At 46.5% G+C, this 70,910-nt stretch overlaps 3 protein-coding genes across 4 annotated transcripts; 2 read left to right on the forward strand and 1 right to left on the reverse strand.

The window, feature by feature from the left end:
* The first annotated feature begins 6,284 nt into the window (after window positions 1–6,284).
* LOC104846826 (DNA dC->dU-editing enzyme APOBEC-3G-like) lies at window positions 6,285–9,512 on the forward strand. Its single transcript, XM_064283520.1, is given in 4 exon segments — window positions 6,285–6,513; window positions 8,354–8,588; window positions 8,591–8,617; window positions 9,037–9,512. Coding segments are annotated over 4 exon segments (807 nt in total). The 5' UTR covers window positions 6,285–6,366; the 3' UTR covers window positions 9,435–9,512.
* A 3,284-nt stretch (window positions 9,513–12,796) lies between these two features.
* LOC100662329 (DNA dC->dU-editing enzyme APOBEC-3G-like) lies at window positions 12,797–17,460 on the forward strand. Of its 2 annotated transcripts, none has more exons than XM_023559914.2 (5): window positions 12,797–12,925; window positions 13,773–13,929; window positions 15,560–15,824; window positions 16,744–16,859; window positions 17,119–17,460. In XM_023559914.2, exons 1-5 carry the CDS (start codon window positions 12,888–12,890, stop codon window positions 17,140–17,142), a joined length of 600 nt encoding a protein of 199 aa, XP_023415682.2. In that variant the 5' UTR covers window positions 12,797–12,887; the 3' UTR covers window positions 17,143–17,460. The 2 variants fall into 2 exon arrangements, with proteins under 2 accessions (XP_023415682.2, XP_023415683.2); XM_023559915.2 differs by having other exon boundaries at window positions 12,802–12,902.
* Window positions 17,461–29,355: 11,895 nt separating this feature from the next.
* On the reverse strand, window positions 29,356–54,815 carry LOC100662891 (DNA dC->dU-editing enzyme APOBEC-3G-like). The gene is made up of 9 exons (XM_023559986.2): window positions 54,697–54,815; window positions 48,424–48,574; window positions 46,603–46,885; window positions 46,054–46,169; window positions 38,822–38,960; window positions 36,883–36,955; window positions 32,179–32,329; window positions 30,350–30,632; window positions 29,356–29,918 (listed from the first exon to the last, which is right to left on the reverse strand). Exons 2-9 carry the CDS (start codon window positions 48,568–48,570, stop codon window positions 29,770–29,772), a joined length of 1,341 nt encoding a protein of 446 aa, XP_023415754.2. The 5' UTR covers window positions 48,571–48,574; window positions 54,697–54,815; the 3' UTR covers window positions 29,356–29,769.
* Between the last annotated feature and the right edge of the window lie 16,095 nt (window positions 54,816–70,910).

Consider the following 70,910-nt stretch of genomic DNA (forward strand, 5'->3'; position numbering starts at 1 on the left):
GCCAACAGCCAATATCATCCTAAATGGAGCGATTCTGAAAGCATTCCCCTTGAGAATGGGAAACTGGCAAGGATGCCCTTTATCCCCACTGTTACTCAAGATTGTGCTGGAAGTTGTAGCCAGAGCAATTAGGCTAGATAAAGAAATAAGAGCATCCAAATTGGTAAGGAAGAAGTCAAAGTATCTCTATTTGCAGATGACATGATCTTATACACAGAAAACCCTAAGGAATCCTCAAGAAAACTAATGAAACTAATAGAAGAGTTCAGCAGCATATCAGGATACAAGATAAACACACAAAAATCAGTTGGATTCCTCTATACCAACAAAAAGAATATCGAAGAGGAAATCACCAAATCAATACCATTTACAGTAGCCCCCAAGAAGATAAAATACTTAGGAGTAAATCTTACCAGAGATGTAAAAGACCTGTACAAAGAAAACCACAAGACACTGCTGCAAGAAACCAAAAGAGACCTATATAAGTGGAAAAACATACCTTGCTCATGGATAGGAAGACTCAACATTGTGAAAATGACTATTTTACCTAAAGCAGCCTATAGATACAATGCAATTCCAATCCAAATTCCAACGACATTTTTTAATGAGATGCAGAAACAAATCACCAACTTCATATGGAAGAGTCCCCAGATAAGTAAAGCATTACTGAAAAAGAACAAAGTGGGAGGCCTCACTTTACCTGATTTTAGAACCTATTATACAGCCACAGTAGTCAACACAGCCTGGTACTGGTACAACAACAGATACATAGACCAATGGAACAGAATTGAGAATCCAGATGAAAATCCATCCACCTATGAGCAGCTGATATTTGACAAAGGCCCAAAGTCAGTTAAATGGGAAAAAAACAGTCTCTTTAACAAATGATGCTGGCATAACTGGATATCTATCTGCAAAAAAATGAAACAAGACCCATACCTCACACCATGTACAAAAACTAACTCAAAATGGATCAAAGACCTAAATATAAAATCTAAAATGATAAAGATCATAGAAGAAAAAATAGGGACAATGCTAGAAGCCCTAATACATGGCATAAACAGTATATAGAATATTACTAACAATGCACAAACACCAGAAGAGAAACTAGATAACTGGGGGCTCCTAAAAATCAAACACTTTTGCCCATCCAAGGACTTCACCAAAAGAGTAAAAAGACTACCTACAGATTGGGAAAAAGTTTTTGGCTATGACAAATCCAATCAGCATCTGATCTCTAAAATCTACGTGATACTGCAAAAGCTCAACAACAAAAAAACAAATAACCCAATTAAGAAATGGGCAAAGAATATGAAGAGGCACTTAACCATAGAAGACATTCAGGTAGCTAACAGATACATGAGGAAATGCTTATGATCATTAGCCATTAGAGAAATGCTAATCAAAACTACAGTGAGATTCCATCTCCAACAAGGCTGGCATTAATCTAAAAAACACAAAATAATAAATGTTGGAGAGGTTATGGAGGCACTGGAACACTTATACACTGCTGGTGGGAATGTAAAATGGTACAACCACTTTGGAAGTTGATTTGACACTTCCTTAAAAAGCTGGAAATAGAACTAACATAGGATACAGCAATCACACTCCTTAGAATATATCCTAGAGGAATAAGAGCCTTCACAGGAATAAATATAAGCACACCCATTTTCACTGCAGCGGTGTTTACAATAGCAAAAAGATGGGAACAACCAAGATGCCCATCGACGGATGAATGGATAAACAAATTATGGCACAGTCACACAATGGAATACTACACGCCGATAAAGAACAATGATGAATCCATGAATCATAACATGCATGAATCTGGAAGGCATAATGCAGAGTGAAATTAGTCAGTCGCAAAAGGACAAATACTGTATGAGACCACTATTATAAAAACTCAAGAAAAAGTTTAAACACAGAAGAAAATATTCTTTGATGGTTATGAGGGTGGGGAGGGAGGGAGAGGGGTATTCACTAATTAGATAGCAGACAAGAACTATTTTAGGTGAAGGGAAAGACAGCACACAATACAGAGGAAGTCAGCACAACTGGACTAAACCAAAAGCAAAGAAGTTTCCTGAATACAACCAAATGCTTACAAGTGCAGAGTAGCAGGGACAGAGGCTTGGGGACCATGGTTTCAGTGGACATCTAGATCAATTGGTATAACAAAATGTATTAAGAAAATGCTCTACATCCCACTTTGGTGAGTGGCATCTGGGGTCTTAAATGCTAGCAAGCTGCCATCTAAGATGCCTCAATTGGTCTCAGCCCACCTGGAGCAAAGGAGAATGAAGAACACCAAAGACACAAGGAAAATAAGAGCCCAAGATACAGAAAGGGCCACATAAATCAGAGAGTACATCAGCTTGAGACCAGAAGAACTAGATGGTGCCCGGCTACCACCAATGACTGCCCTGACAGGGAGCACGATAGAGAGCAAGTGACGGAGTAGGAGAGCAATGGGATGCAGACCTCAAGTTCTAGTAAAAAGTCCAGACTTAATGGTCTGACTGAGAGTGGAGGGACCCCAGAGGTCATGGCCTCCAGACTGTCTGTTAGCCCAAGACTAGAACCATTCCTGCAGCTAACTCTTCAGACAGGGATTGGACTGGATTATAAGACAGAAAATGATACTGGTGAGGGGTGAGCGACTTGGCTCAAGGTAGACTCATGAGACTATACGGGCAGCTCCTGTCTGGAGGTGAGCTGGGGAGGCAGAGGAGGACTGGAGCTGGCTGAATGAACACAGGGAACACAGGGTGGGTGGGAGGAGTGTGCGGTCGCATTAGGGAGAGAGCACCTAGGATTACATAGTAAGGTGTGTACGTTTTTTAGGAGAGACTGACTTGATTTGTAAACTTTCACTTAAAGCACAATAAATTAAAAAAAATAAAAAGTGGCCAATACTGGTCCATTTCAGCTCGCTAATGCCTAGGATATCAATCTTTATACGTGCCATTTAATTTTTGACCACTTCCAATTTTCCTAGATTATTACTTTGTACATTTCATGTTCCAATTATTAATGGATGTTGGCAGCTGTTTCTTCTCATTTTGAGTCATGCCACATCAGCAAATGTGCACCTATCATCCAAAAAACCCCAAAGCTGATGTCATCGAGTAGATTCCGACTTAGCGATTCCACAGGACAGAGTAGAACTGGCCCAGGGGGTTTCCGGGAGAGCCTGGTGGGTTTGAACTGCTGACCTTTTTCGTTAACAGCCATCCCATTTAACCACTACGCCACTAGGGTTTCCTGAAACTATCATAAAAAACCCAGTGCCGTCTGACCCAGCAACTCCACTCCTGGGTATGTACCCAAAAGAAAAGCGGGAAGGCAAACAAATACTTGTACACCAATGTTCATTGCAACACTATTCACAATAGCCAAAATGTGCAAGCAATTGAAATGCCCACCAACAGAGAAATGGATAAACATACATGTACACATGAATGGTGCACATATACATACATGGTACCTACATACAGTGGAGTATTACTCAACCGTAGAGAGAACTGAAGTTCTGATATGTGCTACAACATAAACGAACCTTGAAAACATTATGCTAAGTGAAATAAGTCAGCCATGAAAGACAAATATTGCCTGACCCCACTTATGTGGAATATCTACAATTGGCAAACATACAGAGAGCAAAGTGCATTGTGGTTACCACGGGTTAGAGAGAGGGGGAAAGCTGGAGCCACCGCCCAGGAGGCTCTGAGTGTCTGCGAACAGTGATGGGAAAATTTGGAAATGGATAGTGGTGATGGTTACGTAACATGATTGATGTAATTCATATCGCTGAATTGCACATGAAAAAAAATGGTCAAATGGCAAAGGTTTTGTTACATATATTTGTACCAAGATAAAAAAAAGTTCACTGGAGATGGGAAACCTTTACAAAGTGCTTCGCCCTGAGAAGGTCCGAAGGTGCGCCTATACTTGTGGCACAGACACAGTGGCCCTCACACCCCCATGGTCCCTGTCCGTTCATGGCAGATTCCAAGTGTAGAGGCCAGAGGTTACTCGGCAGGCTGTCCTTGCCTCCCATTCACCTGTATAGCCTGGGGAGGTGTATTGACTAATTGACTGACCTCAGGGCCTGGGAGGAGTCGCAATGCCATGGTGCAGTGGGGCTGCAGGCCAACAGCCAGCCCCAGTCCACAGGACACAGGGAGATTGAAAGAGTCCCAGTTAGGAGACTGGAAAAGCCCCAAGAGTATGGCCCCTAAACACTCTTTAGCCGAGTAATGAAGTCACTCTTGAGGTTTACCCTTCAGTCAAAGATTAGACAGGCCCATAAAACAAAATGAGACTAAAGGGGCACACGAGCCCTGGCGCAAGAACTGGAAGGCAGGAGGGGACAGGAAAGCTGGTAATAGGGAATTCAAGTTTGAGAAGTGTCGTGGGGTTGGTTGGTAACCAATGTCACAAAACAATCTGTGTACTAATTGTTTAATGAGAAGCTACTTGGTTCTGTAAACTTTCATCTGAAGTATAATTAAAAAAAAAACGAAACATAAAACAACAAACAAACCTCTGTGTTGCTGATAGTTCCCACCCTCAGGACGGTGAGTGACAGGGTAGGGTCTGAGGAGACTTCTCCCTGCACCAGGTGCCCAGGGTGGGGCAGTTGTGTTCTCTGGCAATATGTCCTTTTCTGGTGCATGGGGGGAGAGTGAGCAGGAGAGGGGGCTGATAGGAGGCCGGAGCAGGAGGCCAGAGACTAAGGGGAGCCAATTCCGTGGGGCCAACCCTGCAAACACCTTCCTTCCAGGCTGGTCCACCGAAGCCGGGAGAAGGGCGCAGGGAGGGTGTGGGGGCTCTGAAAGGAAGGTCCTGCTCCTTTGGGATGTCCTCATGTAGAGCACAGTGTTAGGGTCATGCTGAGCTGGGTTCACGCCACTCCACTCCACCTTGGCGACAAGGGCTTTCCCTTTCATTTCTCATTTGTCTCATGGCTATGAGATACCTCAGTCTCAAAGTTGCTTTTATAATAAAATCAGAAATTTCCCTCAAGGGCCAGGCATACAGGAAGAACTTCCCCACCCCCACCGTCCTCCACTTGGCTCCCAGCATCCAGCCTCAGTCACGTCATAGCTGGGGCTGGTGGTTCTGGGGATGCAGGGAAGGTCCTGCCTAGACGTGCCCTCCGGCGGCTCAAAGTCCTGTCCTGTTGGGTCTCCTCCAGGGGTGGACAGTGTCCCCTAACGCCCTGTTTGCAGAGCGCAGGTGTCAGGGCTAATCTTAGTGTTGGGAGCAGAACCCAGGAGACCATAGTTGAGTTGTGTGGCCATGAGGTCCTTCCATGTAGCAGACGTGAACTCAGTGGCTGGTGGCAGAGCAAAGGGCACTGCTCAGGTGTGTCCTGGTGAGTGAAGGAGGGCCTACTGTCTCCCACTCAGCTGTTTGTTGGTCCCTCTGACACTGTACAGGCTCCTGGGAGTTGGAGAAGGAGCAGGAGGATGCAGGGCCCAGAATCAGAGAAGAAACTGAAGACATGGAGAGAAGCACAGCCCTGAGGTCCAGGGACCCCACCCTCCTGGTCTCTCTCCTCCTGGGGCTCCTCTGGGGCTTCCTCGGTGGGGACCCACTCCCCTCCCCTCGGGGGCTCCTCCCCTGACTCCTGGGCCTCATCCTCTCTTTTCCTCGCTCTCACTGGCCTGTTCTGGTCCAGCCATGACCTCCCTGTGATGTCACGTCATCGTCTCCAACCATGTCCTCAGCTCCTGGGTGGGACCCTGCGGAATCGTCCTCCGGCATCACCCTCCAGCATTTCTGCTTCAGAAAGGCCTGGGAATGGGGGGAGCAAAGGCAAAATTTTATTTTTATTTTCAGCTTTATGATTGTTTTCATAAAGCATTATTTTCATAATTAGAAAAAAAACCCTTAAGGTTTTCAAAAAGAACACTCTGGCATTCTTTCCCCTGTTGGTCCCTCTCAGGAGTGTACTTGGCTCTGATGCACAGTCCAGCAAGGGTTAAATCTGCAGGCGAGGGACAGGAGCCCCATTGGGTCCACTTCCAACAGGGACTTGGGTCATCTGAAGCCAGGACAGTGCGGAATGTGAAGCCAGGAAGGGTAACCAACTCCACCCAGGGCCGGGGGTGTGGAGCTTATCAAAGTATCTGAGCACCTGCACCAATTCTTGGGAGCCTCCAACAAGGCCAAGGAGCCTCAAGGACTGGGATGACTTCCCCATGAGCATTCAAAAAGGGTTAGAGGCGGCTGGGTGTCCTCCAGCACAGTGAGCAAAAAAAAAAAAAAAAAGGTGGAGGGGATGGAGCATGAAGGGGGAAGGGGGCCCAGAAGGAGCCTCTGAGTTGTGGTATTCTCCTGCCTTTTCCTAGAGACCTGATGGATGTAGTCACATTCCAGCTGAACTTTATAAATGATCTTTCAGTCCAAGGCCAGAAACAGGCCTACCTGTGCTATGAGGTAGAGCTCCTGGACTGCAACTCCAGGGTCCTACTGAATGACGATAGAGGCTTCCTGTGCAACCAGGTGACTGTCTCAGCCCAGCCAAAGCCAGGCAGGATCTGTCCCTATCCGGGGACATCGCTGGTAGAAGGTTCTCTTTTGTACTTGGGCTGTTCCACAGTTTCTCTCACCGTTGGACCCTGCAAGACTATCCTGGAATAGAGTGGAGATGGGATCTACTCAGGCATTGCGATTTGGTTGGCCTCAAGACATACATCGGCAACAAGTCACCATGCCCCAGGCCCAAAGTCACCCATGCTCTGTGTCTCACCCTATTCGCCTCGGAATGCCCCCAGGATGGATGGTATCAGAGTTGCAATAGACAACCGGGGCTCTCTGCGAACCTGCCCAGGACCCGTCATAACCCCAGTACTGCCCCCAGGTGGAGAACAAAGAGCATCTTCACATTGAAATGTGGGCAAGAAGGGCCTGCAATGGTTCATATTCTGTGTTCACAAGGCCCAGGTTCCCAAATGTCTGTTTCCTGGTCTTGATCTTGGCAGAAGAGAAAGCCTGAGGCAGGTAGAGAGGAGGGAGGCGGCCCAGACGAGGGCAGAGCCCACAGTGCGGTGGGGTCAGGTGTCATCGTTATTTGTGGAGGAGCAGGGATGGGCCAGATGGAGGGACCCTGAAGCTGAGGGACATTCCTCCCAGGCCCCTGCAGGGATGGCCTCTGATTTGGAGGCTGAGTCTCTGCTGGTTCTGGCCCAGGTGCAGATGCTCCTTCTGGTAACATTGGGCTGAATCTGGGCCTTGCAGGACCCCACTCACTGCTGGGAGATTCCTTCAAGGGCCCTGGTCCCCACACCTGCCTCATCAGCTGCACTTGGTCCAGGGATGCCCCATGGCCCCTTCTCACCTCACCTGTGACACCCTTCACACTCCTCTATCATCTGTGCACTGTCGTAGTGGCCTGGCTGGGTCCCAGTCCCTGTTTGAAAATCCTTTCACTGCAGGTGGGACAAATCTCCCAATTTCTATCAGCACACCAATGACTCTGCTCCCATCACCCAGGCCCCCACCTTGGGGAGGGTCCTGCGTGGCCCCTGGTCCTCAGTGCTCCTGCACAGGGAGCTCTTTTGACAGAGTCCGTGTCACCCTTGGGCTCAGCACAGGTGAGGCCCAGAGTAGAAGCCTGTGGAATGATTGGTGTGAGCAGGTGGGGTGGTGAGTGGTGGCAGATGGTGGAGAGCAAATTCCCATGAAGGGAGCACACCCAGTTTGATGGCATTAGCCCAATGACCTTGGGGCTCCACTGGCTTCCCCCCTCCTCCGTCCTCCAGCTCTTCATCTCCTTCCTGCAGTATCAGGATGACAGGAAGGTCCATGAAGGCACTGGCCTTGGGTGCAAAATTAGAGGGAGCCCAGAAAAGTCAGTAATCAAGATGAATACTATTTTAATGCAAGATGAATATAATCAAAATTAAGCAAAAATCCCACGATGACCAAAATATACACATCTAGGTACAGAGACATCAGTAATAGTGATGTGCTGAGCCAAAACAGGCACAATAAAAAGCCATTAACACTGATTTGTCATTTCAACACTGCATTATGGTATTATTCACCCTGACGACTGTCCTGGTGGCACAGTGGTTAAGCATTTGGCTGCTAACAGAAAGGTTGGCAGTTCAAATCCTCCAGCCGATCCTTGGAAACCCTATGGGGCAGTTCTACTCTGTCCCACAGGGTCACTATGAGTCAGAGTCAACTCGACCGCACTAAGTTTGGTTTGAGTTACCACTCTCGAATTTTGTGCTAGAGACCTTGCTTCACTTGCCTCAACCTGTTCCCAGCCCTCCTCCTGCTCATAACAAAAAACCTAACACTTTTCTTTCTTTCTAGCTCAGAGTTATTTCTTCAGACAGGCTGTCATGCAGAGTTGTGCTTCCTGGACCAGGTTCCTTCTTGGCAGCTGGACCTGGTGTTGTGCTACAGGGTCACTTGGTTCATCTCCTGGAGCCCCGGCCCTGACTGTGCCCAGGAAGTGGCTGCCTTCCTGCGGGGGAACAGCCATGTGAGCCTGAGCATCTTTGCCTCCTGCATCTATGACTCTGTGGAAGGATATGAGGAGGGGCTGTGATCACTGCAGGGGGCCGGGCCCGCATCACCATCATGACCTCCACAGGTCAGCGTGCAACCCACAGAGGTGGGCAGGGAAAGGTTCATGAGAAGTTGCTAGAAGGGGTGGGCAGGAATTAGAATCCCTGGTGGAGAAGCCATTGTTGCTGCCAGCAGAGCTGATGGGAGACTGAGGACAAGTCTTGGGAATCTAGAGGAAGAGAGCTCAGGAGAGGAGATGAGGTCCAGGGAAGAGAGGGAGGGTGGTTGGAAGGGGAAGAAGGATTTGGGGGCTTCCAAAAAGAATGAGATTCTGGCTGGATCCAATTTCAATCGGAAGAAAGGGTTTGAGGGGGAAGCTAAGTTCCTGGGGAGGGAAGAGAAAGTGGAAGATGGAATTGATGATGCAGAGAGCCTGTCCCTAAGACTCTTACACCTTTGTTGACCCCTGAGGCTGGAGGTGAGTTTATCTTCCTCCCCTCTCAGAGTTTGGGCACTGCTGGAAAACTATTGTGGACAACCAGGGAAGGTTCTTTGAGCCCTGGAATAGGCTGGATGAAAACAGTTCCTTGCCACGTGGGTTCCCAACCTGTCCACTGCCTCCTTCAGGACCAGGGAGAGTCTCTATAGGAGGTGGTTGCAGGATGGGATCTCAAGTAACAACATCATCCAGGTGCGACATCCCATCACCTTGGTCACTTTCTGTTGTTAGAAGGAAGTCACAGGACCTGCCACACTCAAAGGGAAGGGACAACACAAGGTGTGAACCCAGTGGGAGAGTAACTGGGTCACCTGAGTCTGTCTGTCATCCTTCCCAATGGCTGGTGTGTGGTCTGCCCCTCCTGCCATCTGAGTCAGGAGAGCAGGTAGGGCTTCAGGAATAATGACAATGACAACAATGGCGATAATGACAACGATCATCGTAACTGCAATACAGCTTCTTGTGAGCAGAGGAGTTCACAGCTGACAGGGGCCAGAGCAGCTACTGGAGCGCTACCCTGTAGCTAGGAAGTGGACGCAAAGGCTTCAGAGCCTGGAGCCTGCAGTGACAGGGGATAGGGGAGGATCTCCAGCACCAGGCAGTGAGATATTCCCTCATCTGATTCCTGGGCTGCCTCATCCCTGGCTCATCCTCCCTCTCTGAGGCTCCTACTCTGACTGCCTGCTGGGCCTCCACCACTCCCCTCACTGTGAGGTCCACAGCCCTGTGGTCACCCACCCCCTCTGCTCTCTCCAGGTCTTTCTTTCACCTCTGCCCTCCCCCTCACCTCCCTGTGGATGCTCTCTCACCTGCTGCCCCATCTGACTCCTCCTCACCTGGCTCCTGGCTGACTGCCTCCCCATGGACCCTCCTCCACCCTCTCCCCCAATGTCTCAGTAGCTGCATCAGTGTCTCCTGTGGAAAGCCTTCACGTGGACACTTTAGAGACAGAAAGAGCTGAGTTGGAACCTGGGCTCTGCTGCTTTTGCTGGGGACTTGGGCTGGTGACATCCTCTCTGGCCTCAGGCTCCTCATGTGTCACATGGAGACACTGATAGTGAGCGACCATGCAGGAGGGTGTGACAGTTAGATGACGATGTACCCAGGGTGTTGGGTGAATGGGATCTCAGCAGAGAGGTTACCACTGAGACCCAGACTGCAAGGAACCCAGGGAGAGGACAGGCGACCAGAGCTATGCCTGGGGGTGGGGGGGGGGGAGGCCACCAAGAGGCAGAAGGAGGAGGGAGGCAGCTCCAGGAAATGACACAATAGTTGACAGAAAGGAACGTCCTCAGGATACCCCTGACACACCGAGGACCTACCACTGCTTGGCCTGAAAATCAGAAGATTTCCACATTTCTCATGGTGGGGGTGGGGGTGGGGGTGGGGGAGAGGTGCAGGAGGAAACTTGTCATCAAAACTGCCTCTTCGGTTTTGATTTCCTGGATCTGACCATAGTTCTGCTTCTGTCCCTGGAGCAAGTAACTAAAACATCAACAAGATGCTATTGTTTGGCTGAAAGGACCTACCTGGGGACAGGAAGGGCTACCCCAGGAGTGCAGACTCTGCTCTCTGCGCTGCTGGAGGGTGGGGTTCAGGGGAGATTCACCTCACTGTCCCCAGAGCCCCATTACAGAGCTTTGCCAGGTTGTGGGAGCCCCTTGGGGGCTGACAAGGAACTGACACTCCATGGGACACTGTGGAGACCCTGGTCTGGGACCATCAGCATGTTGTGCATCCTGGCTCCAGCAAGGGAGGGGACTTGCAGAGGTGGCAGAGCTGGGACCTCACACATAGAGCAGGACCCTGACTGCTGACTCTGTGGGTCAGCTTACCCAGCCCCTCTGCCTGGGGTTCTGCAGCCCTCTCTGTCTCTCTGGCCCCAGTTTGGTCACCTCTGGGCACTCCATTCTGTCCCCAGCGTCCGTACAGGGAGAGAGTAGATCCCAGGCAAAGCCTGCACCTGCTAAGGGGTTCTCGGCCTGGCTCCGGGAGGCAGGGACCACTCCCCTCCTGTCCCCACTGACCCTTTATGCAGCTATGGGGGAAAACTCCAGCAGGACATCAGAATTCTCATTCCCCATGTTCTGGAAGCAAAGGTAGCAAAGGGGTGTGAGCTACTGAATTTCTTTCCTCTTTTCATTTTTAAGTAAGGGGCACGCACTCACTCAGTGGTATGAGGGCTCAGTTTGGATGCAGAGTTAATCCCTGGGCTCCCTTTGTGCCTTTAGGAAAAGGTGTTCTCTCCTGGCACAAGGCAGCCCGGGAGGGGGCGGTGTTCACAGGACCACCATTGCCCCTAGAGAACTAGCTCTAGTGGACGGGGGATGGGAGAGGGAGGTCAGCCCTGCAGAAGGCCGCAGGTGAACTGGGAGCTCCCTGCAGCCTCAGGGTGTGGCCTTGTCACGTTGCTCATCATCGTGGGGCTCAATCTCAATGAAGATCTATCCACGCACCTCTGGTCACCTTGTGATGGCATGCGGATCCTGAGCCTGGACAGAGTCCCCGGTGCACCTCTGCCATGGGCAGGGTCCTCGCCTCCCTCTCTGTGTGGAGAGACCTACCCAGGTTCTCTTTCCATTGATAATGCAGGCGTGTAAGGTGTTATGGAGAAGGGAATTCTGGGCAACTTCCCTGCCCTACTTGCTTCACACATTTTCTCAGGTCCTCTTTGTCATCCAATTAGAAGGGTTACAGATGGGAAAATGTTAAATGCTCAAATCTCTAGTTTGTGGACCAGAAAGTGAAAAAAGCCCTGCCCCTCGGTGATGCTTTCCCAGCACACCTGAGCTGCAGGTGAGGACGTGAGGTCCTGGTGTGGGAGCCAGGACCTGGGCTGCCAAGTCTGGTCCCTCCCACTGCTCCTTGCACGCCTTCTTTCTGACCCCTGCCATCGTCCTCAGTCCACACACCAGGGCCCTGTCCATCGAGTCAACACATCTGGAGGGGCTGCCCTGTGCCAAGGGACAATCTGTGCGGGGTAGGTGGCAGGGTCCAGGGGAGGGCAGGAGCCTGGCTCTGCACTGCACATGGGGGCTGGGACAGGAATCCCTGCACCTCTGCTGGCCTGGAGGGGAAGGAAAATTTGGAGGCCTTGGCCAGGGTGTGTGCTTTATTTACCTCCTGCCTCCATGTGCTCAGTGTGAGGCCCCAGGCGAGTCACATCATCCCTTGTATGTACCGTGGGTAAAAATACCCCTCTTTCTAGTTGGTATGTAATAAGATGGGTAACACATTGAGAAATTTCAGTACTTTTTTGTCCATTTCTCTTCCTGGAGCTGAGGTGAGCCCAACTGCCTGCTTCTCACACCAGATTCCCTGCACTAGGCACCCACTCCACAGGTCCTCTCAACCCAGCATCCCAGGTCCCCGGGACAGGGCACACCCTGTGCCGGTCACTGTGAGAGACCCCAGGGCCAGCTGCCCTGGAACCTACCTTTTGGCAGTGCTGAGCCCTGTGTCAGGGGCTGTGCCCCTGGCTGTGGCACCTGTCCACTCACCTGTCCTCTCAACACCCCTCTCTTTGGCCTCAGCTGCCCAGGGTCACCTCATCATATCTAGCCCACCTTCCCCATCATCAACCCACGTGCTCCAGGAAAGCTGTTGTCAGACTTGGGAAATCAAAACCAAAGTTTCCAGATGAGAACTCCAGGAACATGACAACTGGGCAGAGCAGCAGTTCCTTCTTCTGTGACACCAACATGGGTGGCATGAGTGTCCTGCGTCAGGGAGTGGGTGGCGACATCATCATGAAGTTAGCACTTTCAGGTTACTCTGTTGACATATAAGAGCATCCCAGGGAGGAGGACCACACGCTGGGAGCGGGAGGAAGCAGAAGACGCAGAACCCAGAACCGATGGAGGTGATGGAGGCAAGTGAAGCCCCAAGGAACAGGTACCCACCCTCCATGGCTCCTCTCTGCTCCTGAGCCTCCTCTTCCAGGCCTTCCCTGGTGGAGTCTCTTCGCCTCTCCTCTGGGTCTCCTGCTCTGGCTCCTGGGGGCTCGCCCCCTACTTTCCTTGTTCTATCTGTCCTGTCCTGGTCCAGCTGTGATCTCCCTGCTGATACCATGTTGGCATCTCCAGCCCGACCCCAGCTCCTGGGCTGGACCCTGTGGAGTCATCCTGGGTGCCCTGTCTGTCCTCTGCTATCTGTGCCCCAAGGAAGCCCTGGCATTTCTGCTTTGGAAAAGCCCCTGAGCTTGGGCTAAGGATCTTTTTTTATATTCAGCATCATATTTTTGTTAAAGTGTTATTCCTAGAATTAGAGAAAAATCCCTAAAGTTATTTGAAAAGAATACCCTCTGGCATTCTCTTCCCCTCGGTGCTTTCTCTCAGGAGTGCATTTGGCCCTATACACAGTCCAGCAGAGGTTAACCCAAAGACAAGAACAAAGAGCCCCATTGGGTCAGCATCTAGCAGGGACACAGGCCAGGGATGTGAGCCCAGGGAAGGTGGCCAGTCCCACCACGGGGACGAGGTCTTCATCAGAGTGTCTGAGCACCTGCACTGACTCCTGGGGGGACCCCAATAAGGCCAAGAAGCCCCAGTGAAAGGGCTGAATCCTCCATGAACCCCTCAGAATGGGTCAGAGGTAGGCTCGTTGGCCTCCAGTGCAGTGAGCAGAGGCCCTTCTCTGCAGGTCTGGCTGGGATGGGGAGGAGAGGGAGGGAAAGGAGCATAGAGGGTCCAGGAGGAGTCTCTGAATTGTGTTTTTTTGTTTTTTCCTGCTCTTGTTCTAGAGACCTGATGGCTAAAGGCATATTCCTGACTGACTTCACAAACGACCCTTCACAGTTTAGGGGGCTGAAAAGGACCTACCTGTGCTACGAAGTGGAGCTCCTGGATGGCAACTCCTGGGTCCCACTGGACAATGGCAGGGACTTCCTCTCTAATCAGGTGATGGTTCTAACCCAAAAACAACCAGGCAGGGCCCTTCCAAGACATTGATGGGCAGAAGGTTCTCAATGTACATGTGTGTCCCACAGAGGCTCGCTCACCTTTGGACCCCACCACCCCATGGGTCTGTCCTGGAGTTGGGTGGACATTGGATCTGCTGTGACAGACTTCAGGTCACACATTGGCAACAAGTCATCATGTCCCAGACCCAGGGTCACCCCATGCTCCAAGTCTCACTCCACTCCCCTCAAGATGCCCCCAGGGTGGATGGTATCAAGGGTGTAATAGATAACAGGAGCTCTCTGGACACCTGCCCAGGACCCATCATAACCCTACCACTGCTTCCAGGTAGAGAGCAAAGAGCATCTTCACAACATTGAAATGTGGGCAAGAAGGGGCTACAATGGCCAATATTCTGTGTTCACAAGGCCCAGGTTCCCAAATGTTTGTTTCCTGGGCTTGATTCTAGCAGAAGAGAGAGCCTGAGGCAGGAAGAGAGGAGGGAGGCAAGCCTGACCAGACAAAGCCCACAGTGTGGTGAAGTCAGGGGTCAACAGTATTTGGGAGATAGAAGGGATGGACCAGGCTCAAGGGTCCCAGAGTCTGAGGGACATTCCGCTCTGGGCCTTGCCAGGACAGCCTCTGGCTCAGGAGGCTGAGTGTCTGTTGGTTCTGGTTCAAGTGCTGAGTCTTGGCCTGCCAGGACCTCACTCACTGCTGGGAGGTTCCTGCAAAGGCCCCGGTCCCCACACGTTCCTCATCAGCTGTACTTGGTGCAGGTACGCCCCAAGGCCCCTTCTTACCTCACCTGTGATACACCGTCACACTCGCCATAATCTCTGCACTGTGGTAGTGGCCTGACTAGGTCCCAGTTCCTGGTTGAAAATCCTTTCACTGCAGGTGGGACAAATCTCCCAATTTCCATCAGCACAAAATGACTCTGCTCCCATCACCCAAGCCGCCACCTTGGGGAGGGTCCTGCTGGGCCCCTGGTCCTCAGTCCTCCTGCTCAGGGAGCTTTTTGACAGAGTCCATGTCACCCTCGGGCTCAGCACAGGTGAGGCCCAGAGTAGAAGCTTGTGGAATGATTGGTGTGTGAGCAGGTGGGGAGGCAGGTGGGTGGGGGATAGATGGAGGAGGGCAAATCCCCTGAAGGAAGCACACCCAGGTCAATGGGGTCAGCCCAGTGACCTTCAGGCTCCCCTCCCGGTACCTCCTCCTCCCTCCTCCAGCTCTTCATCTCCTCTTGCAGGGCCAAAACGACGAGAAGGCAGAGGAGGATACTATTTTAATGCAAGATAAATAATATTTTAATGCCACATTTAAATAATGAAAAGTAATGAAAACAATCTCATGATGAACAAAATACCCACATTCTAATTACAGACAGATCAGGAACAGCGCTGAGCGGAGCCATTTTGGAAGTGAAGCAAAATAAAAAGTCATCCGCACCGATCCTGTTCTCAATACCACATCACAGTACTATCTACCCTCATCGCTGTGGCTCGGTCCTTCCTCAGCTCCCTCTGATTTTGTGTTGCCACTTGCCTCATCCTAGTCCAGCCCTTGTCCCTGTTCACAAGTGACCTAACACTTTATTTTCTCTGTTCGGTCTGCTCCTGCTCCCCAGCCACGCCGCCATGCAGAGTTGTGCTTCCTGGACCGGGTTTCTTCTTGGCATCTGGACCCCACGAAGCGCTACAAGTTCACCTGGTTCCTTTCCTGGAGTCCCTGCCGTAACTGTGCCCAGGAAGTGGCTGCCTTCCTGGGGGGGAACAGCCACGTGAGCCTGAGCATCTTCGCCGCCCGCATCTATGATTGCTACCCGGGATATGAGGAGGGCCTGCGCTCACTGCAGGGGGCCGGGGCCCATGTGGCCATCATGACCTCCACGGGTGAGAGTGGAACCCATGTGGGGTGGAAGGAAGGTTGGAAACGGCTGTGGGAAGTTGCTGGAAGTGATGGGAAGGATTTAGAATCCCTGGTGGAGAAGCCTTTGTTGCTGCCAGCAGAGGTGATGGGAGACTCAGGACAAGTCTTGGGAGTCTAGTAGAAGAGAGAGCTCAGGGAAGGAGATGAGGCCCAGGGGATGGGAGGGAGGGAGGGTGGCTGGAAGTGGAAGGGCTTGGGGGCTTCCAGAAAGAAGGAGGCTCTGGCTGGGCTATATCCCAATTGGAAGAAGGAATTTGAGGGAGAAACTGAGTTCCTGAGGGAGAGAAGGAAGGAGAAAGTGGAAATGATGATGCAGAAAGTCTGTCCCTAAAAGTCATGTACCCTGAAGCCAACTCTTCAGACAAATACTAGACTGAACTATGAAACTTAAAATTTTTGGTACTTGTGAAGTGTGTGGGTCTTAGTTTAAGAAGATACACCAGACTAAATGGGCAGCTCCCGTCCGGAGGCGAGTTGAGAAGGCAGAAAGGGATAGGAGCTGGTTAGATGGACACGGGAAACCCGGGGTGGAAAGGAGGAGTGTTCTGTCACATTATAGGAATGGCAACTAGGGTCACATAAAAATATGTGTATACAGTTTTATATGAGAAAATAACTTGAGCTGTAAACTTTCACCTAAAGCACAATTAAAAAAAAAAAAAAGCAATACAGTCTCATTGCAGGAAATTTAGGGGAATAAAAGGAAAAAATAAAGATAGAAATGGAGAAACAAAATGACCAACAGAGCCAAGCAGCCTATTTCCAGCTAATCCCAGACACAAGAATAAACGCTTATTGTACTGCAAAAAAAAAGAAGAAAGAATCATGCACCTTTGTTATCCTCTGAAGCTGGGAGTGACTTTATCTCCCTCTCCCCCTCAGAGTTTGAGCGCTGCTGGAGAACCTTTGTGGACAATGGTGGATGTCTTTTTGTGTCCTGGAATGGGCTGAATGAAAGCAGTCAGATGTTAAAGAGGAGACTGGAGAGCATTCTCCAGGTGAGAGCCCCCTCTCTCCCTTAGTCTTCTGTGTCCCTTTTTCTCCTCTCCTTCTCCTTGACTCAGAGCTTCCCTGTCCCCTGCACCCTTGGGGGCATCCAGTACCTTCCCTTCTAGCCCTTCTCTCCAAGTCCCTCTGCTTCTCTCCTTCCACGTGTCCCTCCCCCACTCACTGTCCCCTGTCCCTTCTCTGTTCCTTCTTCTTTCTAACTTCCCCACTCTCCTGCTCCACTCAATTCCCTTTCTCTTTCTAAAACAGGGACAACTGAGAAGACACCCTTAGTGTCTACCAAGAAGGCTGGGAACCCTGTTGAACAAAGAAATGTAGTCAATTCCCTTCAGGAAATGTAATCACACAATTCGCCACAATCTCCAGATTGCTCCAAAGACAGCAGCAAAAGGCAAAGCGCACACAAGTATTAAAGTTTATTAAAATCACCACAGAATTACTTTTAATTCAAAATTTACTTTGTGTTTATCATTGATTATAATAATATTATAATCAATACTACCAGAATAAATTTCAATTTTTAATATGATAATTATTTAATTGGTTTTAAACCCAGAGAAGTAAAATGAACTACTAAGAGCCTTTCTGAAATTATTTTTTGCTTTGTAAGTATATCATGAATTCCAAATAGTTAAATCAACACTTGGAAAAATATAAACAACTTTCTTTTTGGTGGTGTGTCCTCGTGGGGCGGGGGGCGTGGTCATGCTAATTACCTCTGGTAGGAGTACAAATCAGCTGAGCTTTCAGGAGGGGAACCTAGAATTCAAACACCTAGACTCATGGACAACTTATCATACTGTTGGCCAGCACTGCTTTTGAAATGACAGGCCATTGGATAAGAAAAGAAAAAGGAGAGAGTCTAAGCATTGGAAAGCAGCCTGCAAGTGAACATGGGTCTATGAGAAAGTTCCTGTCTATATACATCAGTCTTTTATTGCTGAGTAACAAAGTACCCTCACAGACTTGCTAGCTAAAACAGCATACCTTCACCATCTTCCAGGTCCTGAGTCAGGCATTGGTGTAGCTGAGCTGGGTCCTTGAGGGGCTGCACTGACTGTGGTGGCCGGGCTGGACTCTCAGCTCCTGGGGTTGTTGGCAGAATTTGCTTCCTTGAGCTCTAGGACTTGAAGGCTTCAGTTCTTGGTGGCTGTTGGTGGAGGCCACCCTCAGTACCAAAGGCTGCCCACAGTGGAAGGTGTCTAGGTGCATCTGGGGAAGTTCTTTGAGGAAGTTCCTTTTTGTCAACTATTGTGGGCTCCCAACCTGTCCGCTGCCTCCATCAGCACTAGAGAGAGTCTCCAGAGGAGATGGTAGCAAGGGGGGATCTCACGTTGCATAACGTGATCCAGACTTGGTGTCCTATCACCTTTGTCACACCCTGTCTTTAGAAGGCAGTCACAGGTCCTGCCACTCTCAAGGGAGGGGACCACACAAGGTGTGACCACATGCAGGGAGAGTCACTGGGGTCACCTGAGTTTGTCCACCACACTCCCGTGAGGTCTGGTGTGTGGTCTGGCCATACTGCCACCTGCGACAGGAGAGAGGACAGTTAGGAATTCAGAAAAATGACAATGAGAACTATGATAGCGATTGGATAACGATAGTCGTGGTAACAATAGGGCTTCTTGTGTGCTTAGGAGCCCACAGCTGACACCACAGAAAGGCCTCACGGTGTCGCCCTACAGCTGGGAGGTGGACAAGGAGGCTTCAGAGTCAGGAACCAGCAGTGACACAGGACAGGGGAGGCCCTCGGACACAGGGCGCTGGAGCGTTCCCTCCTCTGATTCCTGGGCCACCTCAGCCCTGGTTCCTCCTCTTCTCTGAGGCTCCTTCTCTTACCCCTTGCTGGGGCCCCCAGCCCTTCCTTCACTTGGGGTCCCCAGTCCTATGGCCACTGCCCTCCTCTACTCTTTCCAGGTCCTTCTCTCACCTCTGTCTTCACCTCTGACTCCCTCACCTGCTGCCCCATCTGACTCCTCACCTGGTGCCTGGCTGACCTGCCTCCCGTGGACCCTTCCCCACTCTCCCTCTCCCAATGTCTCAGGAGCTGTATCAGTGTCTCCTGTGGAAAATTCTCACATGGACGCTTTAGAGCCAGAAAGACCTGGATTGGAACCTGGACTCTGCTGCTCCTTGCTGGGACCTTGGTCTAGTGACATCCTCTCTGGACTTCAGGGTTCTCACTGTCACATAGGGACAGTGATAATGACCTGCCATGTGGAAATGTGTAACAGTTAGATGACAACACAAGTGCCGAGTGTGCGGGACAATGACAGAGCAACAAGTACCCAAGAATGATATCGTTGCTATAAAATAGAGGGACACTGTCTTGATCAATAGCTCACTCATTCACAGATGATCCATCAGTCCCTTGGCACATGCGGACCCCCACCATCTGCAGCCAGGACCTGGGGTGTTGGGTGGAGAGGCAGAATAAGAGTCTTAGCAGAGAGGCTACGAATGAGACGCAGGACAGGAAGGAGCCCAGGGAGAGGACAGATGACCAGAGCTGTGCTCCAGGTGAAGGAGGGCAGTGGGGGCGGGGGGGGGCGGTGGTGGAGGAGTCACTCGGAGGCAGAGGGAGCCAGCTCCATGGGAGCCTGGGTTAGCAGGTAACGAAGCAGAGGACTCCAGGGCCAGGGCTGCAGAGAGTCATGACTGTGGCTCAGCTCTGTCTGTCCTCGTGCCTCCTGCACTGACTCCTGCGTCTGGGACGTGTGTCTTATCTGCTGATTACAGAGAGTGGCTGTGACCCCAGGATGTCCCCGGTGGCCTCAGGAGCCATGTGTATGTGCAAAGACGGGGCCTCAGGCAAGGCTGTCACACACGCGCATTCAAATACAGTCACACGCACACACATAGGCTCACTCACAAGGATACTCACAGTCACGCACACTGACACACTCAAACACACTCAGACACACTCACACAATGACACAATAGTTGACAAAAAGGAACCCCCTCAGGGTATAACAGACACACCCAGATGCCTACCACTGCTCTGCCCGAAATCAGAGGATTTCCACATTTCCCGTGGAGTGGGGAGTGGAGTGCGGGGAAGAAGCTAGTCATCAAAACCGCCTTTGGTTTTGGTTTCCTAGGTCTGACAAATGCCCTGCCTTCGTCTCTGGCAGCAAGTGACCAAAACATCCACAAGATGCAGTCACTTTGGGCAAAGGGACTAGCCTAGGGACAGCAGGGGCCTGCCCCAGGATGGTAAACCCCACCCTCTGTGCTGTGAAAAGGGTCAGGTTCCAGATGGACCCACCCCTGTGTCCACAGGGCCCCATCACGAGGCTGATGAGGACCTGACACATGGGACACTGGGGAGACCTTGGTCTGGGAGCAGCAGCCTGTCGTCCATCCCAGCTTCAGGGAGGGAGGGGACTGCAGGGGTGGCAGAGTTGGGACCTCACACAGAGAGCACAGGGCCATGAGTGTGGATGCTGTGGACAGCCATCTGGTCTCAAGTGACCCGGGTTCAGCTGACTCCAGTTTGGTCTCCTCCAGGCACTCCATCCTGTCCCCAGTGTCCTTACAGAGGAGGGAGTAGATCACAGGCAAAGCCTGCACCTGATAAGGGGTTCTCTGCCCAGGACCAGCCTGGCTCCTGGAGGCAGGGACCACTCACCTCCTGTCCCCACTGACCGTTCGTGCAGCTCCGGTGGAAAACTCCAGAAGGACATTGGAATTTGCATTCCTCGTGTTCTGGGAGCAGGGGTGGGCGTGAACGGATGTCATTTTCTGTGAACAGATGAATTTCTTTCTACTTTTTGTTGTTAAGTAAGCGGCACACACTCACTCCGTGGTATGAGGGCTCAGTTTGGGCCCAGAGTTAATCCCTGGGCTCCCCTTGTGCCTTTAGGAAACTGTCTTAGGCTGGATTCTCTAGAGAAACAAAACCAGCAAAGGGTATAAATATATATACAGAGAGAGAGATTTATATCAAGGAAATGGCTCACTCGGTTGTAGAGGCTGGAATGTCCCAAGCCTGTGGATCAGGATAGAAGCAAGCCACCACGTCAGCTTATATTTGGATTCAGGCCACACGCCCAAGGAAAATCCCTTTCAACTGATTGGCTACTCACAGCAGAGCCCATCAAGGGAGTGATTACATAACAAATCTCAACAGGGAAGCAATCACGACATTATATGACTCCGAAAACACTGAGAATCACGGCCCAGCCAAGTCGATGCACAATCTTAACCATCACAGAAACTGTGTCCTCTCCTGGCAAAGGCAGCCCAGAAGGGCGCAGTGGTCAAGGAGCCGGGAAATCAAAACCAAAGCTTGCATATGAGGGAGAACTCCAGGAATGTGACCTTTGAGCAGAACAGAAGTTGCTTCTTTTTTGATCCCAACGTGGGTGGCATGAATGTCTTGAGTCATGACAAGGATGAGGACATAATCGCAGAGTTAGCTGCTTTTGGTTCACTCTGACAGTATATGAGCTTCCTGGGTGGTGAAGAGTATCCTGGGGAGGGGTTGGCTCACTAGAACAGAAGGAGGAACAAGAGGAGGGAGGAGATGGGGGCACATGGAGCCCCGAGGCCCAGGCACCCACCTTACCGGCCTCTCTGTTCCTGGGCCTCCCCTTCCAGGGCTTCCCTGGTGGGGTCCCACCACCTCCTTTGGGGGCTCCTGCTCTTGCTCCTGGGGCTCGTCCTCACCTCTCCTCGCTCTCACTGGCCTGTCCTGGTCCAGCCATGACCTCCTGTGATGCCACGTCCAGATCTTCAGCCCAACACCCAGCTCCTGGGGTGAACACTGCAGAGTTGTCCTTGGTCCCCACCTCCCGCCTGTGCTGTCTAGTCCCCAAGGAAGCCCCAGCATTTCCGCTGTGGGAGAGCCTCGGAGCTGGGACCAAGAGAACATTTTTATTTTCAACTTTATGATTATTTTATTAGAAAAAAAATTTCTTAAATTATTTAAAAAGAAAACTTTCTTTTCCCCTCAGTGGTCCCTATCCAGAGTGTATCTGGCCCTGATGCAGAATCTAGTATGAGTAAATCCCATAAACAAAAACAAAGTGCTGCATTGGTCTGTGTTCAGCAGGGACACGTGTCAACCAAACTCAGGACAGGGAGCGAAGTGAGCCTGGGGAATGTAACCAGCCCCATCCCAAGTGAGTGTCTCATCAGAGTGTCTGAGCACCTGCACCAATTCCTGAAGGGACCTGGACAAGGCCAAGGAGCAGCAAAGACTGGGCTAACTTTCCCATGAGCCTCCCAGAAGGAGTCAGTGGTGAGGGTGGGGTGGTTTCCCCGCACAGTGAGAAGAAGCCCCTTCTCTGCAGGTCTGGGAGGAATGGGGAGGAGGGGAAAGAGTGCAGGGTCAGGGAAGGGTCCAGGAGGAACCTCTGAATTGTGGTTTTCTCCTGTCTATGTCCCAGAGACCTGATGAATGAAGACACATTCCTGTGCTACTTCACAAATGGCCCTTTAGAACATTGGTGGTGCCATACTTACCTGTGCTATGAAGTACAGCTCCTAGGTGGCAACTCCAGGGTCCCACAGCACAAGGGCAGGGGCTTCCTATGCAATCAGGTGACTGTCCAGCCCAACTGCAGCCAGGCAAGATCCCCTGATCCGGGGTCATTTGTGGGTAGAAGGTTCTCTTTCCTACTTGGAATGTCCCACAAAGTTCCTTTCACCTTTGTCTCCTCTGGGCCTGCCCTGAAGATGGGCGGAGATGGGACCTCTGGTAGACTACGCTCTGTTATGGGCTTCCGATCACATGGCAGCAACAAGTCTTGATGTCCCAGGTCCAGAGTCACCCCCACGCTTTGGGCCTCAACCCACCCCCCTCGGGCTGCCCCCAGGATGGATGGTATCAGGGGTACAATACACTAAAAGTGGTTCTCTGAACACCTGCCCAGGACCCATCGTAACCCCAGCACTGCCTCCAAGTGGAGAACAAAGAGCATCTTCACAACATTGAAATGTGGGCAAGAAGGACCTCCAGTGGTTCATCTTCTGTGTTCACAAGGCCCAGGTTCTCAAATGTCTATTTCCTGGTCTTCATCTTAGCAGAAGAGAAAGCCCAAGGCAGGTAGAGAGGAGGGAGGCAGCCCTGACCAGGGCAGAGTCCACAGTGCTGTCGGGTCAGGAGCCAACAGCATTTGGGGAGGAAAAGTATGGGCCAGATGGAGGGACCCTGAAACTGAGGGACATTCCTCCCAGGCCCCTGCAGGGACTGCCTTTGTTGGAAAGCTGACTTGGGAAGAAATGTCTTCAAGGATCTAGGCACGCAGTAGGAGCTTAGGCTGTGGATTCTCAGACCAGGCTTTCTCCACCTCCAGTCCTCCCAAGTCAGCTCTGCTTGGCTGTCAAGCACCCAGCCTCAGTTACATCACAGCCCCGGAGCTGACGGTTCTGGGGACACAGGGATGGTCCTCCTGGGATGTCCCTCTGGCAACTCATGGCCCTGTCCTTTGAGGTAGGATCCCATGGTATGGACCCTATCCTCTCACCGCCTGACTCTGTCTGCCCCCTTCAACCCGTCCAGAGCATATAGTTCAGCTTATTAAACATTACTCCCAGAGGGCCAGGCAGGCCCACTCTCAGAGCTGGGACACCAGCCTGAAGGGTGTTTTACTCATGCAGACCCCTCCCCTGCTACATCAGAAACTGTTGCTGTCAAGATGATTCTGACTCTAGCGACCCTATAGGACAGAATAGAACTGCCCCATATGGTTTCAGGAGGTGGCTGGTGGATTTGAACCGCCAACCTTTTTTGTTAGCAGCCAAGCTCTTAGCCACTATGCCACCAAGGCTCCTTCTGTCACATGTTGTTGTTGTTAGTTGCCATTGAGTCAGTTTCGACTCATAGCAACCCTATGTACAACAGAACGAAACACTGCCTGTTCGTGCACCATCCTCACAAACGTTATACTTGAGCTCATTGTTGCAGCCATGGTGTCAATCAATCTCCGTAAGGGTCTTCCTTTTTTTGTCTGACCCTCTACTTTACCAAGCATGATGTCCTTCTTCAGGGACTGATCCTTCCTGATAACATGTCCAAAATATGTGAGACAAAGCCTCACCACCTTTGCTTCTAAGGAGCATTCAGGCTGTCTTTCTTCCAAGACAGATTTGTTCATTTTTTTTGGCTGTTCATGGTATATTCAATATTCTTTGCAAACATCTTAATTCAAAGGCATTAATTCTTCGGTCTTCCTTACTCATTGTCTGGCTTTCACATGCATACGAGGCAACTGAAAACACCCTGGCTCTGGTCAGGCGCACCTTAGTCTTCGAGGTGACATCTCTGCTTTTTAACACTTGAAAGAGGTCTTTTGCAGCAGATTTAATCAACGCAGTGCATCCTTTGATTTTTTGACTGCTGCTTCCATGGTTGTTGATTGTGGATCCAAGTAAAATGAAATCCTTGACAACTTCAATCTTTTCTCCGCTTATCATGATGTTGCTTATTGGTTCAGTTGTGAGAATTTTCATTTTCTTTACCTGCCACACAGAAAAATTAAATCCTGTGGCTTCCACCTGAGCAGAAGTCAGGGCTGTGTATGTCTGGAGTGACCCAGGCCAGGGACCTTTCCTCACAGTCCTTGTGGTTTGGGGTCTTTGTGCTTGTGCGGGTGTGAGTGTGTTTGCATGGTTGTGCTTCCAGCAGGGACAAGTGGGCCCGGTGTTTCTCTGGCAACTCTCCCTGGGCCACTCTGATTGTATGAAAGGCTTTGAGTCCTTGGGATGCATCCCAGAGAGGAGGATCACACCCTGGAACAGGAGGAGGACACAGTGTCCAGAGCCAAGAATCGAGGAAGAGACTAAAGGTATGGAGGAGATGCACCCGAGGCCCAGGGACCTCCAGCTGCTCTGCAGCAGTGACATTGCTTTTCCTCAGAGGGCTTCCCTGAATGTGACATCTTCCTGCTCTCCCCTGGGTCTTCTTCTTCCCCTGCCCCTCTCTCTGGGCATAGCTCCGGCCACTGTCCTCTCTCTGGACTTCTTCTCCCAGGAACTGACACCTCCCAGGGCACAGCCATGTCCACCGTGCTGAGGCCCCCAAATCCAACTGTCCTGTCTACCCTGCCAAGGTTTTCGTGTTGCACTTGACTCGTCGTTTCTCCTCCTCCCCTGCCCTTTCTGTTTCTAGGTCTTGTTTCCTATTTGAGAAGGCTTTCCAGCCCCCAGCCAGGATTTTGGGGTCCTGGTTGGTAAAGCAGAACGTCACTGAATGTGAGGGAAATTCTTAATGAGATGGATTGACACAATAGCCAAAATAATGGACTCAAACACGCCGAGGATCACTAAGATGGCTCAGGACTGGGCAACGTTTTGTTCTGTTGTGCAAGGGGTCTCCATGTGGCAGATCCTCCTTGACAGCAAACAATAACAACTAGGACTAGACTCTTAGCGTCCCCCGTCTCATACGTTATGAGTAAACAAGGTGCCTCATAAACCTTTGTGCACTGTAAATCTACATTCTCAGAGCGAGCTCTGATCGAAACAGGCTGAATTAGGTTCAAAAGCAATTTACTTTTATTTTACAGTAAATATCCTAATTTCTAGTTTTTTAAGGCTAGAAATATATCATACTACACCTTGGAAGCTAGAATGGCGAGGCTTTGTCTCGTGTACTCTACATATATTATCAGTAGGGACTAGTCCCTGGAGAAGGACATCGTGCTTGGTAAGGCAGAGGGTCAGGGAAAAAGAGGAAGGCCCTCAATGAGACGGATTGACACAGTGGCTGTAACAAAGGGCTCAGACATAATAACGATTGTGAGAATGACGCTGGACTGGGCAGTATTTTGTTCTGGTGTTTACATGGGTTCTCTATGAGAGGAAACCGACTGGATGTCACTTAATAACAACTACATCTTACAATGACACTATCACTTGTGAGAGAAAAGGTCTTAAAATTTCCAGCAGGTTGGTGTCTCACCCCTAGAAGTTATACTGCTGAGTGCAAACCTCCATAACCATACCATGAAACTGTGGGTGGACAACTGTGCATACCTGTGCATGTCCAGTGACGGACAGGAGGTGCTCACGATCAACTACCATGAGCAGAAGGAGATCAAGACACTAAATTGGGCATATTAGGAGGTTCTTCACCAATGACAAAATAACCTTCTTAAAGTATGCTAGAAATTCACATGGGTGAATTTTAACATATAGCCATGTATATTTCAACTTGGGGTGCTTAAAAAAAACAGATTTTCTAAAATCTCCAATTACATTTGTATTTTAGACTCAATTTTCGGTTGTATATCTCTGGCATTTATTTACATGTTTCTACATTTCTTTTTCTTCATAATAAGACACATCCTCCCACCATGAGGCCTTGGAGCATCAGATCATGGTAGATAGAGAGTTGCCTCTTCTGGAAAAACCCACGATTTCCATCTTGTTCTTCCTGGAAAGAGCCCCTTCCAGAACCTAGATCCAGAGCAGCACTACTGGGTTGCCTATTCCATCTGCAGGAGCACCAGGAGAGGTGAATCCTTGGGACACACAGAGCCAAGGGCCTGCCAGTGTTTGCTGTGTAAATCTGTGCTACAGCCTGTTATGAAGAGGGTCCCAGGTGACTCAGAGCTGTGAGACTTTGCTAGGGTGGGGTGGGTAGAACGAGCTCCTGGAGGAGATGGCCCTGAACTCCGGGGGCAGATTTGGAGGCCAATGGGAATAGAGATCAGGGGAGGAGAGGTGATGCTGGAGAGGTGATGGAGGAGAGTGGGAAGAGGAGGAAGTACAACGAGACTTTGGGGGAGGGCCAGAGAAGGCTCCGAGTCCACCTTTGGAGACAGAGTCTAATGGCAATGGGGGGGAAATTTGGGGAGCAGCTAGGCCTTTGGGAGGGAAAAGGAAAGGGGAGGATGTGTGTCAACTTGGCTGAGCCATGAAACTCAGGGGTTTGGTAGTTACGATGTGGTATGGCAGTCATATAATGATGGAACCACTTCCATGATGAGATCTGATATACTGTGATCCTCTCAATGATGGGATCTGCTGTGAGTAGCCAATCCGTTGAAATGGAGTTTGCTTGCAGGTCTAGCCTGCATCCAATGTAGGTGTACTTTCTGGCAAGGCTGGTAGGCATTTGCTTGCTCTGGATCCTGTAGCTGGCTCCTGTTCATCTGACCTCCAGTTCTTGGGACATGAGCTGGCAGCTTCCTTGTCAGTTTTGGGATTTGTCAGCCTCCTCAGTCTGTGAGCCTGTGGCCTATCAGCTTTCATGCTGATTTTGGGATTTGTTGGCCTCCACACCTGGGAGCCAGAGGCCTATTGTCTGACTTGCTGATATTGGGTCTGTCAGCTCCTGTAGCTGCATGAGTCAGGAGAAGCCTCCAGCCGGACCCACGCGGACTTGGGACTTTCCAGTTTGTACAACCACTTGAGCCATTTCCTTGATACAAATCTCTCTCTGTATACGTATATATATATATGTGTATACACACATAGACAGAGACACAGACACACAGATACACACACAGACACGTGTGTGTGCGTATATATATATATATGTATATATATAGATGCTTCACTGGTTTTTCTTCCCTAGAGACCTGGCCTAAGACACCTATCCAGCTTATAACATTGTTTGCCCCTTTGTTAATTTTTGTCCCAGGCAGCAGCTACTACTTGATTTGGCTTTCAGTGTTCTTGAGAATGTCCTCCCATAGCCACTTCTCTGCCCTGAGAAAATTCCCAGTTACGTGAAACAAAGGCAGGTCCCTAGCATCAGTCCTTCAGGGAACCCAGACAGGTCAAAACAGAAAACCATAACTCCTTGAGAATAAGCTCCACTCTGCTCCCTCTGGGGCCAGGTACCCACACAAAGAATACAGACTGCCATCTTCAAGCTGCTGGGCCACCTAGGAGGGAGGTGAGGTGAAGCTAAGTTATGTCCAATGTTCAAATTCAAGCCATAAATTTGGCTAGACTCACTGTAACTTTGGGCATTCTCCAGGGCTGTTTTTCAAAGCAACACCAAATTTATGGTAAGTGTATTGGATAAAATAAGGTCTTTCACAAGAGTTAAAATACTCATGAACTCTGGAAGACATGCATTGAGCCCAAAAAAAGACTAGGTTATATCAGTTTGTCAAACTGAGTCTCTGACTCTGTAAATCAAAGTCAAACCAATCACAAAGAAAGAATTTCTCAAAGTACCCAATGAATTAGCTTTCCTTGCTTTGATAACCCCTCCCTCAATTAGAGATTTCTCACTTAACCAGTTGCTTGGAATTTCTTTGTTCACTTAACCAATCACTTAGATTTTCTTTGTTAGAGGGAATTTTACTCACTGCCTATATAACGTCCTCTCTCTTTGCAAACAGGGAGAGTGGTAGCAATAATGGGCCAAGCTTCTGAATACACAAAGCTAAAAACTCAGGCTATTCAGCATGACTGAAATGGCTAATCCCAGTTCTAAGTTGAAATTCCATTTTGAATTAAGCTACACCTAGGTTTGAGGCCTACCTCAGATGTTCTACAAAGACAATTTGGCTTCCTGTGAAAGCTTGACTGCTTGTGACCAAAACAGTGCAGAGATCAGTGCCTCAGCTTATATAAATAATCTTTCTATCTTCACTCCCACGTCCATTTTCACTACTCTCAGGCAATTCATCCAGTAAATGCCTAGGCTGTAATTCACTCCCTCCTAGCCAGATGGCTGATGTTTACATTTGAAAAGACTTCAGGTTGAAGCTGATCTAATCTTCACTCCTTCCTAACTAAATGATCAACTTTTACATTTCAAGGACTTCAACTAGAGTTGACCAGTCTACAATCAGTCACTAATCCCCCATATCAAGAATATTTACACATTCTGCTCTAGAAATATTCCTTTAGTCAATTTATTTCGGAAAATAAGGGACTAATGTTAGGTTAGAAATTGATGTTAGGAAAGTCTGTATCTTGGCAAACCCTTGTGACTTTTTTCCCTCCTTCCCCTGTTTTTCCCCTGTAACCCCACCCCTGCCCCTCACCTTGATGTAAAAGTGTTTGCCTTCCTTGCTGTGCCTGATAAATACCTCACAACTCTCCCTGGGTGTAGAGACACACTGCAACATCTCACTTAGGCATCTGTGTGTGCTCTCCCACTTCAGGAAAAGAATTTTTTTTTTTTTGTCTTTATCCTTCAGTAAAATTTTTTGTTTTAATTTCTAGCAGAGAGTCAGTCTAGTGTTTTCACTAGGACACTTCTCTGCTAGCAGAATTAGCCACCTAACGAACATTTGTTTATAGGACTCTTAACTGTCTCTTTTTTGGTGGGGTTTTGTTTTAATTCAACAGTTAAAACACCACAAAGCAGCCTTTCTCATGGATAAAATTCATTTGGTTGCTGTAACCTTTGAGTATCTTCCAGAGTTCCCATATGGTTGGTTCTGACAGTTTTTGAAGTTTTTTTGTTTTGTTTTTGGTGCTTTTGGGAAGGAAGAGCCCCTAGGGGTCCCTACTCCATCATTTTGCCTGAAGTCAATATTGCCATGACGTTTTAAAGACATACATCCATTTTGAGTTCTGTGCATTTTATTGCTCTGTTTTGGTTAATCTGAAGATTGTGGCAAGCAGAGTATTTACACTTCTTAAAAGAAGGCATTTACTTCCTCTGTTCAGCAGAGATCCCCTGCCACTGTTTGAGATACTGATGTCTGTCTTCTAGTCTTCTACCCTCCACCCACCTAGAAGGATAAGAATTTCTGCAATGAGTGGGAAAGTTTGAAGGAAAAAGCAGAGAAGAGAGTGGGAGACAGTAAAATTATAGATAAGAGAAAGGAAGGACACAAGGAAGGAGAAAAGCAGAGTGATTTCAAAAGAAGGGTCAGAAAGGAAGGTGCTAGATGCCCCTGTAAGGAGCAGGTAACCAAGAGGAGGCGCTGAGCAGAGGGAAAGGTAAGGCTCAAGGAGAGAAGGGAGAAGGTACAGTTAGGGGACCGGAGGAAAGTAGGAAACCCTTTGCTGGAGAATGCGTTGAAGCTGTTCTGACGTGAATTCACTGTATTCATCCAGCCTATACCAGGGCTTAAAGGGCAGTAGCTGGTTGTCCACAAAGGCTCTCCAGCAGTACTCAAATTCTGAAACAAGAGAGGGGAGGAAAAGTCAAGTTCCACCTGTTCAAGGGCAACAAGGCTGTACAACTCTTAGGGATAGACCTTTTGCACCAGGATTTGTATCTCTTTCTTTCTCTTTCCCTCCCATAGGGATTTAGCTCCTTCCAAACCCAAACTCTTTCTTCCAACTGGAACCTGATCCACTCAAAGCTCCTTCTTTTTGGAAGCATCCAAGTCATTCTTGCACTTCCAACCACCCTCCCTCCATCCCCTGGACCACATCTCCTCCCCTGAACTCTGTCTTCCACTAGACTCCCAAGGCTTGTCCTGATTCTGCTATCACCTCCAGCCACAGCAAACAGAGGCTTCTCCACCAGATATTTTAAATCTTGCCCACCCCTTCTAGTAGCTTCCTTTCCCAGGCTACTGCTCTCCCTCCATGGTTGCAGTCTGACCTCCGTAGGTCATGATGTCAATGTCGGCACCGGCATCGTACAGTGAGCGCAGTCCCTCCTCATAACCTTCCAAGCGGTCATAGATTCGGGCAGCAAAGATGTTCAGGCTCACATGGCTATTCCTCTGCAGGAAGGAAGCCACTTTCTGTGCACAGTAAGGGCAAGGGCTCCAGGAGAGGAACCACGTGACCCTTAAGTGCTGCCCGGGGTACAGTTGCCAAGAAGAGATCCATTCTAGAAACCACAACTCTGCGTGGCGGCGTAGCTGGGGATTAGGATGATACTGGGCATAGAGAAGAAAGAAGGGTTAGATCCCTTGCTGCGAACAGGGAGGAGGACCGGGAACAGGATGAGGCAAGTGAAACACTGGCCTTCAGCACAAAATTGGGGTAGGGGGCAAACCTCAGCAATCAGGGTAAATAATATTTTAATGCACTATATTGTATTGAAATATTACTTAGCTTGCATTAAAATATTATTCACCTTGATTACTGACTTTTCTGGCCCTCCTCTAATCTTGCACCCAAGGCCAGGGTCTTTCTTCACAAGCCTCCCTCTTATCCTGACCCTGCAGTGAGGAGAGAATGAGTTGGAGGAGGGAGGAGAGGGGGAGCCAGGTGAACACTAAGGTCATTGAGCTGTTGCCATTGAACTGGGTGAGCTTTCTTCACAGGGGGACTTACTCCTCCACCTGCCTATCCCCCACCCACCTACCACCCCACCTGCTCACACACCAGTCACTCCACAAGCTTCTACTCTGGGCCTGGCTTGTGCTGACTCTGAAGTGACACCAACTCTTTCAAAAGAGTCTGCCGAGCAGGAGGACTGAGGACAAGGGACCCCATAGGACCCTGCCCAAGGTGGGGGTTTTGGTGATGGGAAAGAGTCCTTGGCGTGCTGATAGAAATTGGGAGATTTGCCCCAAACTGCAGTAAAAAGATTTTCAACCAGGGACTGGGACCCAGTCAAGCCACTAAGACCATGCAGAGACGAAGGGAAGTGTAAGGGGGTGTCACAGGTGATGTGAGAAGTGGCTGTGGGGTGGCCCTGCACCAAGTGTAGTTAATGAGGCAGGTGTGGGGACCAGTGCCCTTACCAGTACCTCTCAGGAGTGGTCTGGGTCCTACCAGGCCCAAAGTGAGCAGAAAGAACATGTGCAGCTAGAGCCAGAGCCAGCAGAGACTCAGCCTCTGGAGCCAGAAGGCATCCTGGGCAGGGGTCAGGGATGAATGTCCCTCACCTTCAAGGACGCTCGGCCTGGTCTGGCCTTGCTCCTCCCCGAATGCTTGATGACCCCTGACTCCTACCACATTGTAGGCACTACCCCTGATCAGGGCTGACCCCTTCCTCTCACCTGCTTCAGATCTCTGCCAAGATTAAGCCCAGAAGACAGGCATTTGGGAACCTGTGCCTTGTGAAAATCAGAATGTAAACTATTGCAGAGCCTTCTTTTTAACATTTCAGTTGGAAGCAAGGAGTTGGGTAACGATGGTTTTCAAGAACCACTTTTTGCAGCCCTAATACCACCTGTCCCAGGCACATCCGGAGGGGTGTGGGGTGAGACCTGGAGTGTGGCATGACTCTGAACATGGAACATGATGACTTGTTGCCAGTGTGTGGCCTGAAGCCAATCACAGAGTGTGGTCTAAAGCACATCCCATCTTGACCCAACTCCAGGACAAACCCACAGGACAGTGGGGTTCAAAGGTTAGAGAAACTTCGTGGGATGCAAAGAAAACCTTCTACCCACAAATGTTTCATAGTGAACATCAATGTTCCAGAGGAATTTAGGGAGGCCCTGCTGGCAGAGGTTGCACTGAGACACTCACCTGGTTGTACAGAAAGCCCTTGATCCAGTTCTGTGGGACCCTGAGGTCACCATTCATGAGCTGTACCTCATAGCACAAGTAGGTCTTGTTCCGCCCAGTGGTGAAAGGAAAATTTTTAAAGTTATAAAAGAATGTACGTAGATCCATGTATCTGTAACGGAAGGGAGAAAACTCAATGCAGAGAGCTCTTTGATGGTGCCTCAGGCCTCCTTCTGCCCTTAGGTCTCCACCAGGGTGCCTGGTTCTTCCAGAAGCGGCACTCTTTCTCCCTGTGCAGAACCCATGAGTTCCCTCTCTGAAGTCTCTTGCAGCTCTGGCCTGAGGAGTCCCACCCAGGAAACAATTGAACCAATCATTCTTTTACTTTAATGTCTTGGGGTTTATTCATGTGTTCTATTTCCTTTAGTGTCATTTTTTATCATACGTTCTTCCTAGAAGAATTTTAATTTTGTATAATTTCCTAATTTAATATATAATATTTTGCTTTCTCTTTTTTCTTGCAGGGATTATTCATCCTTATTACCTTCTTCAAAATACTATCTTTTCCAAAAGAGAACAGGGGTGACCATACTGATACCAAACAAAATAGATTTTAAGTCAAAGTCTGTAATAAGAAATGAAGAAGGATGTTATTTAGTGATAAAAGGGTCAATTCACTAGGAAGATACAACAATTATAAATATATATGCACCTAATACGTGAAGCAAATACTGACAGAATGAAGGGGGTAATAGATGGCTCTACAATAATAGTTGGGGGCTTCATTATACCACTTTCAATATTGGAAAGGACATCTAGAAAGAATATTATTAAGGAAAGAGAGGACTTGAACTACATTATAAGCCAATTAGACCTAACAGATACATGTAGAACACTCGAGGCCAGAAGAGAAAAATAAACATTTTTCTCCAGTGCACGTGAGTCATTCTACAGGATGGACCATATGCTATGTCACAAAATAATCTCAGTAAATTTAAAAAGATTGAAATCGTACAAAGTATCTTCTCCAACCACAAGAGAATGAAATTAGAAATTAATAGGAATTGGAAAACACACAAATAAGTGGAAATTAAATAGCACACTATTAAACAACCAAAGGGTGAAGGAAGAAGAGAGAAATTAAAAAAAAAACAAAACTTAGAGTTGAATGAAAATAAAAACACAACATACCAAAGCCTATGGGATGCAAGAAAGGCAGTGCTCAGATGGAAATTTATAATAATAGATGCCTACATTTAAAAAGAAGGAAGATCTCAAGTCAATAGCCTAACCCTACAACTTGAGGAAATAGAAAAACAAGGGCAAACTAAGCCTAAACCTACCAGAAGGAAAGAAATAACGAAGACCAGAGCAGAAATAGATGAAATAGAGGATAGAAAAACAACAGAGAGATTCAAGAAAACCAGAAGTTGTCTTTTTGAAAAGATGAATAAATCAACAAAACTTTAGTTAGACCGTCAAAAAAAAAAGAGAGAGAAAGTTGGAGAAGATAGAAAAGACTAAAATAAGAAATGAAGGTGAGGACATTACAGGATTGGAATAAAATACTATGAAGATTTGTACGCCAAAAAACTAGATATATGCCATGTGAAAATTTCTAGGAACAAGTAATCTACCTAAATTGACTCAAGAAGACACAAAAAATCTCAACAGACTCATAAGCAGTGAAGAGATTGAAACAGTTATCAAAAACTTCCGAACTACAACAAAAAAAGTTCTGGACCAGCCTTCACTGAAGAATGCTACCAAACATTTAAAGAAGAGTTGACACCAATCCTGCTCAAACTCTTCCAAAAAAGTAGAGGAGAAAGAAACATTCCCTAACTCATTCAGTAAGGCTACAATTGCCCTGATACCAAAGTTAGACAAAGATACCACAAGATAAGAAAACTACAGTCCAATATCCCTTATGAACGTAGATGCAAAAATGCTCAACAAATACTAGCCAACTGAATCCAAAAACATATTAAAAGAATTAAATAACATGTCCAAGTGGTATTTATTCCACAAATGCAAGGAGGGTTGAATATTAGAAAAGCAACCAATGTAATATACCCCATCAAAAGAACAAAGGAAAATAACCTGGTGTTCATCTCAATTGATGCAGAAAAGGCATTTGATAAAACCCAATACATTTCCTTGATAAAAACACTCAACAAGCTAGGAATACAAGAGAAATTCCTCAACACGATTAAGGGCATTTGTGAAAAACCGAGAGACAACGTAATACTCAACAGAGAAAGACTGAGAGCTTTCCCTTCAAAATCAGGAATAAGACAAGGATGCTGGTTCTCACTATTGCTATCCAAGATTGTACTGGAAGTCAGAGCAAGAAGGAAAGAGAGGGAAATAAAATGTAACCGATTGGAAAAGAAAAAGTAAAACTAACCTTATTCACAGATGACATTGTAAAATAGAAGTTTTGGTTTATGAAAGCAGAGACTTCCCGCAACACTAAAGGTCGTGTTATTAAAAGTTAGAAACCTATGTGTTGTATAATATGTATATAATATATATACATAATTTTTGAAGTTTAGAGTTATGCCTTAAATTATAACTTTTAAAAGCAGCTTATTTCATTTCACATAATTGTATTTAGGTGATCAGGCTCATTGAAACTCATTCTTTCAGAAAACAATTGAAAGTTAATGAACATGTCCTGTTTCTAAGACTCCAGAGGTCTTATAACCATGGATCACTAATTTTGTGACTGTCTTGGTGAGGTTTCTACTTAAGCTTTGATAATATTTGTGTACATATTGTTCTTGTATAAGATTTATATATTTTGGCATACCAATGAAAATTTTTTTGTTCAAAGTTCCTGATGAAATTATATACATAGCACGCTGAAAATCTTAATTAATTGGAACACTGACTTGCTTGGTGACACGTTGTCCAATTACAAATTGTATATTAAACCAGCATAGCAATCTGTTAATGGTGTTCTGAGTTGTTTATATTTGACAACATGATCCTGTATGCAGAAAATCCCAGAGAATTCACAAGAAAGCTGCTAGAATAGCAGAATTCAGCAAAGTTTCAGGGTACAAAGACAACACACAAAAATAAGTTGTGTTTTGGAGGCAGGGCAAGATGGCAAAGTGAGTGGATGCTCCTACATACTCCCCCAGAACAACAAATAAAAACAAGCACAGACTGATAACTCAGAACTCCAGACAGCAGTTTTGGAGAGCTGGAGTAAGTCCAGAAGCAGGGGAGAGGAGGAATGGGCTGGCTCAGAAGCCAGGAGATCCTACCCACTAAGGTGGGGAGTACTCGCTCATTGCATCCATCTTGGGACAGGGCTGGGTAACTCTCCAATCATGGAGCACAGAAAAGGAGCTAAACTAGGGAAGCTCTACCCTGACTGTTTTTTTTAAGATAGCACAAATTCACCATGGGATTTCACAGGCTGTGCAATTGGGAGGCGGTGAAGGTAGACTGTGGCACTGTGTAAGAATGCTGTGGAGTTACCTGTAGGTCCAAGACAGACAAGCACTAGAACTGCAAGGGCAGCAGAGTGAGGGGAATATTTCAGACTGACAGGGACAAAGGAAACAGCCCATAGCAGGATAGCTTGGGAGTGTCTGTGCAGGGATGCTATCGAGGGAAAGACATAGAGAGGCCCCCACCGTTGCCATGGGACAGTTGATCCCCGCCACTTACGGCAGCATCTCAAAACAACTAATCACCCTCCTTCCACACATATGTATGGAATTCCAGAAACCAAAGATACAGAATTCCTGAAGCAGCACTGAAAAAAAATCTAAGGATAATAATGCCATCTAGTGATTCTCAGGAGAAGATATCAAGCCAGCTGCTGCTGGGTCATTCTGACTCATAGCAAACCGGCAGGGCTTGGAAGCTGCCCGTGGTGTTCCCAGGGCTCTGAGTGTTTGCAGAGGTGGCCTGCTGCACCTTTCTCCCATGGAACAGCTGGTGGGCACAGGCCCTGGCCTTTAGGTTGGCAGCTAACAAAATGGCCCCAGTTCAACAAAACTTAGAAAGCACTCAAAATCACAAGAGAAGGAGGAACAATCAAAAGCAAAGCATGAAGAAGGGAAAATCTCTCCTATGGGAGTCAGAATAATGAAAGAATTGATAATTTTCAGACTATGGTGCTAAATATGTTTTAAAAGAGCAAAAAGTACACAGGAAACAAACGGAGGAACAAAGTGAGAGACTTAATGAAGAAATTAAGTGCATCCAAAAAAAAAAAAAAAGAGAGAGAGAGAGAGAAAGAGAGCTATTGGAACTGAAGAATAAAACATCTGAGCTAAAAAAAAAAAAGAGAAACACTCAACAATAGAGTCAAACAGCCAAAAGATAGAATAAGTGAACCAGGAGACAAAAATAACTGAATTTATCAAGTCTCAAGGGAAACCAGAGAAAAGAACAAAAAGCGAGCAATCTGTTAATGGAGTTCTGAGTTGTTTATTTTTGACAACATGATCCTGTATATAGAAAATCCCAGAGAATCCACAAGAAAGTGTCTAGAAGAGAGAAATTCAGCAAAGTTGAAAGTTACAAGGTCAACACACAAAAGTCAGTAGGGTTCTATACACCAGCAATGATAAATCTGAAAAGGAAATTGGCAAAACAATTCCATTTACATTAGCATCTAAAAAAGTAAAATACCTTGGAAAAAATTTAACCAGGGAGATTAATGGGCTCATGCATGTAAATTGCCTAAAACAACAGTACCTAGTGCTGTGGCTGAAAGTATCCTCAGTTTGGGGCTGGGCTTCCTTCAGTGAAGCTGTCCAAGGTGTGTACCCTAATTTGAATCCATTGGAAATTAATCTTGGTTATTTTTTTTTTTTTATGACACCCAGGCCCCAGGTTGAACCAGGGCCTTTATCGCATTCCCCCAAAACAAGCCCGCCACACAAAGCAGAAATGAGCATTACCACCCCAACTGTTGTGCAGAGATATAGAGGGCCTTCCATGTCTAGGGCCAGCATTTTACTCCAAAATGCTTATGGTGTCTCTTCTCTATCTCCTTTGTCATCCACTAGCCATCTGATGTTTCTCTTTCAAGTCTCTCTCCTGGGCCACCAGACCCCTCCCACTCAGGCCACCCAATCCCAGACCTCTCCAAAAACACTAGTTCCAAGTCCACGGGTGTTCTCTATTGTCCATCTCCACTTCTTCATCTGTCTTAGTTATCTAGTGCCGTTGTAACAGAAATATCACAGTGCATGGTTTCAAAGAACAGAAATTTATTTTCTCAGAGTTTAGGAGGCTAGAAATCTGAATTCAGGGCACTGGCTCTAGGGGAAGGCTCTATCTCTGTTGGATCTGGGGAAAATCCTTGTCTCAGCTCCTGTAGCTCCAGTGTTCCTGGTGATCTCCACATATCATCAGTCTTTTCCCCGCTTATGATTGTTTCTCTCTGTGTCTAGTCTGCCCTTTATATATTTCAAAAGTTATTAGGTTTAAAACATATGATAATGATATGCCCTCATCAACAAAACAAAGAAAAACCCTATTTCCAAGTGGGATTACATCCACAGCTGTGGAGCTTAGGATTCCAACACATATTTCGAGGCGGGGGGCACAATTCCATCTATAACACCATCTCTCTCTCTTGTCTAGGGCGGAGACTTTTAGCCCTGCCAGGCTTCTCCACCCCATTACCATAAACTGTTCCAATTTAGGACACTGAGGCTTTGTGGTGAGATCCCTGCTAAGAGGAGCCTTGTCAGAGGCTCCTAGGGAATGAAGAATAATAATTATTTTTCCTGCACATACAGGCACCTGACTCTATCTCACAGAGAGAAGCCCATTGTGAAGGGACAGGAGGGGGAAGAAGAGCCCCCAGGGGTCGGAAGAGGAAGCTGGGGGGCAGGGGAACAATGTGACCACTGCACTGGGGACATGGACTTTCCTCCCTCTGTATCTTACCCCACTTACTCCTGATGAAAGACTCTTTCTTCATCAGCCTCAGGGTCCCTTATCCTGACCTGAGGTCTCTACCCTGACTGTGATCCACAGCTAGCCTCAGGGTCTTCTCTACCCAGTAATCCACTGCTGGCCTCAGGGTCCCTAAGCTGACCTAAGGTCTCTATCCCACCTGGGATCTACAGCCAGCCTCAGGGTCCCTCATCCTGACCTGAGGTCTGTACCCTGACTGTGACCCATAGCCAGCCTCAGGGTCGTCTCTACTCCGCCTGGGATCCACAGCCAGCCTCAGGGTCCCTTATCCTGATTTGAGGTCTCTACTCTGCCTGTGATCCATAGCCAGCCTCGGGGTCATCTCTACCCCGACTGATCCACAGCCGGCCACAGAGTCCCTTATCCTGACCTGAGCTTTCTACCCTGACTGTGATCCACAGCTGGCCACAGAGTCCCTTATCCTGACCTGAGGTCTCTACCCTGACTGTGATCCACAGCTAGCCTCAGGGTCTTCTCTACCCAGACTGTAATCCACTGCTGGCCTCAGGGTCCCTATGCTGACCTAAGGTCTCTATCCCATCTGGGATCCACAGCCAGCCTCAGGGTCCCTTATGCTGACCTGAGACCTCTACCCTAACTGTGACCCACAGCTGGCCTCAGGGTCGTCTCTATCCCTACGGTGACACACAGTGATGCAGATCAACAATTGGGGAGCTCACCAACCAACGCATCAAAGCAGACTCACCTATGTCTGCTCTCCTGGAAGAAGGAAACCTCCGGATCCCTGCTGCTCCCCAAGTGGGTCTGTCTAAAGCTTCCCTTTCACTTTCAGTTTCCTTATTCAAACGTCCCGCCTGTGAAGCTCTGGGGGAGTGGCTGTCACTCTAGGCACCAGGAATGGACAGATAGGAAAGGACACGTAAGAAATTGATTGTAAAGGGCGCCTCCCTGGGGTGTGGCCTCTACCCCTCCCTTTCTTGGGAGGATGAGATAGCGCTTGTCTTAGTCATCTAGTGCTGCTATAAGGGAAAAACCACAAGTGGATGGCTTTAACAAAGAGAAGTTTATTCTCTCACAGCCCAGTAGGCTGGAAGTCCGAATTCAGGTGCCAATTCCAGGGGAAGTCTCCACAAGTGGAAGGAGAAGCTGAAGTCCTGGATTCATGCTGGGGTGGGAGGACACGGAGAAATCAAGTTGAGTAGTTTAGTGGGACCCTGAGGTGGAGGGAAGAGCACCTGAAAGAGAAGAGGAAAGTGAAGGGGGAGGAGAGGAAGGCACAGGATGGAGGAAGAAGATGAAACCCTGTGGGCAGATGGAGTTAAGCAAAGGGGCCTCAAGAGAGGAGAATGGAAGGGAGGGAAGGAGTGGGAAACTGAGGGAGAGGGGCACTGAGAGCAAAGTAGAGTTCAAAGGGTGGGGTGAGCCCAAGGGAGAGGAGAGGAGAGATTGCAGGGTGGCATAGGCAGAGAGAGAGAGCAGAAAGGAGGGTCTCCCATGAAAGGCGGGGAGAGCCAGTAAAGGGATAACATGAGAATGAGGGAGGCCTGATGGGGTGGCTCTCATCTTACCCCTAGGATGCCTTCAAGTTCCTGGGAAATGAAGTCCATATTTGGATCCATTGCCACTCAGGGCTCAAAGGGCTTTCCCTGGCAGCTCATAAAGTTTTCCCAGAAATCTACAATCTCTGTGTGAAAGAGCAGAGAGTCAGCTTCCAATGCAGGGGAATGGGCTGGACCTCTCTCCAGCCCAAAGTCTTCCGAAGTCAACTCCCCATCGCCCACTCCTGCCTCTCTCCAGCACCTCATTTTCCCCTGGAATGTCTTTTCTGACTGGCCTCAGATTCCTGTCCCCGGTGCTGCTAATAGTGCTAAAGCTAGATCCTCCCCAATGGCTCCCAGCAGCCCTCCCAGCCTGAATACTCACCGTGGGGCTGGCCCAGGCCTCCTCATTGACACCCCTCAGGCCAGCTCACCCCCAGAAGTCATGACCCTGATTTGGGACCCAGCCTCCTGCAGGGCCCTCAGCCCCTGCTGATGCTCTTGTTTGTTGCTGTAATACGGGCGGGCTGCAAAGATCCTCGGGCTGATTTTGTGGTGCTCCTGCAGGACTGTGGTCACTTGCTGGGCACATTCAGCACAAGGGCTCCAGGAGATGTACCAGGTGACCTGGTACTGCCAATCTGCTTCCAGCTTCTCCTAAATGCTCCTGGAGGATAGGAACCAGATTCCTACATGGCAAAAACCCTGAAGGTAAAGGAGAAGGGATGACCAATAAGCAACATCATATTAACGGAGAAAAGGTTGAAGTTGTCAAGGATTTCTTTTTACTTGTATCCACAATCAACACCCATGAAAGCAGCAATCAAGAAATCAAACAACATATTGCAGTGGGCAAACCTGCTGCAAAAAACCTCTTTAAAGGGTTCAAAAGCAGAGACCCAAGCCATGGTATTTTCAATGATTTCATTTGCATGTAAAAGCTGGACAGTGAATAAAGACTGAATAAGAATCGATGCCTTTGAATTCCAGTGTTGTCGAGGAGTATTGAATATATCATGGATTGCCAGAAGGATGAACAAATTTGTCTCGGAAGAAGTAAAACCACAGTCGTCCTTTGAACTGAGGATGCCAAGACTTTGTCTTACTTATTTTGGACATATTATCGGGAGGCATCAGTCCCTGGAGAAGGTAAAGTAGACAGTCAAGAAAAAAAAGAGAAAGACCCTCAAGGAGATGGATTGGCACAGTGACTGCAACAATGGGCTCAAGCGTAGCAACAGTGGTGAGGATGGTGCCGTACTGGGCATTGTTTTGTTCTGTTGTACGTAAAGTCACCACAAGTTGGAACCCACTTCACGGCACCTAACAACAACAACAACAAAGGAGAACGGAAGGTGAGGGGCTATAGGCTGAGTGATCATGCAGGCCGAATGGAGGCTACCATGCTCAGCCTCTTTTCTCCCCAGGAGGAAGGCATGTGCATCAATCAGCCATTCATTTATTCCCTCATTCATTCCTCATGAGTCCCCTGTATACCTACTCAGGGTCCGGACTGAACAAGAACTTGAGATGCAAGGGTGGACCATGCCCCTCCCTGCCTGCCCTCCAGGAGACCCCAGTCTGGGGAAGACAGACATGTACCACACTGATCCTCCCTCTCTGTGGTGCAATGGCTCGCTTTTGTGTGGCCTTTCTCACCTTTTAACTTCCACCCAGGTGACTGGGTGAGACTGCGCAAATAGGGTAATTGTGGCCCACCAAGGGGATTGGTCAGTTTTGCCCTCCCACTGGGCTTGAAATGAGCCTCCCCAGAGGTGGGAAAGAGAGGATCCTACCACCATCAAGGAATAACAGCCAGGAGTAGAGAGTGTGTCCTTTGGACCCAGGATCCCTGTGCTGAGAAGCTTCTGGAACTTGGCGACAGAGAGAGAGCTCAAGAAGTGGTGGCAGAGAAAAGATGGCAAGAGATGGTGTGGTGGGCTTCCTGAAAGCTGAGTGCCTTTGGGCAGGAGGCTTGCTGGTGGATTAGAATGCCTCTGGGTATTTATTGGCAGAGCTGAAAGAGCTCTGTAACACTTGCCTGAGCAGGGCAGAGGCCAAGGGCCAGGAAGAGGTGTGCCTGCGCACATGGCTGGGAAGAGACTGTACTGGTGGAAGAACTATATCTTGAGTGTTCCTGAACCTGAATTATAATCTATTACAACCTTAATAAATCCCATAATTGTGAGTATTGTCTGTGAGTTCTGTGTGGCTATTGCAATGAATTATCAAACCCAGCAGAGAAGTAGAGAGCACCGTGGGAAGGATGGTTGGTGTCAGAATTGATAAAGATGGCAGAGAGAGAAGACATGGGCTCAAGCATAATAATGATTGTGAGAATGATGCTGGACTGGGCAATATTTTGTTCCAGTGTACATGGGGTGTCTATGAGAGGAAACCAACTGGATGGCACTTAATAACAACTACATCTTACAATGACACTATCACTTGTGAGAGAAAAGATCTTAAAATTTCCAGCAGGTTGTTCTCTCACCCCCAGAAGTTATGCTGCTGAATGCAAACCTCCACAACCATACCATAAAACTGTGGATGGACAACTGTGCATACCCGTGCATGTCCAGTGACGGACGGGAAGTGCTCACGATCAATTACCATGAGCAGGAGATCAGGACACTAAATCCGGTATGTTAGGAGATTCTTCACCAATGACAAAATAACCTTCTTAATGTATGCTAGAAATTCATATGGATGAATTTGAACATATAGCCATGTATATTTCAACTTGGGGTGCTTAAAAAAAAAACAGATTTTCTAAAATCTCAAATTACATTTGTATTTTAGACTCAATTTTCGGTTGTATATCTCTGGCATGTATTTACGTGTTTCTACATTTCTTTTTCTTCATAATAAGACACATCCTCCCACCATGAGGCCTTGGAGCATCAGATCATGGTAGATAGAGAGTTGCCTCTTCTGGAAAAACCCACGATTTCCATCTTGTTCTTCCTGGAAAGAGCCCCTTCCAGAACCTAGATCCAGAGCAGCACTACTGGGTTGCCTGTTCCATCTGCAGGAGCCCCAGGAGAGGTGAGTCCTTGGGACACACAGAGCCAAGGGCCTGCCAGTGTTTGCTGTGTAAATCTGTGCTACAGCCTGTTATGAGGAGGGTCCCAGTTGACTCAGAGCTGTGAGACTTTGCTAGGATGAGGTGGGTAGAAAGAGCTCCTGGAGGAGATGGCCCTGAACTCTGGGAGCAGATTTGGAGGCCGATGGGAGTGGAGTTCGAGCTCCTGGAGGAGATGGCCCTGAACTCTGGGAGCAGATTTGGAGGCCGATGGGAATGGAGTTCAGGGGAGGAGAAGTGATGATGAGGAGGTGATGGAGGAGAGTGGGAAGAGGAGGAAGAACAACCAGACTTTGGGGGAGGGCCAGAGAAGGCTTCCAGTCCACCTTTGGAGTCAGGGTCTAATGGCAATGGGGGGAATATTTGGGAAGGAACTAGGCTCTTGAGAAGGAAAAGGAAAGGGGAAGATGTGTGTCACCTTGTCTGGGCCATGGATCTCAGTGGTTTGGTAGTCATGATGTATTTGGCAGTCATATAATGATGGAACCACTTCCATGATGAGATCTGATATAATGTGATCACTTCCATGATGGGATCTGCTATGAGTAGCCAATCAGTTGAAAGAGAGTTTCCTTGGGGGTCTAGACTGCATCCAATATAGGTGGACTTTCTGGCAAGGCTCGCAGGCTTTTCTTGCTCTAGGTCCTGCAGCTGGCTCCTGTTCATCTGACCTTCAGCTCTTCGGAGATGAGCTGGCAGCTTCCCTGTCAATATGGGGATTTGTCAGCCTCTGCAGTCTGTGAGCCAGTGACCTATCAGCTTGCTTGCTGATCTTGGGATTTGTTGGCCTCCACACCCTGAGAGCCAGAGGCCTGTTGTCTTATCTGCCGATATTGGATTCGCCAGCTCCTGCAGCTCTGTGAGTCAGGAGAAGCCTCCATCCTGACCCACAGACTTGGGACCTTCCAGCCTGTACAACCACATGAGCCATTTCCTTGTTATAAATCTCTCTATCTGTAGATAGATGTTTCACTGGTTTTGCTTCTCTAGAGACCTGGTCTAAGATACCTACCCAGCTTTTAACATTTTTTGCCTCTGTTAATTTTTGTCCCAGGCAGCATCTGCTGCTTGATTTGGATTTCAATATTCTTGAGGAATGTCCCCCCTAGCCACTTCTCTGCCCTGAGGGAATTCCCAGTTTGGTGGCACAAAGGCAGGTCCTTAATGTCAGTCCTTCAGGGGAACCCACAGACAGATCAAAACAGAAAACCATAACTCCTTGAGTCCACTCTGCTCCCCCCTGGGGCCAGATACCCACACAAAGAATACAGACTGCCATCTTCAAGCTGCTGGGCCACCTAGGAGGGAGGCGAGGTGAAGCTAAGTTATGTTCAATGTTCTAATTCAAGCCATAAATTCAGCCAGCCTTACCGTAACTTTGGGCATTTTCCAGGGCTGTTTTTCAAAGCAGCACCAAATTTATGGTAAATGTATTGGATAAAATAAGGTCTCTCACAAGAGATAAAATACCCATGAACTCTGGAAGACATTAATTGAGACCCAGAAAAGACTAGGTTATGTCGGTTTGTCAAATTGAGTCTCTTTGACTCTGTAAATCAAAGTCAAACCAATCACAAAGAAAGAATCTCTCAAAGTACCCAGTGAATTAGCTTTCCCTGCTTTGATAACTCTTCCCTCAATTAGAGACTTCTCACTTAACCAGTTGCTTAGAATTTCTTTAACCAATCACTTAGATTTTCTTTGTTAGAGGAAATTTTACTCACTGCCTATATAACTTCTTTTCTTCTTGCAAACAGGGAGCGCAGTAGCAGTTTTGGGCTGAGTTCCCGAATATGCAAACCTTGAAACTGGGGCTGTTCACCCCAGACCTAAATTGAAATTCCATTTTGAATTAAGCTACACCTAGGTTTGAGGCCTACCTCAGCCGTTCTACAAAGACAATATGGCTTCCTGTGAAAGTCTGACTGCTTGTGACACAAAGAGTGTGGAGATCAGGGCCCTAGTTTAAGTAAATAATCTTGCTTTCTTCACTGATCTCAGGCAATTCATCTAGTAAATGTCTAGGCTGTAATTCACTCCCTCCTAGCCAGATGGCTGATATTTACATTTTAAAAGACTTCAGGTTGAAGCTGATCTAATCATCATGGCTTCCTAGGCTGATCTAATCATCATGGCTTCCTGGACTAATGGTCAACTTTTACATTTCAAGGTCTTCAACTAGAGTTGGCCAGTCTACTACCAATCACTAATCCCCCATGTCAAAAATATTCACACACCTGGCTTTAAAAACATTGCTTTAGTCAATTTATTTCTGGAAATAAGAGATTAATGTTAGGTTAGAAATTGATGTTAGGAAAGTCTGTATCTTGGCAAACCCTGGTGACTTTTTTCCCTCCTTCCCCTGTTTTTCCCCTGTAACCCCACCCCTGCCCCTCACCTTGATGTAAAAGTGTTTGCCTTCCTTGCTGTGCCTGATAAATACCTCACAACTCTCCCTGGGTGTAGAGACACACTGCAACATCTCACTTAGGCATCTGCGTGTGCTCTCCCACTTCAGGAAAAGAATTTTTTTTTTTTTGTCTTTATCCTTCAGTAAAATTTTTTGTTTTAATTTCTAGCAGAGCGTCAGTCTAGTATTTTCACTGGGACACTCCTCTGCTAGCAGAAATTAGCCACCTAACGAACATTTGTTTATAGGACCCTTAACTATCTCTTTTTTGGTGGGGTTTTGTTTTAATTCAACAGTTAAAACACCACAAAGCAGCCTTTCTCATGGATAAAATTCATTTGGTTGCTGTAACCTTTGAATATCTTCCAGAGTTCCCATATGGTTGATTCTGACAGTTTTTGAAGATTTTTTTCTTTTTCTTTTTTGGTGCTTTTGGGAAGGAAGTCCCCCTAGAGGTGCCTACTCCATCGTTTTGACTGAATTCAATCTTACCAACATGTTTTAAGGAAGTACATCCATTTTGAGCTCTGTTCATTTTATTGCTCTGTTTTGATTAATCTGGAGATTCTGGCAGAGTATTTACTCTTCTTGAAAGATGTTTTCTTCCTCTGTTCAACAGAGATTCCCTGCCGCTGCTTGAGATACAGATATCTGTCTTCTAGTCTTCTACCCCCCACCCACCTAGGAGGATAAGGAGAATTTCTGCAATGAGTGGGAAAGTTTGAAGGAAAAAGCAGAGAAGAGACTGGGAGACAGCAAAATTATAGATAACAGAAAGGAAGGGCACAAGGAGGGAGAAAAGCAGAGTAATATTAACAGAAGGGTTAGAAAGGAAGGTGCTGGGTGCCCCTGCAAGGAGTAGAGAACCAAGAGGAGGCTCTGAGCAGAGGGGAAGGAAAGGCTCAAGGAGAGAAAGGAGAGGAAGACAGTTAGGAAACCCTTTACTGGAGAATGCATTCAAGCTTTCCTGACATGAGTTCACTGTTTTCATCCAGCCTATTCCATGGCTTAAAGGGCCATAGCCGGTTGTCCACAAAGGCTCTCCAGCAGTACTTAAACTCTGAAACAAGAGAGGGGAGGAAAAGTCAAGTTCCACCTGTTCAAGGGCAACAAGGCTGTACAACTCTTAGGGATAGACCTTTTGCACCAGGATTTGTATCTCTTTCTTTCTCTTTCCCTCCCATAGGGATTTAGCTCCTTCACCAAACCCAAACTCTTTCTTCCAGCTGGAACCTGATCCACTCAAAGCTCCTTCTTTTTGGAAGCATCCAAGTCGTTCTTGCACTTCCAACCACCCTCCCTCCATCCCCTGGACCACATCTCCTCCCCTGAACTCTGTCTTCCACTAGACTCCCAAGGCTTGTCCTGATTCTGCTATCACCTCCAGCCACAGCAAACAGAGGCTTCTCCACCAGATATTTTAAATCTTGCCCACCCCTTCTAGTAGCTTCCTTTCCCAGGCTACTGCTCTCCCTCCATGGTTGCAGTCTGACCTCCGTAGGTCATGATGTCAATGTCGGCACCGGCATCGTACAGTGAGCGCAGTCCCTCCTCATAACCTTCCAAGCGGTCATAGATTCGGGCAGCAAAGATGTTCAGGCTCACATGGCTATTCCTCTGCAGGAAGGAAGCCACTTTCTGTGCACAGTAAGGGCAAGGGCTCCAGGAGAGGAACCACGTGACCCTTAAGTGCTGCCCGGGGTACAGTTGCCAAGAAGAGATCCATTCTAGAAACCACAACTCTGCGTGGCGGCGTAGCTGGGGATTAGGATGATACTGGGCATAGAGAAGAAAGAAGGGTTAGATCCCTTGCTGCGAACAGGGAGGAGGACCGGGAACAGGATGAGGCAAGTGAAACACTGGCCTTCAGCACAAAATTGGGGTAGGGGGCAAACCTCAGCAATCAGGGTAAATAATATTTTAATGCACTATATTGTATGGAAATATTATTTAGCTTGCATTAAAACATTATTCATCTTGATTATTGACTTTTCTGGCCCTCCTCTAATCTTGCACCCAAGGCCAGGGTCTTCACAAGCCTCCCTCTTATCCTGACCCTGCAGTGAGGAGAGAATGAGTTGGAGGAGGGAGGAGAGGGGGAGCCAGGTGAACACTAAGGTCATTGAGCTGTTGCCATTGAACTGGGTGAGCTTTCTTCACAGGGGGACTTACTCCTCCACCTGCCTATCCCCCACCCACCTACCACCCCACCTGCTCACACACCAATCACTCCACAGGCTTCTACTCTGGGCCTCACCTGTGCTGAGCCTGAGGGTGGCACAGACTCTGTCAAAAGAGTCTGCCGAGCAGGAGGACTGAGGACAAGGGACCCCATAGGACCCTCCCCAAGGTGGGGGTTTTGGTGATGGGAGTCATTGATGTGCTGATAGAAATTGGGAGATTTGCCCAAACTGCAGTGAAAACAGTTTCAACCAGGGACTGGGACCCAGTCAAGCCACTAAGACCATGCAGAGACAAAGGAAAGTGTGAGGGGGTGTCACAGGTGATGTGAGAAGTGGCTGTGGGGTGGCCCTGCACCAAGTGTAGCTGATGAGGCAGGTGTGGGGACCAGTGCCCTTACCAGTACCTCTCAGGAGTGGTCTGGGTCCTACCAGGCCCAAAGTGAGCAGAAAGAACATGTGCAGCTAGAGCCAGAGCCAGCAGAGACTCAGCCTCTGGAGCCAGAAGGCATCCTGGGCAGGGGTCAGGGATGAATGTCCCTCACCTTCAGGGACTCTCGGCCTGGCCTGGCCTTGCTCCTCCCCGAATGCTTGATGACCCCTGACTCCTACCACATTGTAGGCACTACCCCTGATCAGGGCTGACCCCTTCCTCTCACCTGCTTCAGATCTCTGCCAAGATTAAGCCCAGAAGACAGGCATTTGGGAACCTGTGCCTTGTGAAAATCAGAATGTAAACTATTGCAGAGCCTTCTTTTTAACATTTCAGTTGGAAGCAAGGAGTTGGGTAACGATGGTTTTCAAGAACCACTTTTTGCAGCCCTAATACCACCTGTCCCAGGCACATCCGGAGGGGTGTGGGGTGAGACCTGGTGTGTGGCATGACTCTGAACATGGAACATGATGACTTGTTGCCAGTGTGTGGCCTGAAGCCAATCACAGAGTGTGGTCTAAAGCACATCCCATCTTGACCCAACTCCAGGACAAACCCACAGGACAGTGGGGTTCAAAGGTTAGAGAAACTTCGTGGGATGCAAAGAAAACCTTCTACCCACAAATGTTTCATAGTGAACATCAATGTTCCAGAGGAATTTAGGGAGGCCCTGCTGGCAGAGGTTGCACTGAGACACTCACCTGGTTGTACAGAAAGCCCTTGATCCAGTTCTGTGGGTTCCTGAAGTTGCCATTCATGAGCTGTACCTCATAGCACAAGTAAGTCTTCTTCCGCCCAGTGGTGAAAGGAAAATTTTTAAAGTTATAAATGAAAGTATGTCGATCCATGTATCTGTAAACAATGGAAGGGAGAAAACTCAATGCAGAGAGCTCTTTGATGGTGCCCCAGCCCTCCTTCTGCCCTTAGGTCTCCACCAGGGTGCCTGGTTCTTCCAGAGGAGGCACGCTTTCTCCCTGTGCAGGACCCATGAGTTCCCTCTCTGAAGTCTCTTGCAGCTCTGGCCTGAGGAGTCCCACCCAGGAAACAATTGAACCAATCATTCTTTTACTTTAATGTCTTGGGGTTTATTCATGTGTTCTATTTCCTTTAGTGTCATTTTTTTTATCATACGTTCTTCCTAGAAGAATTTTAATTTTGTATAATTTCCTAATTTAATATATAATATTTTGCTTTCTCTTTTTTCTTGCAGGGATTATTCATCCTTATTACCTTCTTCAAAATACTATCTTTTCCAAAAGAGAACAGGGGTGACCATACTGATACCAAACAAAATAGATTTTAAGTCAAAGTCTGTAATAAGAAATGAAGAAGGATGTTGTTTAGTGATAAAAGGGTCAATTCACTAGGAAGATACAACAATTATAAATATATATGCACCTAATACGTGAAGCAAATACTGACAGAATGAAGGGGGTAATAGATGGCTCTACAATAATAGTTGGGGGCTTCATTATACCACTTTCAATATTGGAAAGGACATCTAGAAAGAATATTATTAAGGAAAGAGAGGACTTGGACTACATTATAAGCCAATTAGACCTAACAGATACATGTAGAACACTCGAGGCCAGAAGAGAAAAATAAACATTTTTCTCCAGTGCACGTGAGTCATTCTACAGGATGGACCATATGCTATGTCACAAAATAATCTCAGTAAATTTAAAAAGATTGAAATCGTACAAAGTATCTTCTCCAACCACAAGAGAATGAAATTAGAAATTAATAGGAATTGGAAAACACACAAATAAGTGGAAATTAAATAGCACACTATTAAACAACCAAAGGGTGAAGGAAGAAGAGAGAAATTAAAAAAAAAAAAAAAAACTTAGAGTTGAATGAAAATAAAAACACAACATACCAAAGCCTATGGGATGCAAGAAAGGCAGTGCTCAGATGGAAATTTATAATAATAGATGCCTACATTTAAAAAGAAGGAAGATCTCAAGTCAATAGCCTAACCCTACAACTTGAGGAAATAGAAAAACAAGGGCAAACTAAGCCTAAACCTACCAGAAGGAAAGAAATAACGAAGACCAGAGCAGAAATAGATGAAATAGAGGATAGAAAAACAACAGAGAGATTCAAGAAAACCAGAAGTTGTTTTTTTGAAAAGATGAATAAATCAACAAAACTTTAGCTAGACTGTCAAAAAAAAAAAAAAAAAAAAGAGAGAGAAAGTTGGAGAAGATAGAAAAGACTAAAATAAGAAATGAAGGTGAGGACATTCCAGGATTGGAATAAAATACTACGAAGATTTGTATGCCAAAAAACTAGATAACTTATATGCCATGGAAAAATTTCTAGGAACAAGTAATCTACCTAAATTGACTCAAGAAGACACAAAAAATCTCAACAGACTCATAAGCAGTGAAGAGATTGAAACAGTTATCAAAAACTTCCGAACTACAACAAAAAAAGTTCTGGACCAGCCTTCACTGAAGAATGCTACCAAACATTTAAAGAAGAGTTGACACCAATCCTGCTCAAACTCTTCCAAAAAAGTAGAGGAGAAAGAAACATTCCCTAATCCATTCAGTAAGGCTACCATAACCCTGATACCAAAGTTAGACAAAGATACCACAAGATAAGAAAACTACAGTCCAATATCCCTTATGAACGTAGATGCAAAAATGCTCAACAAATACTAGCCAACTGAATCCAAAAGCATATTAAAAGAATTAAATAACATGTCCAAGTGGTATTTATTCCACAAATGCAAGGAGGGTTGAATATTAGAAAAGCAACCAATGTAATATACCCCATCAAAAAAAACAAAGGAAAATAACCTCATGTTTACCTCAATTGATGCAGAAAAGGCATATGATAAAACCCAATATATTTTCTTGATAAAAACACTCAACAAGCTAGGAATACAAGAGAAATTCCTCAACATGATTTTGGGCATTTGTGAAAAACCAACAGCCAACGTTATACTCAACGTAGAAAGCCTGAGAGTTTCCCTTTAAAATCAGGAGCAAGACAAGGTTGCCGGTTCTCACTATTGCTATTCAGTATTGTACTGGAAGCCAGAGCAAGAAGGAAAGAAAAAAAAAAAAGTACCCAGATTGGAAAGGAAAAAGTAATACTATCCTTATTCACAGATGACATTGTAAAATATAGTTATAAGTTTGGGTTTATGAAAACAGAGAGTTCTCTTATGTACAACACTAAAGGTCACCTTATTAAAAGTTAGAAACCTATGCATTGTGTAATAAATATATATGTATATATAATTTTTGAAGCTTATAGTTATGCCTTAAATTATAAATTTTAAAAGCTTGTTTCACACAATTGTATTTAGGTGATCAGGTTCATTGAAACCCATTCTTTCAGAAAACAATTGAAGGCTAATGAACATGTCCTGTTTCCAAGACTCTGGAGGTCTTATAACCATGGATCGCTAATTTTGTGACTGTCTTGTTTCTATTTAAGCTTTGATAATATTTGAGTAAATACTCTTCTCTTATAAGATTCATGTATTTTCGCATACCAATCAGAATTTGTTCAAAGCTCCTGATAAAATTACATACATAGCCTGTTGAAAATCTTAATTAACTGAACACTGACTCGCTTGGTGACAATGTGTTGTCCAATTACAAATTGTCTATTATCTGTTAATTGTGTTCCGAGTTGATTATATTTGACAACATGATCCTTTATGCAGAAAATCCCAGAGAATTCACAAGAAAGCTTCTAGAATAGAGGAATTCAGCAAAGTTGCAGAGTACAAGGACAACACGCAAAAATAAGTAGTGTTCGGCAGGCGGGGCAAGACGGCAAAGTGAGTGGACGCTCCCACGTACTCCACCGAACAACAAATAAAAACAAGCACAGACTGAGATCTCAGAACTCCAGACAACATGTTGTATTGGAGAGTTGAAATAATCCAGAAGCAGGGGAGAGGAGGAACGGGGCTGGCTCAGAAGTCAGGAGATCCTACCCACTAAGGTGAGGAGTACAGACTCAGTGCATCCATCTTGGGACAGGGCTGGGTAACACTCCAATCAAGGAGCAGGGAAAAGACGCTAATCTGGGGAAGCTCTAGCTTGATTTTTTTTTTAAGGTGGCAAAAATTCGGCAGGGGATTTCACAGGCTGTGCAATTGAGAGGGGGTGAAGGTAGACTGTGGCACTGTGTGAGAGTGCTGTGGAATTACCTTGAGGCCCAAGACAGACAGGTACCGGAACTGGGAGGAACTGCAAGGGCAGCAGAGGGAGGGGAATATTTCAAACTGACAGGGACAAAGGAAACAGCCCATAGCAGGATAGCATGGGAGTGTCTGTGCAGGGGTGCCATTGAGGGAAAGACATAGAGAGGCCCACAACATAGCCACTTACAGCAGCATCTCTGAACAACTAACCACTCTCCTCCCGCACATATGTATTAAATTCCAGAAACCAAGCATACGGAATTCCTGAAGCAGTACTGAAAAAAAAATCTAAGGATAATAATGCCACCTAGTGATTCTCAGGAGAAGATATCAAGCCAGCTGCTGCTGGGTCATTCTGACTCATAGCAAACCGGCAGGGCTTGGAAGCTGCCCGTGGTGTTCCCAGGGCTCTGAGTGTTTGCAGAGGTGGCCTGCTGCATCTTTCTCCCATGGAACAGCTGGTGGGCACAGGCACTGGCCTTCAGGTTGGCAGCTAACAAAATGGCCCCAGTTCAACAAAACTTAGAAAGCACATGATATCACAAGAGAAGAAGGAACAATCAAAAGCAAAATATGAAGAAGAGAAAATCTCTCCTATGGGAGTCAGAATAATGAAAGAATTGATAATTTTCAGACTATGGTCCTAAATATGTTTAAAGAAAGCAAAAAGTACACGGGAAACAAATGGAGGAACAAAGTGAGAGACGTAACGAAGAAATTAAAAACATAAAAAAAAAAAAAAAAAACCCTAAGAGAATTGCTGGAACTGAAGAAAAAACATCTGAGTTAAAAAAATTTAAAAAAGCAAGAGAAACACTCAACAATAGAGTCAAACAGCCAAAAGATAGAATAAGTGAACCAGGAGACAAAAATAACTGAATTTATCAAGTCTCAAGGGAAACCAGAGAAAAGAACAAAAAGCGAGCAATCTGTTAATGGTGTTCTGAGTTGTTTATTTTTGACAACATGGGCCGATATATAGAAAATCCCAGAGAATTCACAAGAAAGCTTCTAAAATAAATTCAGCAAAGTTGAAGGGTACGAAGTCAACACACAAAAGTCATTTGGGTTCTATACACCAGCAATGATAAATCTGAAAAAGAACAGCAAAACGATTCCATTTACATTAACATCTAAACAAATAAAATACCTTGGAAAAAATTTAACCAGGTAGATTAATGAACTCATGCATGTAAATTGCCTAGAACAGTACCTAGTGCTGTGGCTGAAAGTATCCTCAGTTTGGGGCTGGGCTTCCTTCAGTGAAGCTGTCCAAGGTGTGTACCCTAATTTGAATCCATTGGAAATTAATCTTGGTTATGACACCTAGGCCCCAGGTTGAACCAGGGCCTTTATCGCATTCCCCCAAAACAAGCTCACCACACAAAGCAGAAATGAGCATTACCACCCCAACTGTTGTGCAGAGATATAGAGGGCCTTCCATGTCTAGGGCCAGCATTTTACTCCAAAATGCTTATGGTGTCTCTCCCCTATCTCCTTTGTCATCCACTAGCCATCTGATGTTTCTCTTTCAAGTCTCTCTCCTGGGCCACCAGACCCCTCCCACCCAGGCCACCCAATCCCAGACCTCTCCAAAAACACTAGTTCCAAGTCCACGGGTGTTCTCTATTGTCCATCTCCACTTCTTCATCTGTCTTAGTTATCTAGTGCCGTTGTAACAGAAATATCACAGTGCATGGTTTCAAAGAACAGAAATTTATTTTCTCAGAGTTTAGGAGGCTAGAAATCTGAATTCAGGGCACTGGCTCTAGGGGAAGGCTCTATCTCTGTTGGATCTGGGGAAAATCCTTGTCTCAGCTCCTGTAGCTCCAGTGTTCTTGGTGATCTCCACATATCATCAGTCTTTTCCCCGCTTATGATTGCTTCTCTCTGTGTCTAGTCTGCCCTTTATATATCTCAAAAGTTGTTAGGTTTAAAACATATGATAATGATATGCCCTCATCAACAAAACAAAGAAAAACCCTATTTCCAAGTGGGATTACATCCACAGCTGTGGAGCTTAGGATTCCAACACATGTTTTGGTGGGGGGGGGGACAGGGGAGGGGTTACAATACCATCCATAACACCATCTCTCTCTTGTCTAAGGTAGAGCCTTTTAGCCCTGCCAGGCTTCTACACCCCATTGCCATACGCTGTTCCAATTTAGGACACTGAGGCTTTGTGGTGAGATCCCTGCTAAGAGGAGCCTTGTCAGAGGCTCCTAGGGAATGAAGAATAATAATTATTTTTCCTGCACATACAGGCACCTGACTCTATCTCACAGAGAGAAGCCCATTGTGAAGGGACAGGAGGGGGAAGAAGAGCCTCCAGGGGTCAGAAGAGGATGCTGAGGGGCAGGGAGACAGCATGACCACTGCACTGGGGACATGGACTTTCCTCCCTGTTTCTTACCCCACTGACTCCTGATGAAGGATTCTTCATCAGCCCCAGGGTCCCTTATCCTGACCTGAGATCTCTACCCTGACTGGGATCCATAGCCAGCTTCAGGGTCCTCTGCACCCCGACTGTGATCCACAGCTCACCTCAGGGTCATCTCTACCCCCACTGTATCCACAGCCGGCCTCAGGGTCCCTTAGGCTGACCTGGGGTCTCTACCCTGACTGTGATCCACAGCCAGCCTCAGGGTCCCTTACCCTGACCTAAGGTGTGTACCCCGACTGTGATCCACAGCTGGCCTCAGGGTTGTCTCGACCCCTAAGGTGATCTGCAACTGAGGTGATGTACAGTGACACAGATCAAGAATCGGGGAGCTCACCAACCGATGCATGAAAGCAGACTCACCAATGTCTGTTCTACTGGAAGCAGAAAACCTCCCGATCTGTCCTTCTCCACAAGTGGGTCTGTCTTAAGTTTCCCTTTCAGTTTCCTGATTCAAACTTCCTGCCTGTGAAGCTCTAGGGGAGTGGCTGTCACTCTCAGCGCCAGGAATGGACAGACAGGAAATGTCAGAGAAGAAATTGATTCTAAACAGTGCCTCCCTGTGGCATGGACGCTACCTCTCCCTCTCTTGAGAAGATGAAAGAGTGCTTGTCTTAGTCATCTAGTGCTGCTATAACGGAAATGCCACAAGTGGATGGCTTTAACAAAGAGAAGTTTATTCTCTCACAGTCCAGTAGGCTAGAAGTCCGAATTCAGGTGCCAGCTCCAGGGGAAGTCTCCACAAATGGAAGGAGAAGCTGAAGTCCTGGATTCATGCTGGGGTGGAAGGACACGGAGAAATCAAGTTGAACAGTTAAGTGTGACCTTGAGGGGGAGAGAAGAGGCCCCTGAAAGAGAAAAGGAAAGTGAGGGATGAGGAGAGGAAGGCACAGGATGGAGGAGGAAGGTGAAACCCTGTGGGCAGATGGAGGTAAGCAAAGGGGTCTCAAGGGAGGAGAGTGGGAGGGAGGGAAGGAGTGGGAAACTGAGGGAGAGGGGCACTGAGAGCAAAGAAGAGATCAAAAGGTGGAGTGAGCCTGAAGGAGAGGAGAGGAGAGGCTGCAAGGGGGTGTAGGCAGAGAGAGAGAGAGAGAGCAGAAAGGAGGGTCTCCCAAGAAAGGAGGGGAGAGCCAATGAAGGGGTAACATGAGAATGAGGGAGGTCTGAGGGGGCAGCTCTCATCTTACCCTTAGGATGCCTTCAAGCTCCTGGGAAATGATGTCCACGTTTGTATCCATTCCCACTCAGGGCTCAAAGGGCTTTCCCTGGCAGCTCATAAAGTTTTCCCAGCAGTCCACAAACTCTGTGTGAAAGACCAGAGGGTCAGCTTCCAATGCAGGGGAATGGGCTGGACCTCTCTCCAGGTGGAAGTGTTACAAAGTCAGCTCTCCCTCACCCAGTCCTGCCTCTCTCCAGCACCTCATTTTCCCCTGGAATGTCTTTTCCGACTGGACTCAGATTCCTGTCCCCGGTGCTGCTAATAGTGCTAAAGCTAGATCCTCCCCAATGGCTCCCAGCAGCCCTCCCAGCCTGAATACTCACCGTGGGGCTGGCCCAGGCCTCCTCATTGACACCCCTCAGGCCAGCTCACCCCCAGAAGTCATGACCCTGATTTGGGACCCAGCCTCCTGCAGGGCCCTCAGCCCCTGCTGATGCTCTTGTTTGTTGCTGTAATACGGGCGGGCTGCAAAGATCCTCGGGCTGATTTTGTGGTGCTCCTGCAGGACTGTGGTCACTTGCTGGGCACATTCAGCACAAGGGCTCCAGGAGATGTACCAGGTGACCTGGTACTGCCAATCTGCTTCCAGCTTCTCCTAAATGCTCCTGGAGGATAGGAACCAGATTCCTACATGGCAAAAACCCTGAAGGTAAAGGAGAAGGGATGACCAATAAGCAACATCATATTAATGGAGAAAAGGTTGAAGTTGTCAAGGATTTCTTTTTACTTGTATCCACAATCAACACCCATGAAAGCAGCAATCAAGAAATCAAACAGCGTATTGCAGTGGGCAAATCTGCTGCAAAAAACCTCTTTAAAGGGTTCAAAAGCAGAGATGTCACTTTGAGGACTAAAGTGTGCCTGACCCAAGTCATGGTATTTTCAATGATTTCACATGCATGTGAATGAATAAAGAAGGCTGAATAAGAACCGATGCCTTTTTGAATTATGGTGTTGTTGAGGAGTGTTGAATATATCATGGATTGCCAGAAGAATGAACAAATCTGTCTTGGAAGAAGTAAAAACACAGTGGTCCTTTGAAGAGAGGTTGGCAAGACTTTGTCTTACTTACTTTGGACATATCATCCAGAGGAATCAGTCCCTGGAAAAGGTGAAGTAGACAGTCAGTGAAAAAGAGAAAGACCCTCAAGGAGATGGATTGGCACAGTAGCTGCAACAATGGGCTCAAGCGTAGCAACAATTGTGAGAATGGTGCCGCACTGGGCATTGTTTTGTTCTGTTGTACATAGGGTCACCACAAGTTGGAACCCACTTCACGGCACCTAACAACAACAACAACAAAGGAGAACGGAAGGTGAGGGGCTATAGGCTGAGTGATCATGCAGGCCGAATGGAGTCTACCATGCTCAACCTCTTCTCTCCCCAGGAGGAAGGCATGTGCATCCATCAGCCATTCATTTATTCCCTCATTCATTCCTCAAGCGTCCACTGTACACCTCCACAGAGTCATGACTGAACAAGAACTTGAGATGCAAGGATGGACCATGCCCCATCCTGCCTGCCCTCCAGGAGACCCCAGTCTGGGGAAGACAGACATGTACCACACTGACCCTCCCTCTCTGTGGTGCAATGGCTCGCTTTTGTGTGGCCTTTCTCACCTTTTAACTTCCACCCAGGTGACTGGGTGAGACTGCGCAAATAGGGTAATTGTGGCCCACCAAGGGGATTGGTCAGTTTTGCCCTCCCACTGGGCTTGAAATGAGCCTCCCCAGAGGTGGGAAAGAGAGGATCCTACCACCATCAAGGAATAACAGCCAGGAGTAGAGAGTGTGTCCTTTGGACCCAGGATCCCTGTGCTGAGAAGCTTCTGGAACTTGGCGACAGAGAGAGAGCTCAAGAAGTGGTGGCAGAGAAAAAATGGCAAGAGACGGTGTGGTGCGCTTCCTGGGCTACAGAGGGTGAAAGCTGAGTGTCTTTGGGCAGGAGGCTTGCTGGTGGAGTAGAGTGCCCCTGGGCATTTTTTGCCGGAGCTGAAAGAGCTCTGTAACACGTGCCTGAGCAAGGCAGAGGCCAAGGGCCAGGGAGAGGTGTGCCTGTGCACACGGCTGGGAAGAGACTATACTGGTGGAAGAACTGTTTCCTGAGTGTTCCTGAACCTGAACTGTAACTTGTTACATCCCTAATAAATCCCATAATTGTGAGCATTGCCTGTGAGTTCTGTGTGACTATTGCAATGAATTATCAAACCCAGCAGAGAAGTAGAGAGCAACGTGGGAGGGATGGTTGGTGTCAGAATTGGTAAAGATGGTGGAAAGAGGGGACATGTCTGACCTCTGCCTCATAAGAATCAGCCTTGGGCTATTGATTTTGATTCGCTTTCCCCTTTGTAGGGTTGGAGGAGGTCACCACCCCCATACCGTCCATTCCTTTTGAAACCTGGTTGTGAAGGACATCCAGGTCAAGTAAGATGGGGGTGCTGCCTTCAGCCACTCCAGAAAGTAGCACAGGTAAGTTTTTTTCCACCTTTCTGTGCATTGTAGGTTTTCATAGTGAAATCTGAAGTCCTCTGGAGTCATCACGTATCTGGAGGGCACAGTGGGGATGAAAAATGAAAATGCCGAGAGTTCACGTGGGGTCTTTACGGGCCACATTCACCACTGAACCCCACCACCTGGGCCAGCCCCTGAAGCTTGTGTTTCCTTTGCTGGTGTCCTCCAGGTGGCTGTGCGTGGATTGAGGCTGGTTCACGTGGCCACATCTTGTTCTTACCTGTGCTGTGGTTGGGGCACAGTCACCCCTGAGGACCAGGGGCTGACTCCTCAGGCCTCTGCGTGAAGACCACCCCAGCCATCCCCATCATGACACTCAGTCCCTGTGTCTACTGGGCACCTCCCCAAGTGTCTCACAGGTACTTCAGTCTCCACAAGTTCAACCCTGGACCCCTCCTTCAGGAGGATCAGCTGGTGCCAACATGGGACCCTCCAACTGGGTAATTACTCTGAGCCGGGAATGGAAGGTGGGGCTGCATCAAGAGTAACAGGATCTTGGTGACACAGAGGGATTGGATCCAGAACAAGTTTGGGGATCTGGTTTCAGGCTGAACTCCCTGCAGTCCCTGGTTTGTGTCTTATTCCTCACATGACTGGCACTCTGTCCTCATGGTCCAGGCCCCACATTCCCTGATGCACAGGAGTCAGGCAGTTGGGGTCCATGACACCTCTTGTACTCCCCTGCTGGAGGAAGTTCTCACAGAGAATTTGGCTACATGAGTCAAATCTTCACTGTCCAATAGTTCAAGGAAATGTTTTAGACCGTCTGTCCAAAATGCTGAAGCATTTATAACACTTGAAAGTTGCAGCTTTGTCGACAATACCAAAAATTTGAAAACTACCAAGCAAGCCTCAAGTTGCAATAGTGAAAGATTCTATGGGGAAAAAATTGAATGACAAAGAAAGTATCAAAAGAAGATGGAAGGAATACACAGACTCATTATACCAAAAAGAATTAGTCGATGTTCAACCATTTCAAGAGGTAGCATATGATCAGGAACTGATGGTACTGAAGGAAGAAGTCCAAGGTGCTCTGAAGTCATTGGTGAAAAAAAGCCTCCAGGAATTGATGGAATATCAGTTGAGCTATTTCAACAAACAGATGCAGCACTGGAGGTGCTCACTTGTCTATGCCAAGAAATATGGAAGACAGCTTCCTGGCCAACTGACTAGAAGAGATCCATATTTATGCCTATTCCCAAGAAAGGTGATCCAACCGAATGTGGAAATTATAGAACAATATCATTAATGTCACACACAAGCAAAATTTTGCTGAAGATCATTCAAAAGCGGCTGCAGCAGTATATCGACAGGGAGCTGCCAGAAATTCAGGGCGGTTTCAGAAGAGGACATGGAGCCAGGGATATCACTGCTAATGCCAGATGGATCCTGGCTGAAAGCAGAGAATACCAGAAAGATGTTTACCTGTGTTTTATTGATTATGCAAAGGCATTTGACTGTGTGGATCATAAGAAACCATGGATAACACTGTGAAGAATGGGAATTCCAGAACACTGAATTGTGCTCATGAGGAACCTTTACATAGATCAAGAGGCAGTTGTTTGGACAGAACAAGGGGATACTGAGTGGTTTAAAGTCAGGAAAGGTGTGCATCAGGGTTGTCTCCTTTCACTATACCTATTCAATCTGTATGCTGAGCAAATAATCCGAGAAGTTGGCCTATATGAAGAAGAACGGGGCATCAGGATTGGAGGAAGACTCATTAACAACCTGTGTTATGCAGATGACACAACCTTGCTTCTTAAAAGAAGACTTGAAGCACTTACTGATGGAGATCAAAGACTACAGCCCTCAGTATGGATTACACTTCAACATGAAGAAAACAAAAACTTCTCACAACTGGACCAGTAAGCAACATAATGATAAATGGAGAAAAGATTGAAGTTGTCAAGGATTTCATTTTTTTGGATCCATGATCAACAGTCATGAAAGCAGCAGCCAAGAAATCAAACGACACATTGCATTGGGTAAATCTGCTGCGAAGGACCTCTTTAAAGTGTTAAAAAGCAAAGATGTCACCTTGAAGACCAAGGTGCACCTGACCCAAGCCATGGTATTTTCAATCGCATCATATGCATGAGAAAGCTGGACAATGAATAAGGAAGACTGAAGAAGAATTGACGCCTTTGAATAGTGGTGTTGGCGAAGAATATTGAATATACCATGGACTGCCAAAAGAACGAACAAATCTGTCTTGGAAGAAGTGCAGCCAGAATGCTCCTTAGAGGCAAGGATGGAGAGACTGTGTGTTACATACTTTGGACGTGTTGTCAGGAGGGATCAGTCCCTGGAGAAGGACATCATGCTTGGCAGAGTACAGGGTCAGCAGAAAAGAGGAAGACCTTAGGCGAGGTGGATTGACATAGAGGCTGCAACAATGAGCTCGAGCATAACAACGATTGTAAGGATGGCTCAGGATCAGGCAGTGTTTTGTTCTGTTGTGCATATGGTCGCTCTGAGTCGGAACCGACTCGACGGCACCTAAGAACAACAACAACATAAAAGTTTACATTTTATTCTGAAAAGAATTAGAATTCAGTGTGTGATGTGTGTGTGTCTCTCTGTGTGTGTGTGTGTGTCTGGGGTGGGGGTTGTCTAATCAGTACAGTAACATGACTTGGTTTCTGTTTTGAAGAATTGCCCAAGCAGCTGAATGGAAGGGGAAGACAGAGAGGAGGTGGAAGACTGTCATGTATTTCCGGTGAGCGGTGATGGTTGTGGAAGTGAAGGTGGATTGGGGGTGCGTCTTTGTGATCTAGTGCTGCTATAACAGAAATACCAGAGTTGCATGGCTTTAACAAACAGGAACTCATTGTCTCACATTTTAAGAGGCTACAAGTCTGAATTCAGGATGCCAGCTCTAGAGGAAGGCTTTCTCTGTCTGCTCTGGGGGAATATCTTTGTCTCCTTTCAACTTTTGTGGGCCTGGTGTTCCTTGATGATCTCCATGGGTCTTAGCATCAATCTTCCCCTGGTCTAGGAGGTTCTCAGCACAGGGACCTCAGTCCAAAGGATGTGCTGCACTCCCAGTTCTTCTTTCTTGGTGGTAGTGAGGTCCCCCTCCTCTCTGCTCACCACTCCTTTTATCTCTTGTGGGAAGAAAGGTGTGACTCAAGCAACGGTGTGATTTGATTAAAGGCATGAATTGTGTAAGGCAATGCACCTCGAGATACATCCCATCCTAATCCAGTCTTACAGAATGTTTCAGAATTTACAATGTATAAGACGGAGAATGTTGTTGTTAGATGCCATTGAGTTGGTTCCAACTCATAGAGACACTTTGTACCACAGAATGAAATACTGCTAGGTCCTGCGCCATCCTAACAATCATTGTTGTGCTTGGCCCCATTATTGCAGCCACTGTGTCAGTCCATCCTGCTGGGGATCTTCTTCTTTTTCTCTGATCCTCTTCTTTACCAAGCATGATGTCCTTCTCCAGAGACTGATTCCTCCTGATAACATGTCCCAAGTATGTGAGATGTACTCTTGCCATCCTTCCTTCTAAGGAGCACTCTGGTTGTACTTCTCCCAAGACAGATTTGTTCATTCTTTTGGCAGTCCATGGTGTAATCAATATTCTTCGCCAGCACCACAGTTCAGAGGCATCAATTCTTTGGTCTTCCTCATTCATCATCCAGCTTTGCTTTTAGCCAATGCCTTTAGTGCAGCTTGGAATTCTTCCAACAGTGACATTGTTCCTGATCATATGAGGTGTAGAAAACACCATGGCTTAGGTCAGGTGCACCTTAGTCTTCAAGATGACATCTTTGCTTTTTAATACTTGAAAGAGATCTTTTGCAGCAGATTTACCCAATGCAATGTGTCTTTTGATTTTTTGACTGCTGCTGCCATGGGTATTGACTGTGGATACAAGTAAAATGAAATTCTTGACAACCTCAATCTTTTCTCCGTTTATCATGATGTTGCTTATTGGTCCGGTTGTGAGGATTTTTGTTTTCTTTATGTTGAGGTGTAATCCATACTGAAGGCTATGGTCTTTGATTTTCATCAGTAAGTGCTTCAAGTCCTCTTCATTTTCACCAAGCAAGGTTGTGTCAACTGCATAATGCAGGTTGTTAATGAGTCTTCCTCCAATCGTGATGCCCTGTTCTTTTTCACAGTTCAGCTTCTTGGATTATTTGCTCAGCATACAGGTGGAATAGGTACAGTGAAAGAACACAACCCTGATGCACACCTTTCCTGACTTTAAACCAATCAGTATCCCCTTGTTCTGTCCAAACAACTGCCTCTTGGTACATGTACAGGTTCTCAGGAGCACAATTAAGTGTTCTGAAATTCCAATTCTCTGAAATGTATCCATAATTTGTTATGAACCACACAGCCGAATGCCTTTGCATAGTCAATAAAACATAGTTAAACATCTTTCTGGTATTGTCTGCTTTCAGCCAGGATCTATCTGACATCAGCAATGATATCTCTGGTACGTCCTGTTCTAAATCTGGTTTGAATTTCTGGCAGTTCCCTGTCAATATACTACTGCAGCCAATTTGAATGATCTTCAGCAAAATTTTTCTTGCATGTGATACTAATGATATTGCTCGATAATTTCCACATTCGGTTGGATCATCTTTCTTGGGAATAGCCATAAATATGGATCTCTCCCAGTTGGTTGGCCAGGTAGCTAGCTTCCAAATTTCTTGGCATAGGCAAGTGAGCACTTCCAGTGCTGCATCTGTTTGTTGAAACATCTTAGTTCGTATTCTGTCAATTCCTGGAGCCTTGCTTTTTGCCAATGCCTTCAGCGCTGCTTGAACTTCCTCCTTCAGTACCATCAGTTCCTGATCATACGCTGCCTCCCGAAATGGTTGAACATCAGCCAATTCTTTTTAGTATAGTGACTCTGTGTATTCCGTCCATCTTCTTTTGATGCTTTCTTCGTTGTTTAATATTTTCCCTGCAGAATCATTCACTATTGCAACTCGAGGCTTAAATTTTTTCTTCAGTTCTTTCGGCTTGAGAAATGCCAAGCGTGTTCTTCCCTTTTAGTTTTCTATCTCCAGCTCTTCACACATGCCATCATAGTAGTTTACTTTGTCTTCTGGTGCTGACCTTTGAAATATTCTGTTCTCTTCTAATCATTTCTTCCTTTTGGTTTAGTTACTTGACATTCAGGAGCAAGTTTCAGAATCTCTTCTGACATCCATTTTTGTTTTTTCTTTCTTTCCTGTCTTTTCAATGACCTTTTGCATTCTTCATGTATGATGTCCTTGATGTCATTCCACAACTCATCTGGTCTTCAGTCATTAGTGTTCAACACATCAAATCTATTCTTGAGATAGTCTCTAAATTCAGGTGGGATATACTCAAGGTGGTACTTTGGCTCTCGTGCACTTGTTCTAATTTTCTTCAGTTTCAACTTGAACTTGCATATGAGCAATTTATGGTCTGTTCTGAAGTCGGCCACTGGCATTGTTCTGACTGATGATATTGAGCTTTTCCATTGTCCCTATCCACAGATGCAGTCAATTTGATTCCTGTGTATTCCATCTGGAGAGGACTACATGCATTAAAAAAAAAAAAAACCAGTATAGTCGCCGTTTACGTTGGTGAAAAAGATGTTCGCAGTGAAGAAGCTGTTGGTCTTGCAAAAGTCTGTCATGCGATCATCTGCATTGCTTCTATCACCAAGGCCATGTTTTCCAACTACTGATCCTTCTTCTTTGTTTACAGCTTTTGGATTCCAGTCACCAGTGCTTATCAATGCATCCTGATTGCATGGAGAATAGTTATATAATATCACCGACTAGATGGCACCTAACAACAACATTACAAAATGGAAGAAAATTAATCAGATCACAAAATGGAGGATAATTATGACCTAGAATCATGACCTAGCCAAGTTGACACATATTTTTTGGGGTCACGATTCAATCTGTGACAGAGTGCACAGTGGAGATAAAGTTGGCTGGAATTAGTAACTGTTATGTATGTATGCTTTCTAATCACATCTGATTCTGTAATGCTCTTAAAACACATATGTACGATTCACTATACTTCACTAATGCTTTTTACACTATGATGTGTTTATAATGCTTTTAAACACCTATGTATAAGTCACTTACAATGTGATGTTCCAAATACAGAATTTCTGAACTTCGAATTACAAACATATATTTCTATAATGCCCTTTAACCATTAACTATAAATCACTAGAAAGTTGTTCTAACCTTGAAAATAAGATAACAAAAGTATGTGAAGTAGGTCATAAATAACTTTCTGAAATGGAGCTGCATACCTGCATTCTCTGATAACAGAAGGTAACATCGATCGAACCTCTATAAATTAAAAAAGCATTAAATATGTCAACAAACATTTCCTGTAATTTTTCATTAGTTAACTTGGCCTTGAAACATGTAGTAAACAAGAATATAAATATGTTGTACAACAACTCCCTAATTGGCATTAAAACCTAATATAAATTAACAAAACATAAATATGCCATGCAATTCTTTAATTGGCAATAAAACATACCAATTATAGTTGAACAAGACAGCACACAGGGTGTATAAACCCATGGATTTCTGCTCATTTTTGGAAAAGAAGACAGAAACAAAAGTTCTCTCTGACTCTCTGTCTGAAGACTGAGAAGCCTGCTGAGATACTGCTCTCCACAATCGATCTTGGGCCCTAGCTATGGGGGACCTCCGCTGAGTTCAAAGTGTAGTCAAGTCTCCTCTCTGAGACCACTCCTTAAAGGTAAAAGCCTGAAGTCTAAAGATTTGAACTCTAACATTTAAACTAACATTCTAATTGTTAATTCTGATTCTCCAATGCTAAATTAATGCTGTGAGGTCTTACTTATGTACCTTGCTATGACGACCAAAATGCTGTGAGGTCTTACTTATGTACCTTGCTATAACGACCTTGCAGTAAACTAAATAAGTTTATGCATGACGAACCCGAGCATTTCTTATTTATTCTTAAGATAAAATTCTCCAGGACAGTTATTAATCGAATATGGGAGAGATATGAAAGAAACGAAACAACTGGATGAATGATGGGGAAAGCTGATACAAGAAAGATTCAGGATTAAGGGCAAGACTTCTAATTTGGTTTTATCAGGGCTTGGCTGTCCAAACATCTTTTTTTTTCTTCCATTGTTCCGTTTAGTTTTAATCATATAGGTGAAAATGGCCATTACGCATCCCACAACAACCTTAAGTGTTCGAAGACACAGAGATGTCTGGATCACACTTGTAAATAATAACCGACTCCTGCACAGGGAACACTGCTGAGTAAGGGAAGTAGGACTGCACTGTGCCTGAGACCCCACCCAGAGTCCTGGGAGTTCAGGGACATCAAGGTATATTGGAAAAGTTAAACACAAGTCATAAAAAAATAGAGAGGAGCAGGCAAAATAGAGTAAATGAGACTTTCTAGTGACATCATTCAGGGATAAAAATAAAAGTGCATTCTTCAAATGATATTCAGCATGCCCAGTGCCAATCCAACAGCTGCCTGTCCAGACACAGAAGGAAAGTACGGAGGGTACATGCTGATAAATAGAAGAAAAGCATTTCAACTACAGTGAGAGCTAACTATTCTCTGAGAACCCAAAGTTTCTGATTTGTCATTGGATTCAATACCCATTTTCCAACAGTATCCAAGTGGATGTCGAGCATTATCAAAGTTGATTTGGGATTCATAGTCAAGTTGTACCTCACTTTCCTTTGCACAAACAACCCTGGATTAGTTCTCTGCATGTGTTCATCCTTAACCTGACCCTCTTGCACCCTAGAAGAAAGCCAACTGCTGGTGTATTTTAAGGCAGGATTCCTTATAGCTTCCAAGGTCCCCGTTTCACCCAGATAGAGGGAGATGGCAGTCTTGCCCCTTCACAGGGCAGTGTCCAAGCTCCCTATTGCAATGGGCTCAGGTGGACTCACAGGTCTCGCGGTAAGTCTCCCTGCAGTGCTTCCAGGCCCAGAAGACCCATGAAATCTTTGGCTGCAATAGCTTCTGTGGAACAAAGAACTTGGTTTGGCCTTTGTCTCTGGTTTCCTCAAAGTAACTCTAGGAATTTGACATCAATTGAGTTGCCATTACATGCAAATATAGTGGGAACCCCAAAGACCACACCTGGGATTAACTCCAACAGTCAATGATACAATCAATGCATATTCATTATTTTGATCAAGCATACATGAGGTCCTAATCATTGGCCATGAAGAAGCCAGTAAAGGCCCAGGACACAGAAATTCCATGGAGCTTCTGGGTTGATGATGCATGTGGGAGGATCACACAACTCTGAGGACATATCCTCTCTGGTGACAGGAAGTTCCACTCAGCTGTGCATCTCTTCATGTATATCCTTTTTGTGTTTGTATTCTCTGCTAGATCAGAGATGGTCTTTTTCTAGGAGTTGGTGGGTCATTGCAACAAATTACCAGACCAAAGGGAGTAGTGTGGCCTGCTGGTCTAAAGTGGTGAGAGTCATATGAACTCCCTAAGTTTTGACTCATCTGGAGTGAGGGGGGTCATGTGAACTCCCTAACTTGCAACTGGCACCCACTGACCTAGCCCTGGGTGAGACAAAGGACTGTATGGAGCAGCTGAGGTCTGGACTGACCAGGGAAGGGAAGTCAAGATTTCCCTGGACTGGTTTGATATGGCAAAGAACAAAATCTTGCACTCTGTTAGGAATGAAAGAAAAGGGCACTCATTGAGGAATAATAACAACTCACACATATGGCTCATTTGAAAGTGAGGTTGGGATTAATGATACCGTAGGGTATGAGGATGCGATTTAAAACAGGGATTGCTAAAGGCTCTAAATTCTCATGTCCAGATTGGGGAAGGGAATGACAAACCCAACATTCAGATTGTCAGCACTGGCTACTGATTTGGCCAGCTTATCAAATGCTTTTTCTAAGTGTTAAAAGAAATTATTAAGGAGAGAAGTATAAAACTTAATCTTCCATTATGAACAAACTACATCTACTCCTCACTTATTGACTATCTCCTTACCCAACATTTTGCATTTATGGCATTAGTAAAAAATCTACTATCCGACTATCTTGCACATTAATGACATATGTCTGGTAGTAATGAGCACTAAGGTGCAAGGAGAGATTGATGTTGGATGTGATGGTTAAGGTTATGTGTCAAATTTCCCAGGCCATGATTCTCAGTGGCTTAGCAGTTATATAACAATGTAATTTGGCAGTTATGTCATGATGTTATTTAGCAGTTATTTAATGATATATCCATCCTCCATTTTGTAATCTGATGTGGTCATCCTCCATTTTTGCATAATGCTAATTTTTGCATAACGACCTCGTCTTTGGAACCTAACCATGTCGATGAGTGAGGAGTGGATGTACTAGGGAAGAAGACCACAATAATGAAGCACAGTTAATAACATAAAAATAGCAACAATTATAAAGTTGAAACATTTCAGCAGTCTGCATGAAGCCTTGTTCCGTGATCTTGGGATCAGCTGTCTACTGCAGATGTCATCTGCTTCTGGCCATTAGGGCATTTAAAAATGTTTTCTTGTTTCTTCTGTCTGACCAAGGTGCGAAGGTGTAGAAATTTATATAAAAGGGGCAGCTAACAGAATAATTTGGCATCTAGAGTCTGCAATGTATAAACATATTTCTCTAAAGATATGCAAGTACTAACAAGAAAGCTTAAAATATGTCCATATTTTGGCATAACAGAACGGGAAAAAGTATTTTAAATATATTATCTCCTATTTCCATGTCAACTCGTCTGGTCTTCAGTCATTAGAGTTCAACGCGTCAAATTTATTTTCGAGATAGTCTCTTAATTCAGGTGGGATATACTCCAGAGAACTTGAAGCACTTACTGATGAAGATCAAAGACCACAGCCTTCAGTACGGATTACACCTCAACACAACATAAAGAAAACAAAAATCCTCACAACTGGACATCATGATAAGTGGAGAAAAGATTGATGTTGTCAAGGATTTCATTTTACTTGGATCCACAATCAACACCCATGGAAGCAGCAGTCAAGAAATCAAAAGATGCGTTGCATTGGACAAATCTTCTGCAAAAGACCTATTTAAAGTTGAAAAGCAAAGACGTCACCCTGAAGACTAAGGTGCGCCTGACCCAAGCCATGAATTGGAGGAAGACTCATTAACAACCTGCGTTATGCAGATGGCACAACCTTGCTTGCTGAAAGTGAAGAGGACTTGAAGCACTTACTAATGAAGATCAAAGACCACAGCCTTCAGTATGGATTGCACCTCAACAAAAAGAAAACAAAAATCCTGACAACTGAACCAATAAGCAACATCATGATAAGTGGAGAAAAGATTGAAGTTGTCAAGGATTTCATTTTACTTGGATCCACAATCAACAGCCATGGAAGCAGCAGTCAAGAAATCAAAAGATGCATTGCATTGGGTAAATCTGCTGCAAAGGACCTCTTCAAAGTGTTGAAGAGCAAAGATGTCACCCTGAAGACTAAGGTGCGCCTGACCCAAACCATGGTATTTTCAATTGCATCGTATGCATGTGAAAGCTGGACAATGAATACGGAAGACCGAAGAAGAGTTGACACCTTTGAACTGTGGTGTTGGCAAAGAATATTGAATATACCAAGGACTGCCAAAAGAATGAACAAATGTATCTTGGAAGAAGTGCAGCCAGAATGCTTCTTAGAGGCAAGGATGGCGAGACTGAGTGTTACATACTTCGGACATGTTGTCAGGAGGGATCAGTCTCTGGAGAAGGATATCATGCTTGGCAGAGTACAGGGTCAGCGGAGAAGAGGAAGACCCTCAACGAGGTGGATTGACACAGTGGCTGGAACAATGAGCTCGAGCATAACAACGATTGTAAGGATGGCCCAGGACCGGGCAGTGTTTCATTCTGTTGTGCATATGGTCACTATGAGTTGGAACCGACTGGACGGCACCTAACAACAGCAACAACAATGAATTTTCCACTGATTCAGAATGCTGCATCTTTTATTATTTATATATATATATATATATATTTATATATATATATAGCCATGGAAGCAGCAGTCAAGAAATCAAAGGACGCATTGCATTGGGTAAATCTGCTGCAAAGAACCTCTTTAAAGTGTTGAAGAGCAAAGATGTCACCCTGAAGACTAAGGTGGGCCTGACCCAAGCCATGGTGTTTTCAATCACATCATATGCATGTGAAAGCTGGACAATGAATAAGAAAGAGGGAAGAAGAGTTGACGCCTTTGAATTATGGTGTTGGTGAAGAATATTGAATATACCATGGACTGCCAAAAGAACGAACAAAAATGTCTTGGAAGAAGTGCAGCTAGAGTGCTCCTTAGAGGCAAGGATGGCGAGACTGCGTGTTACATACTTTGGACATGTTGTCAGGAGAGATCAGTCCCTGGAGAAGGACATCACGCTTGGTAAAGTAGAGGGTCATCAAAAAAGAGGAAGACCCTCAACGAGGTGGATTGACACAGTGGCTGCAACAATGGGCTCAAGCATAAAGATTGTGGGCATGGCACAGGACTAGGCAGTGTTTCTTTCTGTTGTACATAGGGTCGCTATGAGTCAGAACTGACTAGATGGAACCTAACAACATTTCCGCGTCTGTTGTTTTGCCTCTAGTAATCACACTGCTCATGTCACTCTGAGTTTAATGTCATAAAGAATCTGAAGCTGCTGTAGCAAAGTTAACCTATTTAGCCTTTAATTTCATGTCTTAGACATTTCTTTCATTTTCTGAGGCAGAATCTGATTCCTGATTTTCATATATTATTGAATTTTTTAATTTTAAATTATCCTTCTTCTTTCTGACTATGATCCCACCACTTCGATGGCTCTTTTTAATTCTTTATTTATTTTACCTTTTTTAAAAAATTCTTGCTCTAGCTGTATTTCATCTTTTCTTCACTTACACAGACCTTTTTTCTAGTTACTGGCCCTTCAGCTACTTACATAGTTCTTTCTTTTATTTCACCTAGGACCAGAGAGAAGTCCAGGAGGAGAGGAGAGCCCCCAGGAGTCACAGTAGGAAGCCCAGAGGAGGAGGCCCAGGAGCAGAGGGACTGCAGAGAGTGGGGTGCCTGGCATCAGTGCTGTGCCTGCCTCCCTCTCCTTCTCATTTGCCACCAGTTCTGGACTCTGCATCCTCCTGCTTCTCCTCCTGCTCACAGTGTGTGGCCTCCCGCTTCAAGGTGCAATTCAAGGGCCAAGGAGCCTTACATATTCTCAGAGTGGCCCCATGAACAGCTGACTAGGCAAAATCTGGTGTCACACTTCACTCAATAGGACACACTTCACTCACTGGATTCAAATCTGCTGCATGAGAGGGTCCTTGTGACGAACACAAATCTCGGGTGCCTTAACAGGTTCTGCTGCCAACACGAAGGTTAACTTCTGATATCTGAGCTCTGTAGACAGAGCATTAGGGACAAGTGTCCACACCCTAGAGGTGACCCCACGGGACAGGACTCTGAGCTGTCAGAGGGACATGCTGGCAGAACCATCCTTGCATCCCCAGGACCCCCAGCCTAATTTGTACATGTGACCCAGGCTGCATGCTGGGAGCCAAGTGGAGCTGAGTTGGCAGGACGTGAGGGTAGGGAATGTTAGCAATTTCATTGTAAACGCAACCTTGAGTCTGAGGCTTCTCATAGCCATGAGACAGACGGGAAAGCCTTTGTTTCAAGGGCAGGGACAGAGCCTTATGAACGCAGCTCAGCGTGGCCCTAACACCTGTACTCTACATTAAAAAAAAAAAAAAAAGGGCACCCCAAAGGAGCACGACCTGTGTCCCAGCCTCACTGACTAAGGGCCTCACTGGCAGAGCTTCACACCCTCCCTGGGCCCTAC

Source organism: Loxodonta africana, chromosome 4 (genome assembly GCF_030014295.1).
Source record: "Loxodonta africana isolate mLoxAfr1 chromosome 4, mLoxAfr1.hap2, whole genome shotgun sequence".
Classification (NCBI taxonomy): domain Eukaryota; kingdom Metazoa; phylum Chordata; class Mammalia; order Proboscidea; family Elephantidae; genus Loxodonta; species Loxodonta africana.

What these genes read in the sequence shown, in the direction of transcription:
- LOC100662891 (XM_023559986.2), bottom strand. Translation starts at nt 48,570, where the DNA reads ATGGATCGACATACTTTCATTTATAACTTTAAAAATTTTCCTTTCACC. An exon ending in AGGGCTTTCTGTACAACCAG is followed by an intron (nt 46,886 to 48,423) that starts GTGAGTGTCTCA and finishes CTCTATGCCCAG; the next exon opens with TATCATCCTAATCCCCAGCT. An exon ending in TGACATCATGACCTACGGAG is followed by an intron (nt 29,919 to 30,349) that starts GTCAGACTGCAA and finishes CTCTTGTTTCAG; the next exon opens with AATTTGAGTACTGCTGGAGA.
- LOC100662329 (XM_023559914.2), top strand. Translation starts at nt 12,888, where the DNA reads ATGGAGGTGATGGAGGCAAGTGAAGCCCCAAGGAACAG. An exon ending in AGTGAAGCCCCAAGGAACAG is followed by an intron (nt 12,926 to 13,772) that starts GTACCCACCCTC and finishes CTCTTGTTCTAG; the next exon opens with AGACCTGATGGCTAAAGGCA. An exon ending in GGGACTTCCTCTCTAATCAG is followed by an intron (nt 13,930 to 15,559) that starts GTGATGGTTCTA and finishes CCTGCTCCCCAG; the next exon opens with CCACGCCGCCATGCAGAGTT.